The sequence below is a fragment of the Diprion similis genome, chromosome 4, assembly GCF_021155765.1.
Source record: "Diprion similis isolate iyDipSimi1 chromosome 4, iyDipSimi1.1, whole genome shotgun sequence".
In the NCBI taxonomy this organism is placed as follows: domain Eukaryota; kingdom Metazoa; phylum Arthropoda; class Insecta; order Hymenoptera; family Diprionidae; genus Diprion; species Diprion similis.
This window is the reverse complement of record NC_060108.1, coordinates 24,396,065-24,457,012: the sequence shown is the minus strand read 5'-3', so window position 1 is coordinate 24,457,012 and position 60,948 is coordinate 24,396,065. Positions and strand designations below refer to the sequence as shown.

At 42.6% G+C, this 60,948-nt stretch overlaps 2 protein-coding genes across 4 annotated transcripts in view; one reads left to right on the top strand and one right to left on the bottom strand.

Annotated features, from left to right (window-relative positions):
* The first annotated feature begins 5,241 nt into the window (after positions 1-5,241).
* Positions 5,242-58,462, top strand: LOC124405799 (unconventional myosin-XV). Of its 3 annotated transcripts, none has more exons than XM_046881010.1 (34): positions 5,242-5,518; positions 11,799-11,903; positions 18,348-18,458; positions 23,569-23,657; positions 23,895-23,958; positions 24,054-24,163; positions 24,311-24,595; positions 24,675-24,852; positions 25,122-25,400; positions 25,480-25,809; positions 25,894-26,181; positions 26,255-26,412; positions 26,502-27,223; positions 27,295-27,763; positions 28,141-28,343; positions 28,428-28,699; positions 28,784-28,963; positions 29,136-29,589; positions 29,663-30,420; positions 31,495-31,647; positions 32,684-33,168; positions 33,244-33,528; positions 33,614-33,825; positions 33,907-34,105; positions 34,181-35,195; positions 35,838-36,080; positions 54,029-54,429; positions 55,503-55,809; positions 55,896-56,291; positions 56,434-56,618; positions 56,699-56,831; positions 56,943-57,147; positions 57,328-57,464; positions 57,673-58,462. In XM_046881010.1, exons 2-34 carry the CDS (start codon positions 11,883-11,885, stop codon positions 57,901-57,903), a joined length of 9,558 nt encoding a protein of 3,185 aa, XP_046736966.1. In that variant the 5' UTR covers positions 5,242-5,518; positions 11,799-11,882; the 3' UTR covers positions 57,904-58,462. The 3 variants fall into 3 exon arrangements, with proteins under 3 accessions (XP_046736966.1, XP_046736965.1, XP_046736967.1); XM_046881009.1 differs by having other exon boundaries at positions 29,133-29,589; XM_046881011.1 differs by lacking the exon at positions 31,495-31,647 and having other exon boundaries at positions 29,133-29,589.
* Positions 58,463-60,349: 1,887 nt separating this feature from the next.
* The window catches only part of LOC124405809, a 3,373-nt gene continuing 2,774 nt past the window's right edge, over positions 60,350-60,948 (bottom strand). The window contains exon 5 of the mRNA XM_046881027.1: positions 60,350-60,948. This exon is cut by the window's right edge and continues 502 nt beyond it. Coding sequence (XP_046736983.1) covers positions 60,570-60,948 — 379 coding nt within the window. The 3' untranslated portion in view covers positions 60,350-60,569.

The window sequence follows — 60,948 nt, the reverse complement described above, 5'->3', positions numbered from 1 at the left end:
GGGAAATTTTCCAGTTGATGAGACCAGATGAAGCCAGCTGGCTATATATATATATGCGGCAACCACTTCGCGTGCCTTTTTATCCGATCTGCACCTCGTTACGCTCGCGCTTGTTATCCGATTATAGATAATTATTAGTATGCGTATTATAAATTAAATTTCACATTGAATGAATGTAGGAAAAATGCCTCTACTTCTTGGTTAGACTATATTCAAGTGTAAGTCAAATACTTTACGGTTTCATTCCTTTCTCCCCGATGCAAGGAAGTGAACTTCTTATATACGTCAATTTTTCCACGGAGCTTTCAGGATGTGAAAAACGAAAAAAAACATGCAGATTTTCTTAATATATAATAACCAACGTTCATCGAATTGGAGGAAAAAGTGACTGAAACATTTTCCATAACTAATTAAATAACGCAGGGTAATATATCGATAATAATAAGTGGAGTGACGAGTAAGAAAAAAATGAAAAGTTACGAAAAAAATGACGAACAAAAAAAAAATAAAAAAAATAAAACAAACAAAAAAAAAAAAAAAACAGAGAAAAGTTTGACCCCGACCCACAACTTAAATTGCTTCAATAAAAGTTTGCGTCGTAACAGGGAGTCAAGCACGGGCAAACCGAGCGACGACCTAGACGATTCCCCGAGAAGCGAGTCCTATATATCAGAAACATCTGCCAAACGTTATTACAACTTTGAATAAAGAACGGCGCAGGGTGGAAAAGTTTCAGTTCGTTCGTACGTTGATTCGCATTTTTGCTTTTTATTTTAATATTTTTTTTTTTTTTCCTACTCTCCGTCCTTCTTTTTTTGTGTAGCCTTCGAGTTACGGTAATATCGATGTAATATATTACAATAGAGAGAGGTCTGCCAATTCTGATTCTACGGATCGTTAAATTCAGCTGCCCCTTTTGTCCGAGTAGAATTTTTTCCTAATTAGCGAGTGGCTTAGACGAGAATTCCGTTCCGCGAAGAGATGATCGTTGTCAATTTGTTCCAAGCAATCCGATCCATCGATGTCGGTGATACGGGAATTAGACGGTAAACGGAACGGACCCTTAACTTTTGGTACCTATATATGTATGTATATACAAAGGTGTCTTTGGAAATGGTTTTCTACGAATTTAGAAACGCGAATAAAAAGGCTGCAGAGGCGAAACTCGCAAGTACAATGTACATATCTGTATACATCGAGGAGGAGGATCATGATGATGATGATGATGATGATGATGCTGATGCAAGGCAGGTAAAAAGCCGGGATTGAGACGCCGAGGATTTGGACCGGATGCCCGCGTAGTGAGTATAACACCGTTAAACTTAACACCGTGACACTAGCTGTGATAATGCCTTTTGTAAACAGTTCTTGTACGACTATGGCTGATTTGTACATTCAATTCCGCGCCAAATGACGCCGAGCGTGAAGCAGAACAAAATTATTTCTCGGTACTATTACATACCGGCCGGCTTGGCGTGAGATGTGCATTACCAGAGGACCGCGCCCCTGCCGCGAGAGTAACGAATCGTAAATTTCTTGGAGAAATAATTCACGCTTGCGTAAATACCTCGCGCATTGTCTCGAACATTGATTCCGCTTATTGGGGATTATGGGAAAAGCTGGAATCGAGCTGTCGCCAAGCGAGTCCAAATATTGACTCACTGTTTTACATTGGCTGATAAAAGAGTGTGAAAAAAGTTTTCAATGTTCGCGTAACACCGTTTTCACAGTCGGACTATAGATTTCACGTCACTTTGTATTAATAGATATATAGAGAACCAGATGACTTTTCATTTCATTCTCCATTCAAGTTTTTGGGATCACGGCACGGTGCTCGGTTCGATGGATAAATCAGTTACTTTAGAATCGTCATTCATTACGCGATACAGGCTATGCGATTGAGGTACACCTTCTGTACTTTGTCACTCTACTACCGTTGGGGTGGAAAAAGCTCATCCTCCGCAGCTAGTCGTAAAAATGATAAAAAGGGAGAAAAATTCGCTCCCATTCGCACCCGGAACGGCGTATGCATGAATCCGTCACAAGGATAGGTGTAGGTACGCGACTGGCGGTTCTCACATTTTATTTCTCCTCACGTTCGAATCCAATCCAGACATGATTTTCCATTTGAAATTGAGCGTATATCAAAGTTGAAAACTGCACGGCGTCTCATCCCATCCATATCAATTCGAAATTCTACCCATAGAGCAGATCCCATATAAGTCTCGTTCATTTTCGGTATTTTTATTCTTCGTGGCCAATACGTACCACGGGTGGAATATAATTCATTCGCATGCACACGACGAGCTTATCTGATTGGAAGCAGATTATGTATTGAAAATGAAACAGAAGTGAGGCTCTACTTCATTCGAATTAGACATATGCGCTTTTCGATGTCGCCAGCGGAATGGACAAATATTGAATTTGATTTAAGGAGGGATCGCTTATTTGCCGAAACAATTGATGATCCCGACCTGTTAGAGTGTCATTCGATGTATCTTTTATCTGTCAGCCAAGTGGCATGTGTCGCTAGTTGCGCAATGTTTGATATAATTCGATGCTGATAATGAAATTGATATATAAATATATATACTGGTACAAGTTATCGGAATATAACCATGCAGAGACCGATGCCATCAATATTGGAGCCCTTCACACTATGCGTGCCATTGATTTATCGGTTAAAATAATTATAGTCGGATTTGTATGTACTCTCGCAACAATCACGCGAAAATGTATTGGACAAATTTCACTTGAATGGAAAAGATAAACCGAGATATTTAGGAAAGGTTGTTACCCTCGCCATCAAAACAAAAACGATAACGCTCGAGAATAGTGTGCCTGAAGTATTTTGTCCCGTTGGTCACTGATTGAATCGTCTGATATTTACGCTGAATCAGCCTACTCTAATTATAGAACGGAATAGTATCTTCTTGTTACGTTTTTAGACAACTTTAAAGTACCGTAGACGATCCGTTGTCCTGGTTTCGGGCAATTAAACAAACCAACAGAAAATTTCAAAGTAATTAAAATTGGGAAAAAATATTTCACGATTTATCCATTTATTTTACAGGAATCAGGAATTTCAGATAGCGTCTAATATTTTTTAGCTCTGTGTAATCTGCCGCTAGACAAACTGGCGTAAGTTATTCTGAAAATGTATTTAACGCATCTGAATTGTTGCAATTGAAATTTCGCCATCTAGCTTCGACAAATAACTCTGTATACTCACGGTCGGTAATGTGCAACAACTTACGGACTGCATACAGATCTAGTCTAGCTACCGTAGAGTTCTACATTACCGAGCGTAGGCTGAGACTCGCATGGTAGATCAGTTTTCATTAAGGAATATAAAACTACATCATGCAAAAGATGATTATGAAGAAAGAGTAAAATAAAAGTATTCAAAGAAAATCAAGTCACGAATAACTGTGGTTAGATTCCAAGAGTTCTGCATTACCTGCTGATTACTTATTAACCTTCGGTAAATCATTAGACACAGATTATCGTGAAAAGATAATGATGCATTCGCTCTACGCCATGCTCGGTCGGCACGGTAGTGATTTTTTTGCGAATATGCAGGATTCGAATACAACGAGACTCCACGTGTAAGCATAAACATTTTTCCGCGAGTAATGACAAAAACGTAGCGTGATATAGCGGGCAAATAAATTTCACTAAGATGATCTCGTTCATTCTCAAGTCTAGCGGTTTCCTCATTACTTATACTAATTCTGTCTCGTATAGCGTGGACGAGAGTGAATCGCATTCAGCAGCGAAGCATGAATAGCGAGGCCAAAGTTATCGTCTGTGCAACTGATATCAGCATTGAATTCACCCAGGATGAAGGTAGAAAAAAAAAATTGAAAACTATCACAACTGTCCGATAATGCACCTGAGTTATCGCTTCCTCTGTATCATAAATCATTCATGTTTTGGACACTCACGATTATCCTTCGTAATCAATCGAATTTTGAAAAGTTTTAACAATGAAAAATCCGAAGATTATATCGCGGTACTTACGCCATAAGGGCTTATACTTACTTTACTTATTTTACTTGCTTTAGAGAGATATCCAAAGCCAAAAGAGCGTATAATTTTTTTTTCATTGTTCCGTGCATTTACTTTCAAACTAAATATTGAAAAAAAATATATATAATACTTTTTGGCTTTGAATGAGAAAAAAAAATTATTCGTTCCCTTGGCTTTGGATAGCTCTCGGAAGTCAAAAGGGCGTAAAATAAATAAAAGCCCTTTTTGCACTAGCACCGCGATATCTTTCAAAAAATATTTCGCAATTCTATTTGATTATAGTTGCATGCCACGAATTCCAGCACCCCTAATTATCTCATCTCGAGCTGAACGACAAGAGACTTGATTTCACAATTGTACCGTCACAGTCCAACCATGGTGGATCCGTTATGTGCTTTGACACGCTGACATTCGAAAATATCCTCGTCAATTGGCCTCTGGGTCTAAATCTAGGTATGCAACACAAACGAACGGGCCGAAAATCGCCCGCAGACATGCGACTCGATGGGCCCAAGGCGATTCTCGCGATGATTGCACACGCGTAGTTGAATGAAAAATCAGCGAGCCTTTCGCCAGTAATTCGCGTTTTTGCCACGCATGAAGCAGGTGAATTTTTGTGGATATAAAATATCTCGGGAGGACAACGGCCTGCGACCCCGAGGATTAGGGGCCCCCGCATATTTGGAAAAGGTACGGGTTGTTGGCTGCCACCTGTACAGCGATATACCTATATAACGGTACACCTTCTGATGGTGCAGGAGCCATATTGCGGCGGTGAGAGGTACTTCGACCGTAGGCGAGGTCGTCCGCATACCTCAACCCGATTCCGTCCGAAACGCAAGAGGTTTGTGAGAAGTCGTCGCCGACATCGTCGTCGTCGTCGTTTCGCCTCAGTTTTATTCCCGACGTGGGAAAATTGGAGGCCAGTTTTTCGCGGATAATTAATTTAAACCGCGGTTTACTTTTTTATTTTTTCTTACTGTTTAATTTCACCAATTTTTAATTGAACTCGCGCCGCTTTCTCACTGTCAAGTATTTGCTACACGCGAGGACCGCGAAGTACAAAGCGAGTGTGGAATAAGAACAAAGTCTCAATTCTAGTCGTCGTGGCATTCGGGTTATACAGCTTATAAAATATCGTGTGGCCCGAAAATTTTTTTAAGAATCTGTGAGTAGTATATATATATATATATATATATATATATATATATTAAGCCAAGTTGATCGTACTGCAAACCTCGTGATCCGCACACTCTCAAAAGTTGGCAAACAACGTTACGTCGTTCGACGGAGTTTATCAGAAGTTGTGAACACTTGCCATAATAACTAGCCAGGCTGTGGATATAATATTCAGTGATACACGCATCACAGGCTGGAGTTCTCATCGTGTGCTGCGGGGCTCAAGATTTCCTTGTGGTATTTCACGGAAACCTGTTGAACCCGAGGAGCCTCTCGAGGAATGCGATTTTGAAAAAGGGCGGAAAACGTAAGTCGACCAAAACTATAATCTTTAAAAAATAAAACACAGCTGACCCGCGTATACCTGGACCGAAACCGTAAGATAGCTCGGGGAGACCTCGATGCTCAAAACAATGCTTCGCGACAGAAAAACGGCTGTCCGAAGTCCAAGACTCGTTCATAATCTGAAATAAAGATGCACCTGCAATATCTCAGCTTGACCCAGCCGCCAAATTTTCCGACTCAGGTCAAGCAATTTTCCCGCAGAAAAAAAAAAAAATAAAAAAATACAAACGCGAGAATCAATCATCTTGAAGTGAAGAAGAAAAATCAAACCTGAAGTCTAGCAGCGAAGATATAATCAACACGGCAAAACTGCGGTGCAGAGGTCAATAATTTGCCCGCAGTTCGCTACGGACGATTGGTTTTAAACTGGCCAACGGTATACGTATTAGAAACAGCTTGTACGTATGTACGTCGGTGTGATATTCGCAGCTGCAGGCATATGTTCCTCTGACTCGCAATTATTATACCAATCTGCATTTGGAAAGAATAATTTTATTCGCGACCAGGCAATTCATCGCGTTGAATTCCCGACTTTGAGTGAGTCAGAGATTCCTGCTTGAATCTCGTTGATAACATTCACGGATAGCTGAGAAAAAATTAAGGGATTTGACGTGTCTGCGTGTATTGGAATGTTATTGTGCACCAATACTCATGCCGATTATATCCACCGCGTCGCAGCGATCGTGCGCGGTGAATGCCAATTGGTCTGAAACCTTGTCTTTCTGTACGGTTATAGGAATACGACTTTATAGCCACGGATATAATGTACAATGTGTATTTGCCCATAACACACGAATTGCTTCTATAATATCCCCGCATTGGTGTAATTTTTGGCTTTACTTAGTACATACTAGCTCACACTTGTGATCGCGTTACGTAATGAACTTTAATCTCCTTCGGTTATAGCCACACAGTCGTAACGGAACTCGTTCAGAACGCGCTACAGTCCGATCACGAAAATTATTGCTCCTCGTCTCTGAACGCAAACATTTTTTTACACTCACTTCCAGTCATGTGTTATACTTAATAGTAAACATGTGTACATGGTATGCTGGCATAATCCGAGTGTGTATCACTTTGTCGGGGATCAATGAAGCTCGGAATCGTTGCCTGAAAACACTAATACGTGTACTTCAGTCAACGTTGGAATGAATCTCAAGTTTGAAAAACCGGGGAAATATTGTCTGACTTGATCTTAATCAGCACTTCCTGGATAAAATTATTTTCTCAGACCAATGAAATGGTTCATTCGTATTAAGGCTCGTTTTAGTTCACTGATTATCATCAGCTTTCTTCGTACTTTCGTGAAAAAGTGTTTGATCCTGAAAAATAAAAGTTTGTCTGAAAATGTGATGACAATTCGTGTGAAAAGGGTTACTTTCTTGAAGACTATATAATTCTGCCTAGAAGAGCGACGAAATTAATACCAATTTAGACCCAAAGAATGTAGTGCCCAGATTATGCAGAGTTATTACCCCATGGAATTTCTCTTAAGAAACAGGTGCGACACACCGGTAACTCGGTCTCGTCATTCTATCAGAGATTTCATCTCGTTGCTTGTTACGGAATTAAATGCCAGCAGGTAATTATCATACTTACACGGAGAAGAAACCTCTGCGGCATTCGTTAGACGCGGTTTCATACGACTGGTTGAATTTTATTCGAGTGAATTAAGCCGATTATTACGTAAGTAGCTGGGTCCGTTTTGCACTGAAATCGCAAGCTAGGTGGGCGATTTTTGCGCGCGAGAGGATGCCACGATTATCCAGAACGTCACACCGTGCTAAATGAGCTCGGCGAAAGTTCATGATTCGATACAACAACATTAGCAGCCAACACTCAATGGCGTTCCGTGCTCTCGTCATCTTCCATTAATCATCCGGGTATTAAAGTGTTGCTTACCAGAGTCAGCCAGCGTGTTACGTATCGGAATACATGATTTTGTTTACATATGGATAGGTGTAAGTACGTCTATTATGTAGCTTAAAACTCATCCCAGACAGGCGTGACTCACTTGAGTAAACCCAAAGTTTCCGGAATCCGTCACCTTCTCAAGTTCAGGATCGTTTACACGCATTGATACGGAAATGTTGAAGTGATTTTAGTATCTTGTGGGGGTCGTTGATCAATTTAATTCGTGTCTTATTTTGGTTCGACAGTGACGAGAGCGAATTTTCTATTCACAGGAAAGGCAATATTTTTAGAGTAGAAAGAACGAGTCCAGGTATCGATTTGTGTGAAATGACTTGCGATTTATGAATTGGGTTCGTAAATCAATTGGGCAAAAAAAAAAATCATTTCAATGATGTTTCGCAAATCAATCATTATTCCAATTATTGCAAATCTCTTGTGAAAATAAATTGATTTGCCTTATTTTTAATTCTATCTACAGCATATCGGCTGAAGAAAAGTTACAATGAGTTCTACAGAATTTTTTCTTAGACTTTCTTGTATCCAAATTACATGTTTTGACACATTCGATTGAAATGATCATCGTTAAAAATTATTGCAATCATTCCTTTCGTCTAAGAATATGCGGCAGCCTCTCATCGTTAGAGAAAAATCCTCAGATGACCACGCATCAAGATCCATGAGAAAGCAAAATCAATCAGAATCCTACCATCCTTCAGCCTCTCGAAAGTTCAGTTTCTTCTCACATGGAGGGACCTCAATTAAATACTCTTCGGCAATTAGTGGAGAGTCGATGGGATAAGCGATACAACAACTTATGGTACCCAGAATCGTAGAGATCCAGTCTCTCGGTCCAGATGCGAAGGTTTTTTCGTCATAAGTTTTCCTCGTGACAACCTTTAATTACATCCAATTATCCCGATGGTTACAGCCACGTACAATGTACCGAGTCTTTCACTTCCTTAAATCAAAACCTCAACTGTATTTCCAAACCTTATAGTACCTATAATACATTCGATTCGATGTTTTTTCCTACCTACAGTGTAGTTTCACACCTGCATTCGCGTCATATTAATTGTGAATCATCACACGATGATCCTAGACAGAAGTAAGAAAGCTGCGAAAAGATTCTGCGAACTTGTTCGTTATTAATGATCGAGGAATCGGTGGTTCCGAGTCGATATCGAGGGCAAACAGAGAAAGCAGGAGTGTAACGATAAACCCGCCTGACTCGAGGGCGAGTTGCCGAGCGATGCTGGGAGGAACGGTGAACCGCTGGACCAGTACGCACTGCACTGAAAGCGGTTACGTAATTCACGATTACCTATAGATACCCCGCATTGTCTGGAGCAGCGTAATGTCTTGATATTCTGCAGATTTGTAGCCTTGTGTTCAGGGTTCGTCATACATATCTATACCTATATGTATATGTTCAGCAGACGTCGCGTCATCCCCTTTGATCTTTCGTAGGAATACCTATCCACGTACCTACCACAGTGACGACATATCGCTTGCGAGCAGTTCGTCACGGAAATTGGTACACGATTGTGTAATCCAACTTTCGTTGTAAATGGCAAAGGCTCGTTCCGGCTTCGAAAAATCATTTCGCTGTTATTCCAAAGCAATGGCACATTTAGAATCGATTTTTAGTTACGGAATGTGGCTTTTCAATACCGTACCGAGGGCTTTTTGCAAGCGTCAGTTGGTGCTCGAAAGTGCCGAATTCGAAGGCAAACGGAGTTTATAGTGTAGAACTCAATGCAGAGCTCGCACTATTCCAGTGCTAAGAGAAAACACGAAATAATGACAGCAGGAAGCGGAATCAAGTCCTTTAGCATTTGGTACTTCGTTGATACACGTGTCACCGCGTCTTTCTTCACATTGTAGGTCTAAATGAATCAAGTTATGTGAGCCTCGTCGAAGATGACATCTCGTGACGCTCCGCGGTCGATCCGTTTGAATTATCAATGCGTTCGGAAAGAGGCGAGGATTAGACAAGATGAGAGAAACGTTGCTCGAGAGGCACGACGATGACAGTGGCGAAGTCGTACGTTATGCTGTGACAGGAAATGGTACTTCGATTCTCGTCGAAGGTATTAGAGACGGATACAATCGCGTCTACACATGATCAAGGAGAATATCGCCGGCATAAAAAGGTTGCGAAACATAAATTCCATGGGGCCCGAAGGTCGTCCAAGTGCTTTTACTTCGTACCGATCATTTAACGGCGTATCTCAACACGCTGGCTACTACTTGACGCTGGTGCTGTACAGCAGTGTGAATAGAAACCCTGACGACTGCTTTGTCTGCAAGATAAAGTAAGTATGGTAGCCACGGCTTGAGGCAGATACTGTATATTGTACAGCAACGTCCGAGTCGGTACCGTAACACTTTTCCAATAGCCCTGCGCAACGCGATTACCTAACTCGTTCATGATATTCACTTCTGTGTTATATTACACCGTGTACATACATGCAGAAGATGAATACCCGCATTTTCACTCGATGATGAATTTTTTAAACAATAATTTTAACAGTATTACATTTACAAAAGCTTTCTCATAGCTGATTAATTGCGGCGGCTGTCTCGACATAACTGTTCCGCAAAATAACGATTTGTGAAGATATCATAATTTAAGGAAAGATATTTATTGAAATAATTTCGCTCACGCATGAGGCATCACATGTTAACTTAACCAATGATTTTTTCAAACAATTTTTTTTATTTCGTTCAAAATCTTTCATTATACGATTTTGTTGCATCTCGAGGTTTGAATATTCATAAAAAAATTAACGTTTGCATAAAGAATTATTAATGAAATCAAAAATGATAGGCGAAAGTCGTTGGTCGAGCTACTTTATAGTCTCTAAATATGAATCAGTTGCGTGAAAAATCAGTGTATATTATACAATAAAAATCATTGCAAAAGCAAATCAGTGGTATACCTACTTATAACTGAGAATCGATGAATTAAAATTTAGAGAGCACGGTAATTTCACGCTACTCGCGGTTGCTGCGGCAGAAATTTCAGTCAAGATGCAGTAAAAGTTTCGTTTCCTCTAATTGCGTGCACGAATAAGGTTACAGGATGGAACCTCTATGTCATGTATAAGAGTTCAGTGCTATGCTCATATGCAGCTATTATAGTACATGTAGTGCAGTGGGTACTTCCGTTACATTGAACCTGTCGACTCGTACCTTCTCACTTCCATATATACACAAACGACACTCGTTTCCAGTCACGAACTCTCTGATCCGAAGACATCCGTGAATGGCGACGATCCCCGATTTCCCATATTAAACCACTAGCTTATTTGTATTTCGGACGTCTGTCTTATCCGTGAAATGCATAACGATCAAATCCCCCAGACCATTCACTATATTTCTTTGCTAGTGTCGAAGAGATCAGCGATGGTATGCAAACGAGGCTTGCCAGAACAATCCTGCACTTTTTGCTCGAGCTCAAATACCGTCAAATAACCATAACAGTGGGGGGAACAATTTTTGTCAAGATCTAAATTATTTTTTAATACACTTGAGACGATTGTAATTTATATCAGTGAATACGCCGGGCTTTCTTGTTATCCTGTATTGAATCGATTGTGCAAAAAACGAGACGAATGACGGTCTATTCGATGAAAGAAAAAAAACTGGAGTATCAGCTGAAAATCAACTGTGAATAACCGCTTCCTTTTTTGAAAAACTATCAGCACGTCTCACGGAACAAGGTGCTTGAGATGAACCAGTAGTACCGAGGTGCTGGCAGCCTTCTAAAGACGACAAGAAGACTAGTTTTAAAAAGTTTTTATTGAAACGTGTAGATTTCACTGTATTGCACGTATATAGTATCATGACAGAGAAAATGACGTTGCCCCGTTATACCCGTATACATAGACATAACACACAGTTCGTATATACTGCCCCGCCTTTACCCTACATCAAAATTTTAATTACCAACCGCCGACGAAGCGACGCCGTCTCTACGAAGCCTTTAAGCCTAATGAGGCGTTACCTGGAATTCATTAATTAGGGTGGCTCTATCTCTGTTTCGATATTCTAGTCCTGTCAGTGCTCGAATTAGCTTTTGGCGTTTTTCATTTGAATTAGATCAGGTCATCCAGCAACATATAATAACTCGATCTACGATGACTGAATAGCATCGGACGATTTTTCTGTGACAACTGCCTGAGCCATCCATAAATTTCAGGCCAATATTGGTTCAGTTTCGAATTTCCATTGACGCCCGATATCAACCATGTGTAATTACGTTCGTCGCACCGTAAAAGAACCGTTCAGTCTAACTGAAATTTTGTTTTATTTTCAAATTTCAGGTGAAGTGAAATCGATCCCAGATAGGAGCAAGATGAGGGGAATTTCTGATAGAAGATTAATTTAACGGGAGAAAACACGCCAAGATGTATACAGAATGGGAAAAGGTGAGTCAATTCTATAATTCCGTATGAAATTTTTCCCCATTCTCACATGGAATCTCACAATCAGGAAAGAAACAAATCGATACCAATTTTTTAAACTAAGAACGAGCAGTTCCAATTTCAAGTCTCACCTTCGATCGATGGATCGAAATCGGTTCGACCGGAGGCTCGCATATAAAGACCGGTGCTTTACGAGCTGCTGGAATTCACGCATTCGCCGCGCAGCTCGCCTAGAGTCAATGATCGGCGCGTGCGTGCCGGCCGATTGCTTCAATGCGCGTGCTCTTGTGCCTGCGTGTAGGTACCTTTTGCGCGTGCGTATGCGCTCGGTCGGGGTACACATGCGCATACGTGCCCCGAAGAAACACGTCTCGTATGTATGGAGGGCACTTTCGAACGGGGCGAGGTGGTGGTACCCACTCTGAGATCGGCGTGTCCGCGTGCTTCCTTACCTCTGGCTAAGGCGGCCAGGTTAAGCCCCGGAAAAGACGGGCAAATGCCTCCGTTCACTCGCGTTGTATCCGCCTCTGCCTTTTCCGGCACCCACAGGAATGCCGGACACTGCGGAAAAAAATTTCATCGCTAACCAATACTTGCCGGAAAATTTTTACAAATTAGGTGTGATTGGAAGAAAATTTTATCACAACTTCATTTTTTGCTTATTGAAACAATTAAATTCCATTCGTTTAACCTGATATATTTTTCCAATCAAATAAGGCGGTGACGTCACTTTATCTTTACACCAATATCAAATTATTGCAATAGTTACAAGAAAAGAAGAAGAAAAAAAAATGCAATCGGTTGTTTTGTGACGGCAACAAAATTCATTTTCATTCTGTACCGAAAGCTATAATCATATATTTCGGTTGTGGTGAAAAATAGAAATATGTGGATTGCATCTGTACTGCATAATGTGTTGAAGTATAGCTTCGCTAACGGTAACTGAAAAATGTAACAATTCAACAATATAAGTCGCAAAGGTCTCGCGGCGTGGGAGTTTGGCCGACGTTTCGCATGCTATGCTGTGACAATAGGCCAATTTATTCATACGCTGTTAAGAGATAATTGAGTTTTTGACAAACGGGGGAAAACACGGAATCCTGATTACGTATTAATTATAGGGCGAAGGGGGCCGTTTTATATAAATTGCATGGCAAGAAGTTCCCACGTGGCATTCGCCAAACTTCAGGTAGCTTTCATTTCCAAAAGTCAAAATTTATAACTACGTTATACACACGTACAATAATTAACAAAATTATACTATTCAAACATCATCAGTGAAACAGTCGTTCGGTCTAATTTGAATTTGTGATTGTTTTCCAAAATTTTTAAATTGGTCGGCTTCAACTGACTGCGAAAAATGAATGCAAAAAACAAAAGAAAAAAAAAACTCGATCACTGTAAGAGCCTGTTGCGAATCTCACACGGTATCACGTAATTCATATTACGTGTCTCAGTTGGCTTGTGTGCGAACGAGTGCGCGCGGATTAATTGCGTAAGCAGCTGTCTGCTTGCGTTTAATCCGTTGCTCATTGGCCATATTACAATATAAATACATAGCTTAGCTTCTGGCAATATCCAATTCGCGTATGATCCACATTATCCGTGTAAAAAAATTAATTCCCAATACGTAACGCATAAATTCGGTGGCAACATTGCATAACGCAGTTGAATATCTCGTCGTAGAATTGTTAAATAAATATGTACCGTTGATGCGGGTAGGTCGATGGTACTTGGACAACTCTTGTGGTTGTAACGAGTACCTGTGCAGATACACGCTACGCTCAGGTACTCGCATGGTTTATAATTTATGAACACTGTTATGTTATGTACGTACGTACGAGCTGCGAGCACGGTCTGTTCCACCCCAAAGCACCACATTGGCGCGGCTTCCTGTTCTGCATGCGGGTTCCTGATATCGTTGAATTCTGTTCTTCAATAGGCTTCGGCATGGGAGATGCGTTGAGGAATCGAAAGGAAACGGGGAGAATTTACGATCGTTGTTTCAGACTGCGTGAAAACATCCGATCGTTAAATCGGTGCGAGTGAGCGGGGAAAAGGGTTACACAACTTGATCAAAGATCGCGATCGTCGCCCAGAAGAAGCAACTTGCTTAATTAATACAGGAATTAATTAAAGGTGGAAACACGCCATTGCATGTACGCGAAGAAAGCAATTGTTGCGAGTCGACGAAGACCTCCGCAGACTTCAGTTTTCCATCGGACATCCGAGCCTGCGGGTATCGCCTATCGGATTTTTTTTTTTTAGTGATATGAGTGAAATTTTGAATTTCTAATTCTTTATAAAGAATAAAAAATATGAAATAAACGATATTGCATTTGCGTGACGCGTCTCGTCGCACGATCGATTGTTCGGGCTAATTAAACGCGAGGTAAAAACAGTTCGATCAATTTACGATCTACCATTAAAATTTATTTACTTACCTTGTGACGTGAAGTGTGCTTTCAAGTGCTGCGGAATTACGGACGATAATTAACCGTTTGCTAGAAAGCTCTAGCCATCTGTTTTTCACCACGCTGAGACGATGCGATTGTAAATTTGGATCCACTTGCAGGTGCTTCGAGAACGCATGGGCATAACCATTAGCGAGATTGATTCATACGCGTAAAAACTCGTCCGACTAGCCAACTAGTGTTAAAAAAAATAAAAAAATAAAACTAAAACAGAAGAAAGAAATATGAAAAAACTTGAAGCCGTGCTCTTCTTCGCTTGCAAGAATCGACGACTTTGTGAATTTCTAAAAGACTCTGCGGCCGAAAGCTTCGACTTATTCAGAACTGAAATTCAGTAACTTGCAGCTCTCAATGACGCGTTGCAGCAATAATTTAGATATTGGGAATAATTTTGAGTACGGAAATAATAAATTATCGATATTAATCAACAACAATTGTGCGGCAGTAATCGAGCATTCCATGTCACTTAGAGCAGGACCCAATTTTTTCATGTCAATTTTTTTCGGTATTGTTTGATGTCTAACAATTACTTTTCAAAATTGAAAATCTTCTTAGCGATATCTTTTTCTGGCGTTTATCGAAACAATCGGCTAAGCGGTTTGGTTTTTTTATTACAACAATGGAAAAAAGAAAATATTAACAATTGAATCAGGTGTTGTATTTTTTTTTTATTTTTGTTTCTTTTTTATACCGTTTGTCAGAATATACTTGTATAATAATTACATTCCAATATTCTTTCTTGGTTTGTCTTGATGAAACGCAGAGATCTCGAGTCGCTATAGCCATTCCGGGAATTCTCGCTTGATCCTATCACCAAATTTTCATAAATCGGATCTTCTTTTTCGCAGCATATGCAAGAAAATATGCAAAAATTCACGGCTCTTTTCTGTCTAGCTGTTCGGAGCGGCACGAGATGCTTAATCTAATAATATTGTAAATTAAATCAAACCCTTGTTGGTTTTAATTCGGATGTCATATTCAAACTGGCCACAGTATCTCATTGTTAGTAAATTATAAGGCATGAATGACCGCATGTAACAACATTCAATTAAACTTGGCCTCGACCGGTTGTTACTCGGTACATAACATCTTCGCATTCCAAGAGGGAAAGACTCCACGTACACAGCGAACGTCGTCATGGATTATATTTAAATTGTTGGATAATTATTCGAAAGGCGCTTCCTTCGTGAACCGTTATACTCGGGACGAAAGACGTGAGACGCATTCACAGAATTTTTGACTCCGTGACCTATTCAGCTACGCCCAGCTGACCCATTAACTTGGAGAACAACTAACCGATTTTTTGGAGATATATTCGTATACTTACACTTACCGCGTTAAGTCACGTGTCTCACGCTCACTCGTCGTGTTGACACAAAATTCTCCGTCCTCGTTTCCGGCTGTTCCCATTTTATTTCTTGAAACAACTGTGCAGGGACTGTGAAACAGCCGTTGAAACTCCAGAAGGTTTGATCTAATGTAAATCGGGAGATGCTTGACTTCCGGCCCGAGTTCCGAAATGAATTCGACGGAAAAATGTTCGATTTGGAACGCGGCCGCGAGGTTCGAGGAGCGCCAAACAAAGTCGGCGAAATCGTCTTGCGGAAATTATGCGACGATCGAACGGTTCTCGAAGAGACACGCGTTGCATAATGTCCGTGCCCTAGACCCAGATTCAAATTCTGGCCCAAATCCTGCTAACGCGGATAAGGCGAAGGCGCCGAAAGAGAACCGTAGCCGATTGTTAATCACCTCCGGATCGTCGACTCATCGTTCGACATCTAGTTCCAGCGAATACGGAAGAACCGGAGCTCGGATCGGTGCTGCGAGGCCTAGAAAATCGGATGCAGATTCTCGCCGTCTCGTCGGGCCCGGTAAATCTGGGCGTCAAGGTGAACTGGTCTACTCTCTACCGGTCGACTCGATCAAGCGAGTATCCCGAAGAGAAATACTCAGCAAGGCTAGAAACTCGCCGGTGAATTCGATCGGTAAAAATGACGAGATGAATAGTCTGTCAAAAGCATTTCCGAGGATCGAAATGCCGGCGGATCCCGCAAGGAACGACTCGCGGAAAGTTCTCAGATTAATTCCAAGGCCTTCTACGCTTCCAAAAAGTTCAAACGATCCGAGAAAACCCGTTGCGATAAACGAGGAAAGCGTGATCTACGGTAAAATTCGTCGAAAATCGTCCTTGCCAAACGCGTCGTCGTCACTGATTCAAACAAACCGCAGATTATCCGGGACCACAGCTTCGCGCCGATCTGAGAGATCGGAGTCTGACTGTGGAACGATTTTTAAAAATAAAGAACGCTTTGTTGGCGCAGTTGCCATGCCGAAAGCCCGGCAAAAAATATTGCATCATGATTCGACTCGTACGGCAAAATCCTACTCGGAGTACGGGACTACCGTCGAAGAGTTCAAGGTCACGAATCGACGCCGATCTTCTCTGCCGCGAAGGTCTTCGATACCTTCTAACTCGCCTCGGCTGGTTGATGAAGCACCCAGACGAGGGCCCGACGCCGTTTCTTACACGTCTATGAGGCCCGGCGATTCGCTAACCAAGACACCGATCTCCGGTGGACGACGCAGCAGCGCCCACGATCGGCATTACGCAACGGTCTGCTTAGAAACGCGAGGCTCCATCAAGCACCCGACGGGACCCGATCGCGGCACGAGGTCATCGACCTTTCCAAAATCGGCCATCGTCCAAAACCCTGGAGCAATAAATCGGGGGTTGAACAAGAGTGGAAAAAAATCGGATCGAAGTGGATCGGTACCGAAGAATTCCGGGAAGAGGAATTCGTTCTTTACTCTGTTTTCGAAAACGGACTGTTCTTCGACCACAGAGCGATCGGCGCAGTTGACGGTCGTCGAAAAAATTTCAGGGCTTCCGACTGAGGGGACAAAATCGATGTACACGAAGCACGGTCGCAAAATCTCGAGGACTCTGCAGTCTGGGAAAATTCCGTTGAAAAATTCGAACACCCTGCCTGTTTGCAATCGGTCACGAAGCAGAGAAACGATACCGATTTATCATTCTACCCAGCTGACAAATCGTACGCGGGGAAATTCGGTCGGCTACGACAGTCCTCCGTTTGGACACGGAAATCAATCAATTTTCGGAATGTGCACAGGCCGAAGAAAATCGGCTGTGAAAAAACAGCCTGTTTGCGGAGCGAAAACTGTTGAGAAGCTTTTGACTGAGGATTGGAAAGTGAACACGGTTGGCAAAATTTCATTTCTACATTTCTTTCCCATAGCGCTGAGACAGTCCCTGTACTACGTTTGAAGCAGGAACTGGAGCGGTCGTTTGGTATGCTTCAAGCTCTGATAAACGGAATAATTACCGGCAATAAAAATCGCTCGTGAAATATGTTTCTATCATCGTCCCTACGCCGTGTGACACGAGTGCTGCCGCGTGACGAATCTCCTCGCGATCATCTGCTCAGGATCTTCTTTATGACGAGGCAAATCGTTCGTGCAAATTCCAACTCCTTCCTTGTATCCTGCAGATGATTCCGCCGTTCCACTAGTAGTTGTAAATTTCATAGGAAAGACTCGGAAGCTCGGACGATCAGAGCATTAAATCACCAGTTTCATCTTAAATCTTCCTTGCTTTGAAATACGTATATCCTCAGCTATATTCGCATATCGGTATAAATCGGCATCTGAAATGGAGCCAAGCGTTTTAAATCATCGGTCAAAGAACCGGTGTACCATTGACACTCTGTTTCTCAGTGGCTGAATGAGATTCTAGATCGGATCAGAGGTATTGAGACGTCGCTTTCAACTCTCATTTTCAATCGTATATCTCTTATCTCTTGTTTAATTCGGGTTTTACTTTCCTGCGCGCATATGTGCCGAAGTTGTGAATCGTGACAAGCCAGGATTGGCGCACTGCGGGCTTCGCAAATCCGGCCATCAATCAATCGCGATCCTGATCAATGCTCAATAATTGTTTCGTTTGTTCCAGGGTGAACTCGTGTGGTTCGACCCGGGGGTCGGCCACGTGCTGCCCGGTGAAGTTCTGGAGTACCACAGAGCTGCGCACGTGTTGTCGGTGCAGGCGGTAATTGCTGGAAAGGTAATTTAACCACTGATCATGAAATTCAAATATTATCAGGGTTTCAGCTCGTGAAGGATGACGCTGTCGGTGGAGACCTGGAACGCCGAGCAAAAGCGTTGCAGCACGCCCTTAGCGCATAAAAATGCTTAACGAGTCGCTTTGCCACATGCGCATCACGCGCTAGCACCTGACAAAGCGCAGCCTCAAGCGAACCAAGATTATCGCCATTGCCAATGTCTGCTCGATCAGATGCCAAAGTGCCGTTTACGATCTCTAATCAACGTGATCCAGAATCACGAATCTCGGGTGCAGTTGACGCAGGTCGATTGTTTTCAGAGAACAGTAATATGATATTTATTTATGCCTCAGTTATACCTTAAGGCAACAAAATATAACATGGAAGCACACAAGTTTGAAAAATCGTGGAGAAAACAGATGAATGTAATTCGAGTAATTATGAATAATTATACAAATTTATAAATGCCAGTAATTGGTAATAGAAGAGAGTAGAACACAAATATTTACAACAAATAGATTCGTGTTAAAAATATCCGACTAGAGAGAAGAGAGAGAAAAGAAAGATAGATCGAGAGGAGTCCTGACGAAGGAACAGGATGCCTCCGACTCGCTGTTTCGTCCTGCGCGAGCGCGCACGCGAGGACAGATCGTGTTTCTAGTATCTCACGAATATATCCCGCCGGCTTGAACTTGAGAACAGGATGACGATGATGATACTCCGCACCTCGAGAGGTTCTAGGCTCTACTCTACGCCCACTGAAATCGCTTCGCCCGGAGCGAATCTGCCCGCCATGTATCCTCTATCATAGACCTTGGTCACCTGGACGACGTTTTGCTCGCTTTGCTCGGTTTGCTCCTTCATCGTGACTCACCGAGAAACACAAAGCGAACGCGAAGGGTACCGGGCCTCATGCCCGCAGGACTGGTTATCGCTGCAGCTCGGCTTTGCCGATGTTATTATTAGGCAGTGACGCTATTACTTTGTACGCTTTGTAAGCGCGTACACGCGTCGTCGTTTCGAGCAAATTGGTACAACCTGTGCTGTAAAATGAATGAACAGGTAAATAAAGCCGGGGCTTGAAATTATCGAAAGCGGTAAACGCCTTCACCGTTGTTCTGTAGTTGTTTGTATTGCGTTTCTGATGAGTTTCTTCATTTCTTGCCTTCCAGCAAAGCATCTTATGTACAACTTATATTACTACACTGTAGGCCTCAGAATTGCGCTTGATATTTCCGGTGTATTGCAAATTGTAAAAAGATTACAGCTAAGCCCAAGCTGGTCTGCATGGTCGGCGCATGTATAGGGTGTTTCTGTAACGTTGCGAGACGACCTTTCGATCAGTAGATTTACTGGGTATCGAGTCATGACGTCGTCTACTTTCTCGCACGGTATGCTTTGCAATTGCAATTCACGACTCTCTGTCTCGTGCATGAATAACCGAAACGTAGATCTTCGTATCGATTTCAGCTTTGATCTATGATCAGAGAAAAAAGAGATGTACGGTTTAATTGTATATTTCGTTGATTCGAAAATTTAATTCAATTAATGTCATGTTTTGGAGAAAAAAGAACTTTATCGCCATTTCAGCAAAAATTTCACTGCCGATGGTAATTTTCGACGAAGAACACCTCGTGGATCAAGAATCTAAACTACTGCTTGGAAATATTAATCGAACAAGTATTACAGCTTGAAGCAGTATTACGCGTTTACTGGCAATCGTTGAAAAAGCCTACATTGATTTCAGGATCTTTAAGAGGCTATTTCCGTGTACACAAGATTTACGGTCAAAAATTATCTAAGTAATGACGTGATTACACAGTAAATATAATTTTAAAATTATACCTAGTGTATTTAAATCCTCTACAACTTCTCAGCATATTTGATTAGAAGTTTGCAGGCAATGTGCGGTGCAACGGCAAAACTCGTTAGAATAACGGTAATAGATAAATCCTCCGCGATTACGTACGAATTCCTCAGGCTTCATCTCCGATCCCAGTGTTTAAAGTTTCTATTTTCATTTGAGGCACAGAAGTTAGTGTCACTTTAGCCGGCTCCCGAGGCTTGGTTGGAAACGGATACACGAACGTGATGAGGCGTACCTACCACTTGACATGCGAGTGATGTTGTTGTACCTACATCTGCATGGATGCACGCTTGGTTTTGCCGGGTGTGTTGGAAGCTGGAACACGCTGGACCACTCAGAGCCGAGGCTGCGGGTCGAGGTATATTGCACGTACACACGCTACAGACACATGATTGTGTGTGTGTACTTTCTTACTTAACGTCGAGGTGAAGAAGAACAGAAGAACAAGAAGAAGAGGATACGGACACCGGTCGAAGCTAAGACAAGTCCAACCGCAAGCGTTAAATATTTAAATGAGGTGCAAGGCAAGGCGAGAGGAACCAGCGGACTGAAACCGGGGGGCTTAAGGAGGAAGGTGGCCTGAGTAGAAAGTTCAATTGAAGACGAGATTATTGGAATACCAGGCATACCCGACCTGCGTACATTGGTTCGGCTTGACGCGCCTCGTGCCTCGTACAACTAAACTGTTATGAGGATATCATGTCGTCTAATGTATATCGTTACATATTATACCGCAATATAGTCGTGGTACTTACTCGAGTGCCGAGAAAGTGACCGAATGTATTACTCAATTGCGCATCAGCTCCGCTCGCATGGCCCGAGTAAAGCACAATCGTATTTATCCGTCCTATGAAAGTCAGCTGTTATAAAATGAGCTGTAATTAAAATCTTCACGAGCGTTGAAAGCGATTTCGTACCGCGTAGGTATCTCGTGGTTTTCCGTTAGATAGCCAACTTGTATATACTCATTCGCTTAATGACTTCTTCGATATATGTATGTCATTTTTGAAATCGAATTAGGCACCTTTTTCTCCTCGTATCCGCGCGCCAATGATCCATTAGCATCCAATTGAATTAAACTTATTAGAGAGGTTAATATACTGGTTCGATATTAATCGCTTGTACGACCTTAATAAGGTTCGCCTAATCTTCGATCACGTTGTCTAGAGTGAAAAAATTGACGCCAATCTGTCTTCACTTGGTGCAATATATGCAGACCAACCGATTTAGGAATTTGAGAAAGTGTTACAAGATCAACGGTACAGAAGATAGCCGGTGGGCGAGGAGGAGTTAGAAACTTTGCCACAGAGTCCCAGCAACCACCTACCATATTTAGATAATTCACCGACAACAACGCATCACCTAGAATTTAAAACTGAATACGATGAATTATCATACACTGTTTCTGCATGATGCATTGTATCAAACCTATGCGCACCGGGTGGTGTCCTATTATAGATGACACTGCACATTGACGTAGCGAGCGTTGCATAATAGTGTTACAAATAGTAAATAAAAAGTAACAAGGTTTCGCAATACGGGATATATCATCCAGAGTTTGAGTAACAATACGACGCCTTAAAATGATCCACTTTGCGGGCAGAAATAATTTCAAAAGATTTCCTCAACCGAGAATCGACGAATTCAGGAAATAAAAAGTTGCGAACACGAAACGTGAAACCTTTGATACGCCAATGAGTTGGAACTGCAACTTAACGTGACACTCGATGAGCTAGTAGTCACGAAGGTGGTGCAGGAACTTATTTTACGTCACCAGATATTTTGTTACGTTTCCGTAAAATTTACGGCTGATTTCAGACGTCGTCGAGGAGTCGTGTTTGGCTGTTGTTAGTCAGCGATTCTCGCGTCATTGGAGATGAGTATCTATCAAGAGTCGAGGTTGGGAAAATGAGCCAAAAGAGCCGGTAGCAGGCAAAGTCGTGAATGCGCAACAAGTGTCGAGAAACGGTAAGGCGTAACTTTTCAAACTTGAATCGAATATCCGGCAACAGATTAAAGCGGAAGACGACGCGAGCTTATCTATGAAGATAAAACGTGATTTATACTTCTATTGTTTACCGAGTGCCGTGCCTTGTCAAGCCCGAAAACGCCCATTCAGTATCTTCGCACACGGTTGTGCACTTCGTCATATAGCTATTACCAAAACACCTGGCTGCAACAATGGAGCATAATTTGAGGCGGGAAAAGGAGCCGCCCATGGTGCTAGATGAGAATAATTGGCCCACTGTTTCATGGGAGAGAAGAGAGTCAGGGTACAACCGAATGCTGAATTCAACAGCGTTTGCTCAATCGACTGACGCAACGAAGGACCCTGAACACGCTGTGCTAACCAGCAACAATCACAGATCGTACGAAACAATCGAGAGTGAAATCTACTCAGAGAATAACTCGCCGCTAAAAAAGGCCGTTGAAGTCAATTGCGATTCAGAACTGCTCCTTGACCCCGACGTAGTCTATTGCGTTCCAAAGAACGTCTGTCCGTCAGGAACATCCACCCTGAACTTGTCGATGATCTCTGAACGGCACGTTCGCATTCAAGGCCATGACTATACCGTGCCCTTCCAAACTCGGACAGAAGTTGGAACAGAAAGGATTGAAGCACTCGCGGAACATGCAGAAATACTCTATGACCCCAGGCCAGGGACGCTGTCGTATCTTTTTGAGACAACTTTTCTCCCCGAGAGTCCGATCATCGATGATCAAGGATACGCAGTGCCCAGGTCTGTGTTTGCCAAGGAGGAAAAAGTTTGCCAATGTGCTCCGAGACAGGATTTTGTCGAATGGCACTACAAGACGACCAAGTCTGTTCTGAAGAAACTTAAGAGCTCTGCGTCAAATTCTATCGTCAGTGACGAGTCATGGACCTTGAGCGAGTTTGTGGACGGTGACGATGTCAGTTGTCATTCCTTCGAGGAGTACCTCATACTCGATGACGATAGTGATACCAGCAGCTACGCTCGCAGGCAGGGAATTTGCAGAAAAAAAACTGAGCCCCAGAGGTCGAGTAACGCTAGTTTCCGGTCGAAGGCCAGGATGACGCCGAGGACCTTGGCTGATATTTGCATCGGAGTGATGATGAGAAATGTAATAAGATATTTGATAGGGATCATTACGCCAGGGTATTGTGATCATTTGTTTGTCATTTCACGTTAAACATGAGAGAAAATCGAGACAGAATATGATTTATTATAATTCCTGACTTCTTATTTATTTTCTGTTTCTAGCCTCAAGTTTTCACCCTGACGAATTTGAACGGGGTGAGACCGCGGCAAGACCTTGGCCAGAATGGAGTCGAAGACATGATTCAACTGTCGTAAGTTTGTTGATATTTATTCGATTTGCCCAAGTCAACGGCAGTCAGGCGGGCCAATACTGGTTTAGATAAAAAAAATTAATTTCCGTCCCACGCTTGCAATTGACCTACCGACTGACGATCTAACCTTGTGATCACGCGAGTCAACTCATTATGCTAATCGTTTTTATTTGCTCGCCTTGAAATCGTGACCTATATTATGACTGTCGTTTCGTTGTTAATTTTTCTACGTTACAGAGACTTGAACGAAGCGTCGTTACTATGGAACTTAAAAATCCGTTACGACAAGGAACTGATCTACGTGAGTGTATCCACTTATTTGAATGAATAAATAATTGAAGAAATTTATTTTGAATCAAGAGAAAATTTTCATCTTCTTTCTACTCTTTCTCACAGACGTACACAGGCAGCATACTGGTTGCGGTGAACCCCTACAAAATGTTCGACATCTATGGGCTTGATCAAGTCAAATTGTACGAAGGACGAATCCTGGGAACCTTGGCTCCGTGAGTTTGTTTTCATTATACGAATATTCAGCATGAATTTATAGGATGAGAGTGCTTAAGGCCTATGAAGGAAGATAAGCTTGTACCAAATAATGTGAAAAGTGAAAGCTGTCTTCGGTATATTGATTTAAATGAAGCTATTTTCAGACATCTATTCGCCATCGGATCTTCAGCGTACAGTCAAGTCTCGGCGGCGAACAACGCGAGCGCAAATCAAGTTGTCGTCATATCCGGTGAGTCTGGATCAGGAAAAACAGAATCGACAAAATTGGTGATGCAGTATTTGGCCGCGGTGAATAGAGCACCGAGCAATCTCGTGACAGAACAAATTCTGGAGGCTGCACCGTTGCTGGAAAGCTTTGGTAACGCGAAAACTCCAAGGAACGACAACAGCAGTCGATTTGGAAAATATCTGGAGGTTCATTTCAGAGAGTGAGTAGAAGAAATCCGTTTCGCAGAGATCGTTGGTAATTTTGTGCTGAGAAATATAAGTGTTACTTTTCTGTATTAGCGGTGTGATAGTTGGCGGCAGAGTGACCCAGTATCTCTTAGAAAAGAGCAGAATAGTAACGCAGGCGTCGGAGGAGAGAAATTACCACGTGTTTTATGAGCTCCTGGCAGGTCTGGATCAACAACTGCGTGACAAGTACGGTCTACTCACGCCTGACAAATACTTCTACCTAAACCAGGTGAGTCCACACACTTGATTATATATATTCAGGTGACCGTATACCTATGCGTGTGTTTTCATTAATATTTATAAGCTACGCGATAAGATGTCCATTCAGTTATTTACTGCGTAGGTGAACATTTGTTTAGGAATATATTTATTTGCGACACTATTATATAAAATCAATGACAGAGAGAAACAGCAGAAGCTGATTTTTTCAATTTGGTTCCATAGTCATCCCGTCTCTTCGGTGTTATGTACTTTTTTCAAATAAACAAATCTCTATAGGGCGGCAGCTGTGAAATCGATGGAAAGAATGACACGCAGGACTTCAAGGCCCTGCTATCGGCCATGCAAGTATTGGGTTTCACGTCTGAGGAACAAGATACTATATTCCGGATTCTTGGTAGCGTTTTGCACTTGGGTAACGTCTACTTTCACCGGAAGCAACTGAGACATGGACAGGAGGGTGTTGAGGTTGGATCCGACGCTGAAATTCGCTGGGCCGCACACTTGCTGCAGGTCAACGCCGACGGCATCATCAGGGCGTTAACCACCAAGACGACCGTAAGATTGGAGAGAAATTTCAATTGGACATTGAGCAGGTTGTGGCAAAATTCAGGAAAAATATTCTTTACGATTACAGGAAGCCAGAAACGAGAGAGTCGTGACTGCCCTGAACATCGACCAGGCCTTGGACGCCCGGGACGCGTTTGCAAAGGCACTTTACAGTTCCCTATTTGCGTGGCTCGTTGCTCGAGTAAATCATATCGTTTACAAGGGTACAAAGCAGACCTCGGCGATATCAATTCTGGATATATTCGGCTTTGAGAATTTTACAGAGAACAGCTTCGAGCAGCTATGCATCAACTATGCGAATGAAAATTTACACTTCTATTTCAACAAGCACATATTTAAGCTTGAACAGCAGGAGTACGCGAAGGAAAAGATTGACTGGACGACGATTAACTATACTGTAAGTCGTTAATTAAAATAGTCGAGAGTTTAAGGTGAATCACTAACTTTTAGATTCACGATAACACAATTTTAACTCCTCTAGGACAACCTCCCAGTGATAAATCTGATCGCCAAGAAACCAGTGGGAATACTTCACCTCCTGGACGATGAAAGCAACTTTCCAAAGGCGAGCGATTTGTCCTTTTTGGAAAAGTGTCACTACAATCATGCTCTCAGTGAACTTTACTCCAGGCCCAGAATGAACTCGGCGGAATTTGCTATCAAACATTACGCAGGTCAAGTTTGGTATAACGTCGAGGGTTTCCTTGACAAAAATAGAGATACTCTGAGACCAGACGTCGTCGAGCTACTTATCAGCAGTAAAATACTCGTGAGTTGATAATTATTTGTAAAATCATATCAGAATCTCAAACCCCTTCGTCAATTTCACCATTAAATTTCAGATGGTTAGCAAGATGTTCCAGCATGTGAGAACGACTCACGAAGCAAACAAAACCATGAACAAGCCAAACGGCAGATTCGTGACGATGAAGCCACGAACTCCGACAGTTTCAGCCAGATTCCACGACAGCCTGCAGCAGCTTTTGGACTTGATGTCACAGTAAGTCAAGAAAAATCGCAAGTAAAGGATCAGTTAGATAGTCGACGAAACTATACTGGACAACCGAAACTATTTTCATCGCGTTTCAGGTGTAATCCATGGTTCGTACGCTGTATAAAACCGAACACAGAAAAGGCGCCGATGAAGTTCGACATGCCTTGTGTACTGGAACAGCTACGTTACACGGGAATGCTGGAAACGATTCGGATTCGTAAAACGGGCTACCCTGTGCGCCTTTTGTTCAGTCACTTCGTAGATCGCTACAGATACCTGGTGCACACTAATCTACCACGCGGTGCGCCGAACAAGGAACTGTGCAGAATGATCCTCGACAAGGCCGCGCCACAGGAGTCACATACTCAGTATCAGTTGGGGCTGACCAGAGTTTTCTTGAGGGAGTCACTGGAAAGGACTCTCGAATACAACAGAGCGCTGATCCTCGAAAGAGCTGCCATCACCGTCCAGCGGTATACCAGAGGCTTCCTCGCTCGCAGGAGATTCTTGAACATTTCTCGAAGCACCGTTCTCCTCCAGGCAGTCTACCGCGGGTACCGCGAACGGAAAAACTACAAAGCTCTTAAAAGGGGTGCAATTATGGCACAAAAGCTGCACAGGGGCAGAAGAGAGAGAGCCAAGTTCAGGATCCTCAAGGCCGAGATGCAGAAGAGAGCTGAGATCGAGAAGGCCAGCAGGGAAAGAGCCAAGGCCAAACAGCAGCGCGAGGAACAGGAAAGAGCCTCCAGAGCTGTGGCTGGTGTTAATCATCTGGAGATTCCAGCCGAGCTTGCCTTCATCTACAGCAAACTAGACGGTGAGTTTCGTAGCACGATTTCAGATTCGTACTCAATTGCAGTATTTGCCAATTTCTTCTTGCCTTTGCAGACTGGCACCCGACACACACGGAACGGAATTTGCTCAAGGTAGTTGGTCCCGTGGTACCGCAGCCTTACAGTTATCGTCTCCCAGCTGACATTGACCAGCACCAGTTCTCGAAATTCACGAATATCTACTTCAAGAGTCATATTTTTGGGATGAAACGGGAACCGATTAAGACACCGTTCTTAGCGAAGGCGCGGGACCAGGACTACACTGACTCTCTGATGATTTTTAAAATGCTTTTGCGATTCATGAACGAGAACAACCTCAGTGGAAAGCGCGAGCAGGCTCTTGGTGACTACATTGTCAACAAGGGGATAGTTAACGAGAAACTGAGAGACGAGATTCTCTGTCAATTGGCTAATCAGACGTGGAAAAATGAGAATGACGCTAATAAGGAGAGGGGCTGGCTCTTGCTGTCGAATTGTTTATCAGCCTTCCAACCGAGTCCGACGCTCTTCAAATACCTTCTCAAGTAAGCGTGTGATTTATTTCTGAGTACCGCGTTCCGAGGATGAAAGTAAAATCTTGCAAATGCGAGAATGAATAGTTTTTTCATCGCGCTTTAAGAAATTCTGCGATGCCAGTATTCTTGGAATGAGGCTAAGAATGATTCTTTTTTAACCACGGAGTGTCTTGACGTTTGCTCATCCATCAATCTCTCTTCATCTTTTTTATTACGGTATTTGTAAAGTGGGAACAGGCACATCCGACGCAGACATGCTTTCTAAACGGCGAAGTAGAGTTACAAAAGAGCAATTAAAATAGATTAACATAAAATTCAAAGCTTCTTCTCTGCTTACTTGTCCATTACGCAACTTCATGCTATTCACGCATGACGTTACTTTTCAGATACGTTTCTGACCACGCTTATGACGGTTACAAGGCCTATTGTCAGCGAAAACTTCTTCAGGGTGAAAGAACCGTGCTCAGAATGACGAGCAACAATCAATCAGCGACCTATCAAGTCGCCAGAAATTATCCACCCTGTGTTCTGGAGTGGCGAGCAAACAGAAACAGAGTGAACATGGCGCTAAACGTTGGCTTTTACGATGGTGAGTTTGGCAAAGTGATCATATGCGTAGTAAATGTGGTAATGAGTTTTGTGACAAGACTGATCGCGGATCTTCAATTCACAGGTGAAACTACGACTTGTGCCGTCGACTCTTGGACGTCGTGTGAAGAGCTGGCTAATCTCGCAGTCCAGAATCATGGTGTTGATAACACAGGCTGGACCATCACCTTGTGGAATCAGTTAGACGGGCCCGACGCGATAGTCACTGAAACCAGTGGATTTGATTACGTTCTGGATCTGATTTCGGAAATGGAACTCACTCCAGCTTTCCCTTCGGCTAAGAATATCTTCATGGAACAGAGGAAGAACAGCTTCCCAGCAATTAAGAAACGAGAGGTGAATTTTTGCATCTTTTATTACCTGCATTTGCAGCTCAACATTCATCAGTTACGGTTTTTCATTTGATTTTTCAATTTTCAGCATGCTCAAGTGATGAGGGAACTGGAACAGGAGCTCGAACCACCTGTGTTGAAGACGTTCCAGCCTCTGGAGAGAAAACCAATTCCGAAAGCCGTTGAAAAGCCAGTCGTAGAAACAGAGATTCAATCTCCGAGACGGCCAGCTGTCCCGCCGCCACAACCACCAGTTGCCAAAGCTCCTGTAAGAAATAATTAATGTTCATTATCAATCTACGAAGTTGCTTTCAGTCGTTTCGCTGTGTAAAGAATCGATTTTACAATCAAACCAAAGGTTCTTGATCACGCTGAATCACTTTTGCAGCTTTTTAACATTTTTCGTGATCTTTTCCTAAAATCCTAAAAAATTTTAGCAGACTAGAAAACAGTCTCACGAAGGAATACTGGAGACTTCTGAATCGGGCCTCTCCCGAAAATCAGCCCTGAATGATCGTTACTTTGAGAAAGACAAGCAGCGTAGTAGAAGTTTGGACAATTTATTGCAACCGGACGCGGTGACCCCACCAAGTAAACTTGCGAACCTGGGACTGTCGTCGTCTAAGTTGAACGAGCGATACCACAGCCTGGAAAGAATCGGGGAAACATCGGCGGTGACGAACGTTGAGTACATGAGCAGGGCTGAGATCATTCAGGAGAGGAAATACAGTCGCATCAGCCGAACAACAGAGCCCAATATTCTGGAAGAGGAAGACCTGACCATCGATTTCGAATACCCAGACATTCAGTCGGTTAGTCAGACCGGAAGATCCGAGGACGACAAGAGTAGCTACATCAGGTCACAGACGAGATTCATCAAGTCGCAGTACCCAGGTAAGATGCTCGAACCATTGCAATATGACGAAGCTCGACTCGATGACGAAAGCATCCGCTGCTCTATTTTCAGGGAAACGCGCTTTTCCTGGAAGCCAATCGAGCAGAGCCTACATCGAGAAGAGCGAATACGGGGGAGTGAAGTCGTCCGCAATGTCCGATACCAGCGAGGCACCATCCTTGGCTTCCCACGTGAGGAGAGTCCGGGTTCCAAGTCAAGCATCTGACGTTGATCAGTTTTTAGATGAACTGTTCATGCCGGTGCTTGACGGGAATTTGGACGAGCTTTCGGACGCTAGGAGTCTAGCCGCAAGTATCAAGGGCTTAGCGAACAGAGGAGGAGCAGCTAAGACTACGGGAGATTTCGTGAGCTGGGTAACCGAAGAGAGTTTTGCCGATAGTGAAATCGACTCGGTTACCCCAGGGGAAATTGCATCGAGGATAAAGGGAGGTGGGAATATGGACATTCCAAATCAGAATACGGCGTTCAATTTCAACCCAATGTCTCCGGCCGGGATGATGTCACCCCCAATGATGATGCCGATGTTCAGCCCGACCCAGCCTGTTCAGAATCAGCAAAACCCTGGAATGAACTCCGGCTTCATGCCCATTCCCATTTACAACATGCAGGGCCTCAATTTGCCCGCTCAATACCCAAACTCTCCGCCCAATCAGAACAATGACATAGCTGCGTACCAGCAGAATTTGCAAAGAGCTTTTTTGCAGAGCGCTATGGCACAGAATATCCAAATTCAGCAGCAACTCTTAGCCCAAAATCAAGCGCTCCAACAGCTTCTGGTCCAGAGTCCTCAGAACGCAGCTCAGCAGCCGGTGAGTCAGAAAAAACGAGATTTTGAAGTTCGCATACGATACTTTTGTACAAAGTCTTCATACATGTTATACGATGTATACACTTTTCTATGAATTTTGATTTTTTCTTTACACGGTTGACAGACCATGGATTTGGAAATAGCTTGAATGCATCACTTGTAAAATACCTAAATCGTTCTACACGCTGATAGAATTTTTGATCTGTAAATAACACAATTTTTCAAAGAGTGGTTCGATCCCATTCAACTTCTGTATTAGCTTATTTTTTATTTTAACTGCACGACATCAGGTGAAATCATAACTCAAGGTGATAACCCAGATCACAACTATCGATTACTGATCGTCATCATAATAACGAAAATCTTTCGATCAATGCAGAACACTTTATGCTGTAACCAATATTCCTCACAGCCATGAAGTAAACGATTAGCTCACTGACAATCTGTTTTGAACGACTCATGTCAGTCTTGTGTTACGTCATTATTTATAAAATACTCTTTATGCACATGTAAAAAGATCTTCAAAAAATTGTTTTATCCTGCGATTGCATAATTAGCTATCAAAGCTATGGCGAGTATAATGGAAAACGTGACTTACGAACCTAATGCCAATAACACAAAGTCTTGCTAATGCGTAACTAATAGCGCCAACATATAATTAAGTGTAATGGTGTAAATTATTCTGACATTGAATACCGAACAAATTTTAATTCTGCGTACGATGATAGATGATGAAAGTAAACGAACTATCAGAGAATACATGTTAGTAACCGGTTGAAACCCGATGAGTGATGAATCATTGGGTGTCAGCCAGACCTAATTATGCAATGAAAATAACTTGATAATTATACCCATATGCACTATTTTATATATAATCATAGCAAAGTCTGTTACTAATTTACTGACTTATATTTCACTTTACTGAAAAACTTAATCTTCGTCGCATCTGACGAAATAATAACTGGATTGAAAAAAGGCGTGTTTTTTTTTTTATTTTAATTTTTAACTATCTACACTTGTGGTTGAGATTTCTTTGGGTCTGAAATCGGGGAATGGTATCGGTGTGTGTTTCCAGGGCATGCCTTCTCCTCCGACGTACTCTGCGGGCCCTTTGGGCATGCCTCTAGCCCCCCCAGCCCCAAACAATCAAAACGAAATGATTCAAATGAATGAAACGAACAAAATGAACGAACTGGGCCCCAATGACTCTATCGGACGCTATTCCAAGGTATCTATTCGTTCAACTAAAGATGCCTAGCTTAAATTATACTCATCAGTCTGCACTAGGGCACAAATGAGGCAAGCGAACCAAAGTGGCGTGGCGTCCTCTTCGTTGCTCATCAACTCACCTGTTACAAACTTCTTATTTTATTAAGGATAATCCTTTTCGCGCCTCAGTTCCTTGGTGGTTTTGAATAGTCTCGAGGCAACTTAGTCTTGACACATCGTCTTCTAGTCTAAGTATGGATAATTCACGAATTTACATGCGTTGAGCAACTAGTGAATACCTTCGATTATCACAAGACTTTCCACATCTCTGTCTTATACCCATGATTACAGTCGGTCAAGATAATTCTACTGCTAGTTATTATCTCCCTAATCATTGCTCTTGGACCAACTATCCAAATAATTACTTTTGAAATAGACGCGAGTCACAGTATTAAGCCCACTTGAAACCACCGTGGAATTGATGATTGTGAAAACTGTGATGAATAATAAGCTGCCGGCAAGTAACTTGCGTGTCCTTAGCGAACACAAACCAGGTTGTAGCTGGCTTAAAAAACAGGACAATGATAATTAAAAATCTATTCCTTGTGTATATTCTCTTTCTTGCACTGTGTTATTAACGCACGGAACTTGCTCGATTAATATAATAACCCTGGCAGAGTCCAGCAACTCGTTGTTTCCCAGACTACCAGGCAGTCGGCTTCAATCTATGGGTCAAACACTCAGTCATCACCGATGTAAATAATTTTTAAGAGTATTTGAAATCCGATGAAAATATGTCGAAGATTGTGCGATCAGCAGAGAGATCGACCTTTAAATTTGAGCCGGTTCACTCGTAGTCTGGATTCTTAATAACGATTCATGTCTGCACAAAAAACTGTCCACTGTACCTTGCACGCAACTTAAAATCCGTTATTTTCACGTGTAAATTTATAACCACACAGACATTTGTAAAATCGTGATTCGCACCAACTCTTCTTCACTTCTTTTCCCAAACCATGAACCTTGCGACTAACCCAATACTCGCAACCTGCCAGGTCTCCTTCCGCGAGCCAAACGACGGTGAGCTTTGGTCGACAGAAAAACGTACAATGCCTGCGCAGTCGACGCCGGTAGTAGTTCGGCAGGAAACGGTGGTTGTCAAGGCGCAGGTTCACCGGTCCCAGAGCCCACCTCGAAAGGGAAGCGGAAGCCAGGAGACCCGTAAGGTCAGTAACGATTACGGCGTGCGGAAGATCAGTGTCGAACGGAAGTCGAACGAGAGGAAAATATCTTCGTCTTCCGAGCTGCGGCGGACCAGTGTAAACAAGGGAAACGTTCAGACCAACTTCACAAACGTTTTAAGCGAGCTCAAGAACCGGAAGAGCAGCGTTGAAAGCAACATTTCTAGTTCGAGCAACAGCAAGGGGGTTCCTCCACCCCCGCCGATGCCGCCACCCCTGGAACTCAACGATCCGTCGGAATCCAGGCCGTTCCTTGACCCATATGGTAGAGCGAAGACTGTGCGGATTGGAAAGTGGAGGTGAATATCTGTCGGCTTTCCTCCTGATCGATATTTTTTAACTTCTTCTTTTCTCTGACCGTGCAATTTTTCCAGGTGGCCCCCGCCGAGCGACGCTACCGAAGCTCAGATTCAAGACAGCTTCATAGAGTTCAAAATGCGGCAGCAGCATCAACAGAGGAAAATCACACCTCAGTACCAGGAGTACCAGGTCGAGGGTGAGAATTCTGCTGAAGGGGGTGTTGAATGGGAAGAATTTGAGATTGAGAACGTCAACGGAAGCGAAGAGCGCAGTTCGAACAATCGCAACGCGACTACGAGCCCCTCTAGGCACGAAGATGGTCACAAAGATGACGGGGAGAGGAAGAAGAAGAAGTCTAAGTCAGTGTTGTTTGTTTTTCAACAGGTGTAAGGATTTCTGCAGATGACTAGAAGCAAGCTTCATTTCTGTTTTTTTTTTCGACAGATCTGGATTCGAAATCGGAGCTCAACGCCCGTCTCCTGGTAGCATTGGCAAGCTCAAACTTAGCTCGGAGATGAGACAGCGGCTAGAAAAGGTTACGGCAAACCACAGCGTCAGGTCGACCAAGACAACTGAGAAACCGGCCTTACCCAGAGAGGATGGCAAGGTCAAGAGGCTAGAAGACAACAGGAAACTTCTACTGGAACAGCAACTAGGTGAGAAGTCCAATTCCCCATGAACAATGCACATGAATCTCTCAAAATTCCAAAAATTTTACAAATTATCAACTACCGTAGGTGGAAGGTGGGACGACTACGCCTCAACGACTGCCGATGACGCTCAGAGCGTAACGTCAAAGGGAACGACGGACATGATGACGCAGGCCCAAGTGGTTCGCAGTCAGATTGAGCGAATGGAGAGACCGGCGCCACCCCCACCTCCAGTCACACCCCCGCAGCCACCCAGTCCTCGAGGTGGCAGCATGTACAGTCACAGGTAAATATCTCTGGCATAAGTGGAACATGAGGTAATACGTTGCCGATATCACGATGCTGTTATCAATGATTTTAGTCAATCCGGAGTGCCTCAGCCCAGATCACCGCCAGCCCCAGTGGAGCCTAAGAGTCGCGACGTCTTCCGAGGCTCTCCGGAGTCGGACATGTTCGACCACTCGCCAAAGAACCAGAGAGACATGTTCAGTCAAAGTCGAGACTTGTTCGCGTCGCAGCAGCACCTCAGGGAGTCCCAAGAGTACCGAACGCAGTACGAAAATGGCAAAAACTTTTACGGCAAGGACAGCACGGACATGGCAAGCTCGACGCGGGACAACCGAAGCGCCGATTTCGACTCGAGGAAGGACGGAACCTCCGATATATTCGACGCGGTGTCGTCGAAAACGCCTTACGGTAGGGATGCTTACTCCTCGGGGAGGGACATATTTGACACGACAAACGCGAAGAGGGACTCCTTCGGGATGATGAGAGACGTGTCGCCGAAGTCTAGGGACAGCTTTGGAATGCCGTCTTCGAGGGACTTCGGCGTGGTCCCCAATACTCGGGATTCATTCGCAGCCCAGCGTCAGGGGTTCAAACGTCTAGACCGCGAGGCTGAGCGGAGATCGAGCGTTGCCTCGACTCATCACACCGATAAGATGGAGAGGATCGAGATCGAGGAGTGGCCCGAGTTTCTGAAGCCTGTTCTGCCACCGGTTGAGAAGCCGGAAATCGAGAAGGCCCAGGAGGTCGTTGACACCAAGCTGTACCCTCAAACATCCACTGCCCATTTCACCTACAACCGGGTTACATGGACCCTCAGAGTCAAGAAGGAGGTCTTTGCTCCTAGTGAGAATTTGACCAGTCCTTTAGCTCTTCATCTCGTCTTTTGCCAGGTCGCGTACGATGTACTCGCCACCTCTAGCATCAGGATAAACAAGGAGGATAGGCAGAACATGCTTAAAATGCTCGACAATTATGGAATCAATTTGGAAAACCTTCAGAGCACTCAGCACAAGATCACGATCAAAAAGAACGTCGTTGACATGGCCAAGCAGTGGCCGATCTATTTCGCGAGGATCTTTCCAGTTTCGGTAAGTGTTCAATCGCGAACTTTAATAAGCTTACTAGCTTTTGCTCATCAGATAAGTTTATCAAATTCAGTGGACTTAATTTTCTCATTCTCCTTTGCACAAGTTACCGGTTCTTCAATGAATTCCATCAGAAATTCTACAAATAAATATCTTTTTCTTCTGCATCCCATTCAAAAGAATATCTGTAGGGTTTGACGCAGTCCATTGTAGTTTTTTCATTGAACAATCTCAACACCTTCAATTCGAGGCGTATTGAATTCATCAATGTGCAGGCAACGCCACTGAATTGTTCATCCCACGTCTCGTTTCCCACTATGTAAGATGCGGGGGAAAATCTGTACTTACGCAATTCGTTGTAGGTAGGCAAGGTACCTCGCGTGTTGGACAAAGCATCATAATTACACTATTTTATGTAATATGGTGGTTATATATATATATATATATATATATATATATATATATATATATATATATATACATATTTATTATACGTACATGTCCGAAGGTGGACTCAATAAAAACTTGTTGCGCAAGAGCAGGTGCTGGATTGAATGCTGGATTGTTGAAATGACTCGAAGAAAATGAAATGGAAAAGGACGAAAGAAACTCCAGCTAAACATCTTACGTCCGTTTTTCTTCCAGATCGGTCCGCAGCATCCGGAAGCCCAGCACGTTGCCGTGTCGCATCACGGTCTTCGGCTGATAAAGAGAACGACGAGTGGTGAACTGGTAATTCTAGAGACTCTGCTCCTCGAGGACATCGTCGGTGTTGGACCGACCAGATCCGGGGTCTGCAGTCTGCAGCTATCTTCCGGCGTGAGGCTTCCTCTCCACACCAACAGAGCACCGCAGCTCGGAGAGATGATCAGCAAGTACATCCGATTGGTAAGTCGGCCATGAATGATTATTTGCAGCATTACGCGAGGCGATGGAGAAGAGCAAAAACTGTTCCGTGCGGTGCAGTTACTCGGAACCTATGGCATTGAGGCCATTATATGGTGCGGATTCTCTTTTCTTAAGGTTCGAGTCCCGTGAAAAGTGGTACAAATTGGACGATCAATACATGGTGCCTTTTCTTTTTCTTATTTGGACACTTCAAAGAGACCTCAGACTCACGAGTTCGGTGTTGTGTATGTAATTTCAACGATTCGTGAGGCCTATTGAAGCAATTGCGTATGATCTGATCCTTGCTTTAGCACATGTGCTTCGGGCAATATTACGTCATGCAAAGTTCAAAAGTTGTAAAACGTTACCTAATTCAAAGCAATAACATGAGAGATCGAGGAACTAATTTACTCTCAAGACGTGGAAAGTATATGACCGTTTCGAGAGATCTCTTTGATTGAATTAATTGCGCACAGTTCATTCAAACGTACGTGAACTTTCTTTTATTATTATTTTTTTTTCTTTCGCGACAAATGTATTCTGTTCTTCGTCTCTTTCGCGAAAAAATGAAATAGACTAAAAATTGAAATGACTGCTATCCTCTGTGATAGATTATTTCTCAATAGATTACCTGTAATTATGTAACACTTAGAGAGGTAACCGAATGTGAATTAGTTTTTGAATTGAATGTCGAATATTATTTCTTTCGTAATAATAGATCTCAGTCGTACATTCAACTCTTTCACTTACAAAGGCATTATTCATTTCAAAACGCGTTGAACGAATCGAATAAACCACACACGTAAACGATACATACACGTTCTGATTATATGTACACCTATATGTTATACCAACTGGGTTGAGTTGCGACATTCGGAATAACTCAGACACCGTACTTATCTCGTACCCAACTGCGTCGCTGTGCACACTGGCATTTCGAGATTCCAATTCAAATTTCATACACCAGCTACCTGTGCTCCTTGTAAGTACAAACGAGCGCTGCTCTTCGTCGAGCTCTGACGCTTTGCGCAATTCACGCTTATACATGCTACTGGCTTCTACTATCCTACGTATATGCTTCATGGCGAAATAATTGTCAACCGACTGCACTTATGTCAGAGATTAGGAACGGACCTGAACAATATTGTTAAATTACTAATTAGAAGTCTGCAGATGCGATTATTCCTTCCTCTAAAAATGTTGCATACCTCGATTAATGCTTTTCGTGTATTCTTTACGCAATGAGGACACGATCCTGTTACATATTTACTGACTGGAATTTAAAACGATACGAATTCATACTAGATTATTGATTGTGAGGAAGTAGGAAATAATCTTGATGAAAATTTTTTCCATTTTCGCAGAATTTACTAACCAAATCAGTAATTGATGCGCAGCATGTGACTTTGGTTAGAATTCTTCGTTAAAATTCTTTTGCTTCAGAAATAAGGATTCGAGAAATTCAGGGGATAAATTACTTCGAAGTAGTGGTTTGCGAATCTCTCAATTAGCAATGACAATATGAAATCGGCGCGGTGGAATCACCGGTCTGGAATTCAATTCCCGCCGATTGACAGTTCGTGAGGCTGATATCGTATCGAGATATAAAAAATGGACCCACAAGTCAGCCTGCGGTACTTGAAACGTGTGTAAATACGTGGTTAGGGCGCGTATATTATGCCAATCCGATTGGCATCTAAGGCGCGTCTCCGGACGACGTGTGGATAGAAGCGTGGAGCTGGGCCGCAGGCTGGAAAGGCAGCTCATGTCCGGATAATGAAAAGTTATCTGGCCGTAAGGTCACGCTGGAATTCCTCACCCGCGGTGCAGATACACGCGTGTGTTTCCGAGGTTTGGTTAGGTACGAGTTTCCTGCATGATCAGCGAGCGTTGCGAGAGGAAATGTGCAGTCTGACCCGAAGCATCGTGAACAGCTGCCCCGAGAACCCGATGTGCCGCCTGTCCATAACTAGAAATCTAATCTCTCCTATCACGTGACAGTCTCAAGCTGACTCCTGGTTTCTCCGACGGACGTGGAGGCAAAAAAAGAAAAAGAAGAAGAAGATTAAGTAAAACGAAACAGTTCTTCTCTCAAATCAAGATCGGCAAAAACGAAGGAACTCTGTAGCTCTTTCTGCGGGAGGAGAGACTCATGCAGCCGATTCCCAACATCGATATCGAATTTCGTTATCTTAGCCCCGTGTGAACATCGCGAGACTAGTTGCACGCACCAGATGTTACGGGGAACGAACCCTTTCGCTATACGGGGGCGCATAATGACTCGTGTCTAATCCCAATGAGCGCCTTGAAATGAGCGTGTTATACTCGCTGCTGCGAAGTCTAATTACCGATTGAAATTTAACCGCGTGATTGATTGGTGACGATTTTTTTCTTTTTTTTTTTCTCATTTCTATTTCAGATTAGCACTAATTGTCCTGATCGTCATTACGCTCGATTGTCGTGAGACGCGAGCGTGATTATTCAAGTAGTCCTGATCCTGGGGTTCATTCGCCACAGGATGAAATCGTGTGCGCTGTTGTCTCAACATTTGTCTGAAAATATTCAAGGTTCTGAATCGTGAATACATGTTTTGATGAAACCGTGATCCGACTGCTTAGGAAATCGAAGAGAGAGGATCGAATGTCAAGGACAGGTTCATAAAAATTGTATTAAAACCGTGAAGGTCAAAGGGATTTAGTGACGCGTGTATAAACAGCTTCTAAGTAATAAAATTCCTCAAAGATTAGAAAGGCGACTTGTACGATATTCCAGTGGGAAATTATTAAATTGTGTTGCTCACTACTTTCACGCCAATTCGTGGCGATGCTGCTACCGCGTTAGGCACCTACCAACTATATATATATATATATATATATATATATATATATATATATATTCCGGCACACAGATTTTTATTTACCATTTAGTAACATGCATACCGCTCGACTCACAAACTTATGCTAAGAGTTGTATCGATAAAATCATTAACAGCCATCATCGTCGGGTTCGAAAAACCGCAGCCCGTAACGCGACTGTATAATAAACTTGTCTGAATGTTATAACCGGTAGTTACTAGTGTACACAAAACATCTTACTACCATGTATATAATAAAAGTTTTGCACGAACGAGATTCCAGATTCCGCGAGTGTTTGTATTGCATTTCCAGTGAGTGGTCATATGTGTTGAACAATGCCTCCATTCCTACTCGTTCTCAGCATTCTCATAAGCTAGAGAGGCCCAGATATCAGCCGACCCGCGATAATACGCAACCACCGTCATTTTTAATTAATCTTTATTAGTTTCGTTGTCCAGATACCGCGACCCGGTTAATAATTCGGCCAATTACGGGATTATTTATACGGAGCCAAATGACGCTTACTCGCATTTCTATTTGGCCTGCATCCACCAAATAGTTCCAATTAGGCTTTATAGCGAACCTGGACAAACGCTGAAGTAGCGGTTGAAAAAAAGTTCTTCTTATTTCTTTCAATCTCGGTCCATCTAACGGTTCAAATTTGAATGAGAAATCAATATGTCTGTACATGGCTTTTTCAACCCTCTACACAATTCGTCATTTAGATAATCCGAAATTGTGCAAATTATCCAAATGACGGTGACTTGAATTTGTAACTCCTAAGATTTTCAACGAACATTTTTTGCATTTAACGAACACTTGACGAATCTTTTGTTATCAGTTTGTTTCTCCTGTTTTTGAGAATCTTTTATGGATGGAATTTAGAACTATTATAAGACTACCAAACTTTATCCAATCTGCGTGAACTGCGATCGTGAAATTTCGTATCCGATACTTTCAAAAATCATCGCCTCTTATTGATGCAGCAATTTCTTATTCCACTTTTATTTCTACCTTATTTTCACCGGAAAAAAGGACTAGATTTAGCGAATTTAATTCAACCTCATAAGCTACTCCGCACTTTCACGTGGGAGGAAGCTCTAAGTGCACGTATAGAAATAATTAAAGAACTAATTCTAATCCAGTAATTTTATTGACATCGGAATGCCGAGAGTTAGGCTCACCTCACAACGGGTTACAGACGATGAGGGGAGGTTTGACTATACGTATCGCAAAAAGATTTCTGCGGTTGCTCTAACAAGTGAAACCGGGCGCGAGCACCACGAGTGCTCACAACTAGAAACAGGATTTATTTAACAAGTAAGTATGACAATTTAAAAGGCGCGGTGAACGGGATTCTGATCTATGAAACTCGTCGTCGAGTCTGTTAATGCTGCTGCTGCTGCTGCACTTCCACAGACCAGCAGACACAGAGTGCGTTAATCCATTAAGGAAGTTAACTAGACGCGGAAGTGCGTGTATGCTTATACCCAGATCCCGGAGATACGAGAGCAATCAACTCTCTCGCTGATCAGGCGACACTTAACGTTGCGTATGCCCGTGAAAATTATCGCCAAGACCATAACTTACACTTCAATAACTCGTTGCTGATAGTCTCGACCTACCAGTTACCTTCATGAATCGCCTTTAAATATACGCTCCGCTACTTTCCTTCCACCGACCGCAACGCTGCAAAAACTAATCGCCGTTGTTAGAGATCGCAATTAGCAGGAAGCCGCCGAGAATCATCATACAAATCGGCGAATGTCGCGCAAAAATTTCGGCCAGGTACTCCAGGTGCTTCTTTTCAACACTCACACTAGCATCTTCGCGCAATGTGTGCAGACAGATAATTGCCATCCCATTAGCAAGTCAAAGTACTTCCGGCCCCCGTTGACGTCGCTCCTTCTGTCAGGATCTTGCGAATCTGCACACTCCTCTCTGCGCTGCAGACGTTGTTGAATGTTGCACACTCTAGCAGACTCTCGAACAAAGACTAAGACGTTGCTACTCCAGGCACATGAAGCTTCTTCGTACCGATTCTTTGCGCTCGCATTACCACCCGCTGTGAACAAGCTGTTAGACGTACCCTGAATGATCATCGTGCAAAAAAAGGTTTCTTTTCTTCATCATTTGAAGTTAGAATTCACACGTAGTAATTGTTACCGTTACATCTACCCAGAATTTTTTGATTAACTTTTTATTTCATGCGTGAAAAAACAACGTATTTATCCATTTACATGGTCACAAAAGGATCAAAAATTTGTTCAGAAGTATATTTCGAAGGACTTTATCTCATCAACTTTTTACGATAAAGAATGATTTCTGTAAATACAAAAAGCTTTTTCACGTATACTACAAGCTGCAATCTTCATAGAAGATAATTTTCAAGAACTTCGAGTTAGTTCCTATCAATACCTAATTTTTTTTTTATCCAATCGTTCGACATTTTGCCTTATCAAGTATCGTTTTTGCGATTGCTCAAACTGCGCAGAAATTTACTGCGAATCTGCGACGATTCCTCCGGTGCGCACAACTTCGCGATTGAATATGTTGAACGCGCATAATGAAGCGGAAGGATGTGACGTGGATTTTACTCAAGTCCAAGGCCGCAGTGTTCTTCCATTGGTACAGGTAACACGATGTTGACGCAGTATTAAATCTTCGCAGTGCATCATCTTTACGGCTGATGCAGCTACCGCGACGAAAGTAGTACACATACATCGTTTGTGGGATGTGCAATTTATACAGTTATATACTTGCGGCTACATCCCGTATACATATAATGATCACAAAACAAATCTAACGATGAATAATCATCACAAAACGCGCAAAGATTTGCAACGCTCGCGATGCAGTAATAATAATATAATTGCGAAACACCTCGAACTTAAATAGATTTCAATAACAAAGACTTTTGAAGTGTTGCAAAAACGAATGCAACAGGTATAGTATAAAAGTGTGCAAAAATACGGAGGGAACAATCGAAATAATTAATATTATTCCTAATTCCTAACTATTCTATAAATTCTATTTATACTCCTTCCTCCACGCACATTTTCCTTTTTCGTAAAAGGTCGTAGTAACACGACTTGTGAGCAGCGGGTCAGTTCCGCTCACACAGGACCCCGACTAAGAGGGTGAAGGCACACCTGTCTCTTGAGGAAATAAATTGTTAGGCGTCACGGACATGGTCCTCACTTTTGGGACCGTCGAAGCGTGGAGGAAAAGAGGGTCCCCGATTCCATCCGTTCGTTGGGTGCAGGAAGGACGTCCCGTGCCGTCTGTCCCTGAGTATTTTACCTTCTTCTGCTCTAAGAACGCGCAAGCTTATAGGTTCGGCCTCGAACCGTAGAGACGTTACGAAAAGGAAAAGAAGAAGAAAAACGAAGGAGAGAAATGAAAATAATTAAGGGGCAAAAAAGATCCACCCGACTAACGTAACCGCACGCAGCAATCAACCGCATTCCGTTTTAATCCACGGCCTCGGGATATTTCAGCTACTACTGCATATCGTAAGAGCATTTCTTAAACGCGTGATATGAGGGATTTGAATACTCATTACTCATACACCATGCGTGACCCTTCACCCATCGTCGATAGATCTTCTCCTCTTGCGTTTTGCTCCAGCAATTATACGTTGCTGGGTTTTGTTTCGCGAGTTTTACGTATATTACGGAATTAGAAATCGCGCAAAAACGAGGCGAATAGTCTAGTTATCGAATCAGGGACAAAAACGCCGTAAAACGAAGGAGAACAGAACTACGGACTAAAGGACCTCGTGAAATTTTCGCACCGAGTTACAGATTTCATAGGTTTAACTATAATTTGTGTCTACTTTGAGATTTAATGCTTCATCCTTGCCTCGCGGATGCAGGACAAGTAAACTAGGACAATGCGCTAAAAATCATTGGCCGAAAAATTCAATTAGTACGTAAAGTAGGCGTACACGTAACGTTAATTAGAGTCAGCGAAGTATGGAGTAAATCCTTAAGTCGGTATGCTTCTTACTGTAATAATGAAGGGGAACTAAGTGTGTTCGGATTTTCTCGAGCATTGAACCACAATTTATAGACCCGTGCGTCTATAATGTTTTCAGAGTAATAAAGTTCAACAATTCTGGCATTATCCTATTGCATTTTTTCTGCAGTCTTATATGCAAGGTGTAATTCCTTGACAGGAATTGTGAAGTGAGCTGCACTTGTAAGAGATGCGCAGCAATGAAATAGAAATCTAGACCACACTTACCGTGTAGAAAAAACGCAGTCCTAACCCGCAAATGTATACGGAAATGATAATTGCTCTACATACTTGAAACAAACCATGCCAGAAGTGATCGGAACACGGTATATCAATATGAATGTACCTATCATCACGTGCCAGCTCAATTTATTATACCTACCATTCGCGTAGGTATAGATATAATCTTCCGCAACTTTTTTTTACAATGTGGAAAGTTTGCAATTTTTTTTTTGGACGAAAATCTGTCTTTTCAGACCAATTTGAACCAGACAACTAATAGATTGAGCTAATGAAGTATCAGTGCTGAAAAATAGAGGGAAAGTCAGGAAATTTTATCACGCAAAAATAGTGAGAAGTCGGATTTCTGCAGCATTCCATGGTAGGTATATAAGTCAATCGGCGTTCTCCTTTCAAAACTGAAAAAGAAAGGCACGCTGCTTGACGTGCACGTGCGTTATACGCCAAGTGTTGAGGTATTTGCAGAAAAAAAATAAATAACGAGGAAGAAATAAGAAAAAATATCGAAGAAGATCGTAGGAAAGCTGCCATATCTTTTCATTATATCCTCTAGCCGCATATACCTGTGTACATCTACAATATATATATATATATATATATAATCACAACGGCACCTACCAACTGCACTTGTAATGCTCATAATTATTTCCTGCATCGGTATGTACTATGTACACATGATACATATATGCATATGTCCATCGCCACCGCTGCACTGCAGCTGGTTGGCTGTAAATGAACTGCACTTTGCGTTGTGGTCAGTTGCAGTAACCGACCATTTATTCCAACGCGATGCACGGTTCACCCGTTTATGGTTCGTATCTGTTATTCACGAGCGCGTGTATCCTAAAGTCGCGCTCGTGACTCCGAAGCGCAGGTATATATCTTAAACTCTTCGCTATAAGGAATTAGAAAAAATCCGGACGATAATAATGTAGTGAAGTAAGGTAGAAGTGTATAGAGACAAAACTGTGAAACGTCATTATCGTTGGATTCCCTATAATTCCTGTTTTCTGAATAACTTAAGAAATGAATATAAAATGATACATAAATCGTCGTAAAGGAATGCTGCGTCGTACCGCAGGTTTTGTATCGAGTCATGGCCACGTTGTCAATAGCAAACTGCGATATCAATTTGCGGTAAATTAGCCACTTCGATATACTCCTTTTCGCAAAAAATGAAACCGGCTCGCGCTGATACCTCGATTTACTCCACGGTTTGTAGTGTTGACGTGTAATCAGCGCGTCAAATTATCCACATATGTATATTTTAAAGGAAATAAAAAAGAAAAGAAAAGAAAAATAACGTATGCAGATGATGCCTCGGCGATTATAATGTGGCTACTCTAGTTTCGATAACGGTCACGGTATCGTCCCGTTCTTAGAGATGCCGTTTGCCTACTGCAAACAAGAAGAAGAAGAAGAAGAAGAAGAATCGTAATAAGAATAAATCAGAATAGGAATCTCCGTCTTTGGCGGTTCAAAATTATGATGTATGCAGCCTAGGCAAATGCTTAGCACAGACCGATTGTAAAGTAAAATTTCCACGACTCTTTGACTCTTCTCTCATGCCTGCATCAATGCAGCTATTATTATCCAAGTCCCTGCGATGTTTCGTGTTGAGAATCGTAATTCCGTCACCTGCAATCGAGGTAAGCGCACACAGACAAAGCGATCAAACGAGAAACGAATAAAAAAGGATAGAAAGGGGGGAAAAAGGGAGCTGAAGGGACTGAAAATGAATAAAAAAACGGTGAAGAAAAGGTAGAAAAATTTTTCAAAGTCTGTCCACATCACGACTTGCGCCTGGCATGTGTGTTTGCATATTTCTCGGAATAGTTCGTCGGCTAGAGGCTAGACCAGACGCATGTCCGCTCCTCGAGTTTTTGTCCCTTCTACTTTCGGTGAGATAGGTCGCGTATAGCGTTTCGACGTAACGTGAAAAAAAATGAGAAATAAAAAATGAGGTAAAAAAAAATGAAAATAAATAAATAAATAAAAAGATAAAGAAAAAAAAGAAAAGTCGGAGGGAAACACTGACGTGTATTGGGACAGGACAAGCCTGATGCATTTCCCTTTGTCGGTGAGCGCGACTTATCCTGGTGGACAACGGAGTGCGTTATGGGTACCTACCTTGAAAATATACCTGAGGCATTTTGGGACCGACCAGTTGACTTTTGAGGCCCAGGATGCGTGTGACGAGGGCGCCCGTTTTCCTAACTAGATTTTGAACCCTCTCCTTTCACTTTTTCCTTTTTCTTATTATCTTTTTCTTTTTCATTTCTCTTTGGCCGTAGAATTAGCCGCATAGATGAGACGAGGGTGCCTGTGAAGTACGTATGCCCTCCGATCTAAATGAAGCGTGAGTAAAAGGTTGATGATATTCGGCTTTCTCGATCGAGTTTATCCAGCTCCTCTGCTGCTGCAACGAGAGGCGAGGGCAGCCCTCGGGGCAAAACGAGTTTGTAATCCCCGATGTTGATTATCATTTCAGACGCGTATCTTAAGAATGGAAAGCCCGCCGTTTATACCGGCACGCATGGCTCTGCTGCGACTGCTTTTGCAGTGTAGACGTAACGTACATCGTGTACACTAATTAAAGAAAGCTTTGCACCGATCGCATTCTCGACCTTTTTACTTTGTCAATACAAAACAGAAATAAATAATCAATTTCGCTGATACAATGCGTACAAAAGATTCACCAGAAACCATACAAACGATGCAAGAAAATGAAACGCATCGATCACGTATCTCGCACGCTACGCGGATCAACTACCAAAAATGATCAGGAGTGCAAGTATGTTTCCAATTTTTTTTTTTTTTCGTTTCTTGTTTTTCTTTTAACCCGAGTCACCAAGCTGTAGAGATTCCTTGAAATATCAAAATTCTATTTTTGTTTCACGTGAACTGAGTTTGAAATGAGGAAACCAAACACTTTCCGTAAACTTGATGATTTTTTATTTTTTTTATTTCCTGGTAACCGCAAATTGATTTCATTTCTTCAAATACGAAAAATTACGTTACATCTGCCTATCACTTTTGCAAATAATTATTTCTGTGATTTACGTATTGCTTATTTAGGATTCAGTGCCAAGGTCCTGTATTTGACCAGAGAATTAATTACGATCATAAACTGGACAGAGATGAATCTTGTAAAAGACCGACGAACAGTGTATAAGGTAATTAATTCAAATTCGTTGCTTATGATTGAAGCAGCACGTATCGCTGCCTGTATAAGACATTCGAATTTCTTCTCGCCGATAATTTAGCCACCTGATTGATGCGAGTGTCGTGCAATGAGGAAGACTCGCCTTCTAGCGACGCACGTCCAGGAACTAGAAATCTTTCGTTTATGTCACGCGCATATGCGGTTCACGTTTCTTTTTTATAGTTTTCGAGTGAGAACTGTTTTAGCGTAACTTTCGGCAGATTACACGGAGGACGGAATACGATGTCACTTTTGAGCAAAACCTTCTCGAAAACTTCGTAATAGGAGTTTAAAAATCCGCGTGTTTAAATTGCCTGTAGGGTACGAAAATTAATTATCTTGTTTAATTATAAAATTAACGTGACGCTATGATGCAATGACTACTCTGTGGTTACTGCATGTAAAACGGCGGTTAGACACCAGCTACAATATTAGTTTACCAGCAGACCGCACAGAGTTTGACTCCTGGTTGTCTCCAATGACGAAAAACTGTTGCAAAATCCGTTTTATGCAAATATGTCTTAAGTGGTTCGGTTTTATGTAGACGTGAAATAGTGAGCGCAGATAACGCTTGAAAAGAAAAAGTAAAGTCGATATAATTGTAGCAGATAAAATACCAAAGCAAATAAATCTCGCGTAGATGTTTTAATAAGATAAAATTTTCGAATGTTCAGGTACGAAAAACTAGAACACAGTAATTAAGCAAATTGATCGGCAATTACAAAGCGATTTTAAAAAGTTTGTACCTTAGGACCGTTTCGATGATTGCCGAAAGTGATAACAATGAGTGATCAAATTTATTGATACATCGATCGGTTCGTCGACTTTTGCTCCCATTATGACGTATTCTAATCGAAGGTCGCGTGGTTTCTTCTCACGCTGCATAACCGATACGAGAAATCGATCCGTCGATCTTACGAAATGAGTCTAATTCTTTGCCACCATTGACGAATCAGGTCGTTGTAAAACGCGATTGCAGGATGATCTGGTAAACGCAAACGGTATCATTAGAGGATCGGTTCTAATTACGCCGCTGCAGTCTACAATTCCACGTATGAAAAAGGGAAACAAAAAACCTTAGAAGGGAATCGAAGCATAAACGAATAATAACATGAATAAATTCGTACGTCAATCCGATATAGCCTGATAAATTCCTCGCCAATTAACTCGGCTTAATGTTACATGTATTTGCAACAAACAGTTAAATTGGTGAAACAGTTTTTCTTTTACACGGGACTTGCACGGGAACGGGTGGAGGAATTCAGGACGCATTGCCTTCGTTTTTGGGGTGAAGTTGCTCTTCTCCTCCCCCGAGAGAAGCGGGAGGTGCGGACGGTTAGGGACAGGAAGGATAATGGAGGGGCCTGGGGAGGCCCGGCTTCGGAGCAGCGGGGCCTGACCCAGATATCAGTCTCGTGAAGGCTTTCCGCCCGAACACCAGACACTCGGCAAACGGTCCGGCTGTCCGTCAGGTGTTTATGCCCACAGGTGAACCGCTTCGGTATCTCTGCGTTAGAGAGATCGTCGTCGATCCTTGGAGAATCGTTATCCTTCGTTATAGTGGTGCAGACTAGTGTGAACATCTGCCGTTCGTCTTTGGACTTTTGGTGACAAAAGTGTAGGTGATATTGTGGTATACACTAGGTGGTGATATCGATACCTTGTAATTCGAACTGACAGTCGATATACGGAGCCGATCGTTTCCCGATGCCAAAAGTGAAGTGAGAGTGTCGTGTGAGGAACGGTTGTTGAGTGATTTTAGGAAATACGTATTTGGGTGGTTCGATTATTCGACGATCGCGTAACTGTTCAAAGTAATTTGAAAATTTTCCTAGGAATCTTTATGTACGGATTTTATCGATCCTTATGATCAGGTTGCGGACAAGCAACATGTAGGTCTCGATTCGAAGGCCATCGGGCTTACCGATTTTTACGTGAAATCACCTCGGCGTGAGTTGAAATTTCTAAAAAAGAAATACGGCGATCAAAGTTGCGCGATTAAATCGATGTATATTAAACACGGAAGTTCGCAGAGCGAGAATGGCCGCTGCTAATAGATCAGCAATTTAGTTTGAATTGCGTGCAAATTATCAGCGCTATAAGTGGAACGATTGAGAATGAATTTACACAAATTGAACATACTCGATCCCGCGAAAAGGAGTTAAAAAACTGAAATCTGACGTGTATCGAAGAGTTTCTTCTTATTGCGAATTTATAACGAACTCCGATATAACCGGTGCGAAAAATCGTCTGGCTTTTCCCGAACTATCGGTCGATTTAATCCTGCTTTGATCCCGCGGCTTCGCTGCTCTAACGATTATCTCATGAATCAGCTGATTGTGTGGTTTCGAGACGCCACAGCCGTAAGATCTCTGCGGGGGAAGAATGAGTCAGAATAATGGACCACAGTGCGGGCGGGAGGTCCTGTTAAAAGATTTCGTCAGAAGTCAGCCTCTGTAGCTGCGGAGAAACCGATTTCTTACCTCACGGGTCGATGCTAATCTCTTTATACCTCATGTAACGCCGCTCTGGCCGTTGTTATGATATTTTTCTAACCAGCTAGCCGTAACCAGTCACTTATCGCCCAGGTAAAATGCGTCGGAGCACGTTTCAGGTTACTTGCATTTGTCCACACCGATTTTGTTGGCTTCGCCATCGCGCCTGGCCTCGCGATTAGAAAATCGATTGCGAATAATTATTATGATAAATTCTTTTTGCCGCCTAGTTCTTTTTGCTCGACTAATCTTCGGCTTGTTTGTTCGTTTCGTTGGCCAGCCACCCGCTTGTCCTTGAATTGTACCAAAAGTGTGAAAAACAAATCTTTGTGTAAGAATCTCTGGCTGCTGACTTCATGAGGTCAGACCAATTGGCATGTTGGCATGAAGGTCGTATGTAGACTGTTTTTGCTACACGTTGTTAAACGTGTTAAAGTCCAGATGACCATCCTCCGTGAGTTTGTGAAATAGAAATCATTACCGCTGATGTCGATTCGCGATTTTCGATCTTCAGAATCTGATCGATCAACTGCACTGCCGATTTGAAACGGATTAGAAAGACAGATCGCAGGTTAGTCGATTTTAAAACGAACAAGAACAGGACAAAGTTGATCTACTGGTTGACACAGTTTTTATTCGAAAATCAATTGCTTTGTTGATTCCGTTATTTATTCTATAAGGTCCTGTCACGGTTTGTTGTTTGAATTAACGTCAGGTTTACAGTCGACTTGTGCCTTTTTATCAATGCGCCTAGTTTCCGGGTCTTGGATATATTTGCTCCAATCTGTCACAAGGACAAAACGGACGTTAATTAAAGATATTTACAAAGAAAATACTTGGGAATTAGGAACAGCCTTCGGATGATCAAGAATGGAATTCATTTGCTTTGGCTACTTGATGTATATATGGAAATGAAAATGTGAATTAATGAATTAATCACTCACGCGATAAGCCCAACAATGGTCAGCGTAGGATTATTACGAATTCGCCCCATCCCATCGTCAGCGTGATATCTATGGTCTAACGTTAGTAACAAGGAGGTACGCAATCTCGAATCTATGAAAGTGGTCTCAGCGTGAGAATCTGATGGTACTTACTACCATCGTATGCGTAGTGGTTGTGGGATCCTCTGAAAAGCAGGAACAATCATATATGATCCTAATTACAATTAACGTGGGGTTACAGTATAGGACAGTATAGCTGCTTCTCATCTTCGTTGGCATCCATTTCTTTTACGTTGAATGAGAAAGGCGTAGATATATATATATATATATAATACGTTAACTTTCTTGAAATAAAAACGAGTCTCAACGACTGCGATTACAACTTCACTTTTAGTACACGAGACACGCATAATCTCCATTGAGTCTCGCGGCCGTAGAAGCTACTGTAATACCGTCTAAATAACAGTCTACTAGAGCATTTTAAAAGAGAGGGGAAAAAAGAGGAGCAGAGAGAAAAAAAAACGGGCTCGTGATCTTTCCTTTTTCACTCGAAGCGAACTACCGCCTACACGCTATTGTTGAACAAGTATTATTCCCTTGGTTTCGAGCGCGCGAGAACCTCGTTAATAACACGATTTAACAAACACAAAGAAGGGAAAAAATTCATCCCGTAAATTAATTACCGACATTCTGCGGCCGTTAACCCGCAAGTGAAAACTTGAAGGGCGACTAACTTTTAAGCACTATAATTTTGAATTCTAAATTACTTTAAGGTACTGAGTGAGTGGCTTCTGCATCCTGAAAGCTGATGTCTTTTCTGGTTCTTCCTTTCTTAACGACGTGCGACTCACGTCTGCATGCTCTTCAGGTAGCGGAAGACCTTGCTCAGTCCCTTGAGAAACGAAATAGTAAAACAGTGTAAGAGATTAGCGAACATGAACAAAGTGCGGGAAAATGACAGTGAGTCCAGAGAATAAAGTGTTCAAAGTGGAGTAAGCAGAGTAGAAAACAGTGCGATAATGATGGAGCGAGAAGTGGCGGACTCGGAAGGTGTGTTTTCACGGAAGCTGTCTAGAAACTGGGCAGAACTGCCAACGACGCTGAGACGTCGCCAGAAGCACCGACCTGAGATCCTAAGCCAGTTCACCGATCACTCTGAATCGGTAGAGAACGAGCATCGTCGAATTGAACCAAAGCCATTCAGCTACAGTCAAGGATTCGGGAAGAGATCCGGGCTGCTCAGGAGGTTCGAAGTGAACGATGTGAGACGCGAGGAGGAGACGCGAAAGGACAGGAAGAATGAGCGGAAGGTGATCGAGGAGAAGTTTGGAAGGGTTGAAGATGACTACCGGAAGCATTACGAGAATTACGACTCGAAGGTTAACCAGCATAAGGGGAACTTCCGGAGTTACGCGACGAGGTTCGACAGAGACTTCAGAAGCGTATCGGACGAGGACCGCAAGACCAACTCGCCCGACAGCCTGCTCGTTAAGTCCTCGGAGTCTGACTCAAGCAGCGACGAATATGGCCACACCGATGATTCGGGGGCTTTTTTGGAGAAGAATTCCACCAGCTTCGACAAGGTCCCGAGGCCCAAGTACGACGTCATCACCGAGGCCTCCTCGCAGAGCAGGTTCATCAGATTTTTCTCCAAGGATGAGGGGAAGAAGAAGACAGAAGCCAAGCCTAACGGCCAAAGTGACAAGGTGCCGCTGGTTGACCTGAACAGGAACGTGCAGAGGCCGGTTAAGATGTCGAATGTCCTTGCGACCCCGAATCAAGGCGTCGTTCCAACCGCTGCAATGAACCTGAGAAACGATACGACAAAGGCGAAGATCGCGCAGAAGGATGCACTGCAGCAGAGATTTGACTACGAAAACATCCCGCGGATCGACGTTACAAAGCTCGAGCAGAGGTCCTTCCTGAATCCTCTTTCTCAGGCGAACAAAAATCCGCCTGCATCCAACCGGACGACCAAACAACCGACCATCGAGCAGCTCAGACAGGAAGAAGGCTGCTTGAGGCAGGCTTCGAGAAATGGTCAGAATAACTTGATCAATAACAATAACAACAATAGTGGAATGGTGGACAATAACGCCTCGAGGAAGTCGTCGAGGATCGAGTATTCCGCTCATGCAGGTGAGCTCCAGATGTTGGAACATCGCTCGATCAGTCCACCTCAGAAACAGCCGACCATTGAAGAGCTGCGATTGGAAGGGCTGATTAAGGACTTTTACAGCAGCGAACAACTCGCCGCAAAGTCTAACGGGGACAGAAAATTGTCGAAGATGGAAACGATCGCCGAGGAGAACGCCGATGGCAGCAAACTGAGCGTCAGAGAGATCCTGAAGAGGTTCGAAGAGCTCAGAGCACAGAACGAACTTCACTCGGACGACAAGGTCAACAACGACAAGACGCTATCCACCATCCAGGAGACCCTCAGGAAATTGGATGAGAAGGTTAAGAGCTATCAGGTCGAGACAATTGTGTATCACTTACGTTGTGCTGTCGCATTTTTGCCCCCTCTCTTTCCTATATTCTCGGTGATTACGTAGTCGCAAACCCCGACACTTTGGTTGATAAATGGCTGGCACTAACGCACGTCATCGACGGTTTAGCAGTCTGTATTGTCAGTCGATATACTCGCGGATGCGATCACGTAATCACACTGTAATCATGGTATGACTCTAGAAGCGTCTATCCGCTAGTTGAATCGCGGATCAAAGGTCGAGCCAATCGTGTTGCGAAACAATAAACGAGGCAAACGTATCTATCTACGCTTCGACCTTGAATCTGGTGCCGGATTCTATCCTGCATTCTCAGGAATGCCTGCAACTTTGATCGCGTCAAAGATTGTCTGCAATTTGAGTCGAATCTGATTCCGGATAGGTGCAGATACGCAAGGACTTGATTGGCGCACCCTGTGGAGTCCTGAGTCGGTAAACTGGTTTGAATATACTTACGCGTGACGAGGAGCCGGTTATCGGAAATATTTTCCTCCTGCGGGCTAACTGTACACCGTACACCTTTCGATGCATACATTACCGGAGATGTGTATGTGGGTCAGGGTCGTCACCAATGGATGTTCCACCAGGTCTTCACGTTGATTCCCACACCTTACACTCGGGCACTCGGAAGCGTGCGTATAATCAGGCTCTCTCGTTCAAGTCGTCGATTAACAGGACATCAGTAATTTCTCTTTGCGCGCTAGCGAATCTGGGACGTGAATATAATCAACATGATTAGAGCTGATGCAGATTAAAATTTAATCATCGTTTACCATTTCACGGTATATATTTCAATTATAGATATGATGTTGATTTACTCTTCTGTACAGACTTGCAGACGTGCTCGATTTTCTGAATCCTTTCAAAAATCTTCCAAATATCTGCAGCCTAATTCTTAACGAATCTTCGATGCTCCATCACCCGATGGAGAGTCACTTAAGCATCGTCATCTTCTACCGTTCGACGAGCGATGGCGAGCCCGAAAAATGCCTAGTACTTGGGAGGACGTAGTTTGACGTGTTAAACCGGGACCAACTATAACTAAGTGCCCGGAACGATTGGAGGAACTTGTTTCTCGAGGTTGCGGGTGGAGAGAGAAGATAGAAGCGTATTAAGCTGAGATTTCCTCCTTTTTCATTCTTCTTTCTCTTGTATTCGACGAAGGAAAAATGTTTCAGGCGAGCCAGTCGGGTGGCGATTTTATGTCACATTAGTAAACGGTAAACGGAGCTACGAGACGCCGACGAAAGATGCTTTATTTTTATGATACAAACTCGTTTTCCTTCGATGCAGCATTCCTTGCATCGCTGACGGATTTCAACAGCATGGATCCTCTTTGTACGGAAAATTCATTCGATTCGCCTTTCATCCTGGCGCGAATTATTTTTAGCGGTTTGCATGCACAAAGCCAGACTGTCTTTAAGCCTCTCAGCACTGCTACAAGTGATTCACTTAACCCAAATTCACACTTTTGAACGTTAATTTTTTTGCTGCCGAGCACACGCGCTCCGAGCAGCTTAGACCAGCTGCTCGTCCCAAATATTTGCAGCTCATTATGCCGCAATCGATGCATGACATGAAACTTGTTTGGAACATAGAAGAGTTCTCGAGTATTAGAAAGGTGTTTCCATTTCTCAGAGGCATCTGTTTATAATTATATCCTTTCCTCGTTTTAATTTCAGATCGAGAAAAAGCCGGTGCACAAACCGATCCATCACGACAACCACGTGTCTCAGATAACAAAGTCGATTCAGTCGCAAGCTAGTCATGCCAATACTCATCAAGTGGCCCAGGCGAGCCAGGCGAACCAGCTCAACAACCACAGCCACAATCACGTGCTCGCAAATCACGTTGGCAACAACCACATGGTTACTGGAAATCACGTCAATCACGTAAACCATCAGAACAGCCAGCAGAACAATATCCACCAAAAAAATCACGTCCAGAGTCAAGAATGGCGACAGCCCGACGAGGGCGGAAGACTCCAGGAAGAAAGCATCTACGAAAGCGGTCCCGTGGTGAACGATGGAAAGCATTCGCTGCTGCAGTACGCAATGCTCAACTTCCGGCAGAGCACAGAGAAGTGAGTAGTTCAATCTTTTATTCACAGTATTTTCTACATTTTTTCAAACAATTTCAAATTGGGGTAGCAAAAGAAACGTGTATCGGTTCACGTCAGTTGATCGCATTTCTTATTGTGCCTGCAGGAGGCCGGCCATTCACGGCTTTCACGTTAAAAATGTCACCAGACTGATTACCCGGAATTCCTGAATAGAGCAATTGCGTAAAGACATAGACATTGGCGATAAAACCAGAATTAAATTGAAGACCAGTAATTAGCCCAAGAGACACCGCTCGCTGTACGTCAATTCTCTCCAATTAATTCACACCCAGGGAATTAGAATTGTCCGTTATAATTACTCTTTCCTTACGCAAGACAAGAACAGAGCCCCTTCGTATTATTCTTGGTATAACTTTGTATGCACGTATGCGCGTGTTGAGAAAGCATGACATCTCGCGTGAAAGAAGGATAGACAGTCGCTCTCTTATCCTGCGGTGTAAAACTCCGAGTTTATTTCACCGCTTTTCATTTCTTCACCCGGTTTCCTACGGCAAAGAACACAGAGCCGTATCCGGTGTATATTTATCAAGAGCAAGTATCATTATTAGCGGTGAATATCGTTAAAGGATGAGCCTCAAGCGTCTCGTGTAAGAAGAATTTTTTGTTCCAAAGTTGTGTATCGTTTTGTTCATTCCCGTGCGCTTGTACCGTACGAAAAAAATGTGAACCGTATAATCACATTGTGCTCACGTGTTTCATGTTCAAAGTCATTTAATCGCCGAGATTGATTGCTCAGAGCCGTTCACGGAACGTTGAAAGTTGCTTCCGGCATCCGAGGCACGGAGCTTCAGGGATTCGAAAAATTACGAGGCTCTAGTCGATGCACGGCAATTATATCAATTTTCCTTGGTTAATTACGGGGCAGTTGATAAATAAGCGCCTCGAGTAGCCACAGCGTAAAGTGGCAGCTAGTCGGTGGAGCAATCACGATTTACCCACAGTAACAGTGCCTGGCTTACAAAAGTAACCGAGATGAGACTGCGCAAACAATCGCTAAGTCGAGAAAAATAACAAGGCGGCAATTCCTGTTCCAGATTCGAGATGCTCAAGACGGCCGATGGCTCGATCAGCGGTTCCCTCAAAGTGATCGAGTCTCTCAAGAGCAAGAAGAAGAAGGACAAGAAAGGCAAGGGACAACAGGACGGCGCCGAGTGGACCTGGAAGGAACAGGTCGACTTGGTCAAGTACTCGCCGGTTCCGATTGAGCAAAGCCTGCTTCGACTTGACCCCGAGCTCAGCGCCCTGGCCGTCGAGTGTTTCCTCTGTCTGATGCGGTACATGGGTGACCAGCCGCTTCCACCCGACATGAGTGAAGTGAAATGCGTCTACACGATACTAATGGTGAGTGAGAAAGAGTGTCTGCAGAGTTGGGTGAAAAAAGATGGACAAAATCGGAAAATTTTCATTCTCCTTTTGCGCCTCTTTAGCACTGCCACAAACTGGAACTTCTGAGGGACGAGATCTACTGTCAGCTGATGAAGCAGACGACGAACAACAAGAGCCCAAATCCTGACAGCTGTCAACGCGGCTGGAGGCTCTTCAGCATTGTTGCTGCCTACTTCACATGCAGCGAAGGACTCAGGCCGTATCTCATAAAGTACCTGGAGACCGCCGCCTACGACAAGAGAAGAGCCTTCCACGGCACCGCCACCGTCTGTCTTCAGAATCTTCGAAAGACCGTCAAGTATGGTGGCAGGAAAAACGTTCCCAGCGTAGAAGAGATCATGGCCATCAGCGCTGGAAGAAACGCCAAACGACAAATTTACAGACTACCAGGTGGAACGGAAAGGGTTATAAACACCAAGTGCACGACGGTCGTTCAGGTAATTTTAGTGCTTGGAAATATATTTTATCTCAAGTTTCAGTGATGGTACCATTATTGAGTACTTCGGTACTTACCGCGTAAAGTCTATGAACATCTCGAGCCTTTAACGTATGAAAAAAAAAAAAAAATCTCTTCTACAGGATGTCATAGAGGAAATGTGCAGCGTAATATCAGTCAGAAATCCTCACGAGATGGACGAGTTTTCTCTCTACTGCATCGTCGACGGTGACGCATTTACGATGCCCTTAGCCAGGGACGAATATATCCTGGACGTAACGACGGAGCTGCACAAGAACCACCAAGTCTTCTACTTGATATTCTGCAGGTGAGGAACACATTCGAGTCAATTAAGAATCTGACGTTTACCCTTGAACATTTATAACCCTGATCCCACATCCTCTTCAGGTCCGTTTGGTACTATCCACTGAGACTGGACGCCGCGCTGTACATAGAAGTTGTTTTCAACCAAATCGCACCTGATTATTTGGAAGGATTGCTCCTGGTTATACCCGGAGATCATCTTCCGCAGGAAATTATCGTGAGTTTTTCAGAGATTGTGAGACTAAAGTCTGAGAAATATTCTTCCGCAGGCACTCCAAGCAGGCTTTTTATCAGCCCTGTAACACGCGATACTTGGTTTTACTTTCAGTACGACATGGCCCAGAATGCGGCACTGTTGCACAAGGCTGCTGATATGACCCACGAGCCGACTACCAAGGAAATAAAGTACCTTCTACCAAAACCAGCACTGAGTCTTAGAGAACCTCGACCACAACAATGGGGCAATATGGTCCAGCAGGCGTGGAATAATGTGCAGCACAATACCGCGGCTGCGTGTAAAGCGCAAGTACTAGGTGAGCTTTTATCGTGTGATTTGCATTGAAGATTGATGAGACAAGTTTGGTAGCTGCCATGAAAAAGGGGCTTTTTTGGGCCATAGTATTGGGAAAAACTTAATCTTTTGCGACAGATTTCTCGCTGTTTATTTGAGGACACGTTGGAATGAGTATTTACTTCTTTTTTTTTTTTTGCAGAAATATTGTCTAAGTGGCCACTTTTTGGATCGAGCTTCTTTGCTGTGAAAAGAGTCACTGAGGGCAAGGAGAAGGGCGGAGACCATATCCTGGCTCTGAACAGACATGGTGTTCACTTTATCGACCTGGTGACACACGTAAGTGGAATTCGACTGTTTTATCTACGCATAACGGTCACTAAGCCATATCTATCTCACCCCACAAAAGCTTTCCGTTTATGGGGACGTGTCCGAAAGGGTATGACCGGACTGGAAATGATTATTATTATCATTATTATTTGCGGAATGAAAAAGTGAAAATCCGTAAAACCTAAGCAATCGTGAAGTTAAGAATGAAAATTTTCAGGAAACTTTGTACCACTATCCATACTCGGAGGTAATATCGACGCGTAAGGTGAAATCGGAGGAAGGGACGTTGTACTTGGATATGAAATGTGGAAATTTGATGCAACAGCGTATAACCAGACTTCAGACCGAACAGGCCCACGAAATATCGCGGCTTATCAGGCAGTACATTACGATGGAACAAAGAATGACCAACGCCCAAGGTGCCAGCGTCGGTTTTGGACCGAGATAGAGGAGGCTGGAGATAAAGAAAAAAAAAAAAAAAAAAACAAGGACGAAAACATCTCAATCTTTTCGAATTGAGATTCCGCCTCGGTATTCTCAAACGATGATACAGAATAGCATGAATAGCGTCGTCGAGAATCAACGTATTCAGTCACGAATTATTTAGTTTTAACGTTACATATTATTTATTTTATTTTTTATTATACAAGATACTTATACGCATGCATACGTATAGGTATATATAATGCAATGCGCATCGGGATACTGCAGTTGTTATATTATCACAAATACATGTTATTGTATTATTGATTTACGAGGAAATTATATTTTTCAAATATTTGCAGAAATATCAAAATCGTTTTAAATCGCTCCGCTCGTCGAGTATCGTAAAAATTGTGTGAAAATTGTTGTTATCCTAATTTCATTTTAACGCTTCAGTGCACAGTTTTATTCCTCAACCGCGTATAGAAGATTCAATATTTATCCTATATTTCTATTGTTATAATTAATTATTTTTACTATTATTCTCTTGCTGTAAATATGCTAACTCTACGTCCAGTCGAGTGTGAAAAAAAAAAACAAGATACGTGCGCACTGTAAACGGATTAATGCAATTTGTTTGAGGTGCACACAAGCGTCGGAAAAATGCTCAAATATATAAAATACATAAATTATATCCTTAATGAAAAATAACGGATCAGTATAAATTCATTGTCATTTCTTTTGTTGTTTCATCTCATCTCTCTTCACGCCTTTCTCATGTAAATATACGAGAGTACGACGACATTAAGAATTCCGTATACGTATTCAGAATTATGTAAACTTCAACAAGACGCGTGACTCTATCAGGGAATCTAGATTTTCCATCGTAGGTGTCTGATTACTCATTCTTTATTTTCTTTCTTCCGATTATTTTTTCTTTTAACGATAGGTTAAGCATATTAAGCATTCATACCGAGGTTTTATAAGGATTTTGTCGGTTGTAGTGAACAGGAAGCACGAAACAAGGAAATATCTAACGACTTCTGCAGAGGTAGAAACCTTCATCACGTGTGAACGGAGTGATCTAGATACACGGTATGAAAATGAATCAGTATGCTTGCATACACATATTCGTATAGAAATGTGAAATATATATTTTATACGGTGGGTGAAGAAAGACCGATGCATAAATGTTGCATAACTACGAATGATGTTAATTACACAGAGAAGACACAAGTAAAATTCAAGTACGTAATACGTTGATGACCGTAATACGTATCTAGATATCAGATATATCGCGTTATATAACATAATTGTTTTAAGCTTAAATTTAAAACTCGATTGTCTACCAAACAAATATTATATACTTTACATATACATACATAATAGAAATACACATGTACTTAAAGTTGAAAAGAAAAGATAAAATAACTGCAGCAGAAACGGTCGATTTTGGTTTTTATTATCTGTTGTTTTTTTTTTTTTTTTCTTCTTCTTGTTTGGTTGTAAGTCATCATAATTAGTAGTAGTACTTTACTAACTGCAGCTGTAAGGCGCGTATACATATGTTATATTAAACTACTGTTATCGACATTAAGTGTAGAGTATAAAGTTGTTTACAGTCAAAAAATCTGCATTCTCATACAACGAACAAGACGCACATATAAACGAACTTCATACGTATAACGCATAATAAGAACGTGTAAACAATGCGCATTACACCAAACTTCGAGAGTTGATTTTTAATTTCAAAATTTCGAATTCTTATTTTTAATGTTAAATAGGAGTTGATATATACATATATATTATAGTAATTGTTGTTGTCTTTTAATTTCTTTTTTTTTCTTTTTTCTAATGACCGACTACCATCTGTGTAGATTTGATGCTGCAATTATTATCTTATGAATGAAATAAATGTTTGTATAAAAATGAGAAAATAATTTTGTTTACGTACACTGTGATTAATACATTCAACCTCTGTGACTGGAATTCAATTCTCATATTTATATAACTTATTTGGTCCTAAAAATTACAAGCAGTTGTATTATAAGTACGTATGCGATAATTATGTAAAAATACCAAAATCACTAATTTTACAAAATTTCAAAAACATAATTACACTTTCGACACTGAGTTACAGATTCGATATCTGAGGATTACTAGTTTCACGATGAACTTTGTCATTCCAGAAATTGCTGGTTTACATTTTTTTTAAAGTACTAACTTAAAACATCATCAATTTCTAGGGCTTTGCGTACGTAATCAGAAATCTGAAGACCACATTTTATGCAGATTGGGTAAAAAAAAAAAAAAAAGTAAAACACACATTCTCTCAAAGTTTTACCGACGCAGTGAAATTCCCGCGGAAATTGTTATCTCATGTAAAGCCCTGCGTTTATTCGTCAAAAGAATTGAAAAAGAGGTAAAAAAAAAAAAAAAAAAAAAAAGTACAAAGACGTCACACATCTATGAAAATGCAAACAAGATACGTGACACGAATCCACTGTAGAACGAAAGTCTTGTACGAACGTGGAGGTCCGGCAGGATGACGAGGTAAGCTCGTTTGTCAGTTGGTAGATTAATTAATAATTAATTTACGTTTGACCTTTCACTTGATAAGGACGCATTTTAACTGCGATCCTTTACGAATACAACCTTATCAGGAACGATGGTATTCAAATTATAAATAGCTCAATTCTTCTCGTGCTCCGGGCTGGACCCAGGGGTCTTGGACTTAAGATCGCGGGGCCAGTTGCTGGCGGTGTGGCGAACGTATCCAGGATCATTCGGGGACGAGGGGATGTCGAGGTCCCTCAACCCCGCGGTCTGGGTACCGATGGAGTTTTGGAGAGCGCTGAAGCACTCCTCGAGCCTCTGAATGTCGTCCTTATGTACGGCGCTTCCGTTCCTCCCGAAGTGCATCTTGGGTGCGGCTGGAACGGTGAAAGAAACGTCGCGGTTCCGCTTGAGGATCCCGGATGGAGACATGCTGCGCATCCTCGTTGGCACGTTGTCGTACTGGCTGGTATCGGAGTTCCTGTAATCCTCGGGGTTTCCGCCGCTTCCGGTT

Coding starts and splice junctions, on each gene's coding strand:
- LOC124405799 (XM_046881009.1), top strand. CDS start 11,883: ATGTATACAGAATGGGAAAAG. Junction 25,810..25,893: donor GGACGACGATTAACTATACT/GTAAGTCGTTAA, acceptor TAACTCCTCTAG/GACAACCTCCCAGTGATAAA. Junction 26,182..26,254: donor TTATCAGCAGTAAAATACTC/GTGAGTTGATAA, acceptor ATTAAATTTCAG/ATGGTTAGCAAGATGTTCCA.